At 45.1% G+C, this 72,089-nt stretch overlaps 1 protein-coding gene and 1 pseudogene across 1 annotated transcript; one reads left to right on the forward strand and one right to left on the reverse strand.

The window, feature by feature from the left end:
• Positions 1–5,972: 5,972 nt before the first annotated feature.
• Positions 5,973–6,056, forward strand: LOC112587669 (annotated as a pseudogene).
• Positions 6,057–27,702: 21,646 nt separating this feature from the next.
• Positions 27,703–28,201, reverse strand: LOC102406334 (c-Myc-binding protein). Its single transcript, XM_044924029.1, has one exon. It carries the CDS (start codon positions 28,199–28,201, stop codon positions 27,890–27,892), a length of 312 nt encoding a protein of 103 aa, XP_044779964.1. The 3' UTR covers positions 27,703–27,889.
• Between the last annotated feature and the right edge of the window lie 43,888 nt (positions 28,202–72,089).

Genomic DNA, 72,089 nt, shown 5'->3' on the forward strand with positions numbered 1-72,089 from the left:
GGGAAGCTGTTGTGGATTCTAACAACTTGTATTATGTTGTTGCAATGGTTAGAGCAGAGAAAAACTTGGAGGAGATTGCAATGTAAGTTCAGATTTCCACCTATGTGAAAAGTCAGATTGCCTGGTTTCATTATGTAAATAAGCAAAATGATACGTTATTTCCAGTATTCTATGAGTCAGATTTAACTATATTTTTTATTCTATTATGTACCCCAGGGATGCCAAGTCTACTCAACAGACTTTTAGGGAATGGGAGTCCTGGGAGCATGAAGACCCCAAACCAGTTCCCTTGTCATCTCCGTGAATGTTGTCTACTGAGTCACTGTCCCTGCCTCCCTCATGCCTTCCTCACAGCCCATCCAACTCCTGCCTCTTCTTGAAGACCAATTTTGATCCAGCTTTTCCATAAAATCTTCTCAACCTTTTCACTGACTAATTGCATATGTGTTCAGTCATGTCTGACTCTTTGCGATCCCATGAAATTCTCCAGGCACGAATACTAGAGTGTGTAGACGTTTCCTCCTCAAGGGGATCTTCCCGACCCAGGGATCAAACCTGCAGTCTCCTGCTTTGCAGGCAGATTCTGTACCATCTGAGCCACCAGGGACACCCTAAAGCACAGGGTATTATTTCACCTCGCTGGCCACTTAGAGTAAGGTGCGGCCACGTAACTCACTTTGGTTGATGAGATGTGAGTGGACTAGACACGTAGCATTTCTGGGTGGAAGCAGTAAGAGACTTCTCCCTCGAGCATTACCAGCAGCAACTGGAGAGGGCAGCGCTCTTAGCCTAGGCCAATGAGTGACTGTTGCAAGTGGTGCCCCCTGCTGGCCTTTATACTTGGAATCTGAGCTAGAAATGAACTTTTGTTTAAGCCCCCTAGGGCTTCCCTTGTGTCTCAGCTCATAAAGATCTGCCTGCAATGCAGGAGACCTGGGTTCGATCCCTGGGTTGGGAAGATCCCCTGAAGAAGGGAGAGGCTACCCACTTTAGTATTCTGGCCTGGAGAATTCAGTCCATGGGGTCACAAAGAGTCGGACATTTTCACTTTCACACTTTAAGCCCCTAAGGTTGTTGGGTCTTTTGCATCTGCAGCATAACGTAGAGCCTACCCTGACTGATCCAGGTTACTTCCCATCCCTCACTGTGCAGGAACTAAAATTTCTATACTTTGAAATTGAATGCTGAGAGGGCCAAAGGACGAACTTACTTCTGCTGTAGATTGATTTCTTCTTGTTAGGCATTCAGATTTTCTTTGGAGGTTCTGGAATTACTGATGGATAATAAGCTTGAATGTCATGGAATGATAGGATTCTGTGTAAACCTTCCTTTCTTCTAAATGAAGGCCCTGGAGGAATCATTGTTCCAAGAGACTCCCTCTAATATGGCTAATAATTAATGTCAGGGATCTTAGTTAAAGGAAAGACTGGTGCGAGGAAAGTTTGTGAGATCACTGCACTATAAATTTCCCCAAAGCTTATCATCAGCGTAGATCACAGGGGAAAGATCCACAAATATTTGTATAGGTGGTTAGAAAACACAGACTGGTCTAATGAGCTGTGATGTTTCTCTGGACTTGGACACATTTTTGGCTCCGGTTGTCATGGCGCCCCTCCAGGACCTAACTCTCAGTTGATCAGCTTTCCCTGGATACCAGATGCTTCAGCTCCGGTCCAGGCCTCCGGGGAACAGACCCTGGTGCTTCCTGTGGAGTCACAGCTGCCCTTTCATTCGGAGAGATTAGGACTTGCTGGTGAATTTGGTAGCTGAATTGCTTAATTTCCTTTTTGGAAAGGCTGGGTAAATCTCTTCTTTGGGTTAAGTTATAGCTCCCCTGAGTCTCAATTAATGCCCTTGGCTTTCTGACATGTTTTGTGGTTGAGTTCTGTCCTAGGAGCTACTGGGTTAGTACCCAGGCTGTTATATCCATCACTGCTATAAAAATGCTGCCGTCTATGAAGGTGTCACAGGAACACGTTGCTATGGTGAGTGTTCCACATGCTGGGAAACTCTACTCTGTCGTCACTTCTGACAGTGTGATCCCCTCCAAGGGATGTGCTCATTCCCACTGTTAAAGCCATGGTTGAGATCTCAGTCTCATCAAGCCCGGACAATCATTCAAGCTCCTTGGCCAGTCGTCTTGCCGCCACTGGGTTCTTTCCTCTTTCTTCTCTGGAAGCTCACACAGACTGTGCCAGACAGAGCTCCTTTTAAGGATACCTACCTTTAGAAGGGGGGACGTCCAAAATCTAAGGGCCGAAAACCGGCTATGTCTCAGGATTAACTGGAACACAGAGACTTAGAAGCCACCAAGAATCTCTCTTGCTCCTTTCTGCTCATCATGCATCATTCTTCTCTGCTCATCGAGCCAGGGTACCAGCATCCACATTGTAGGAACTGTGGCCACCCAGCACCAAGAGTCTACATCTAAGAGCTGTTATGCCAGGAGAAGGGTGGGTCATAGAAAACATTACTGCCCATGGAAATCCTGTGGATGGAAATGCATGGTAGGAAAAGCTTCCCAGTGGAAGGGGGCTGCTTGTTTGACAAACAACAGGTGCCTTTAACCTGAAGGAAGGATCTTCCTTCAGCACCTCCCACACCTGCTGCACCTGAGTCACCAGCCCTCATGCCTATCTGCATCTCTGAGTTTTACGGATATTGTTGGTTCACCATCTTGAAATACCCCTGCTCTATGGGAAGCTGTCTTCCTTTTTGCCTACAAAACTCACTTTCTCTGCACAGATATTTTCAATGAATCCTACTGTACCCAGACACCCTTTTCGCTCTTGCTTGCTGTGGGGTTGGTTGGGCAGATTAATAAGTGGATCAAATCTAAGTGTCCACTGTGCCCTCACATTTGCTGGTGATCTCTGTGCCAAGGAATGGAAGCCCCAGGAGGACCCAAGGGGGTTCAGGTGCCTAAAATCTCTACTCTGCAGAGTTGATTTTGGTTTAAAAACTACCCCCTTTGTGTTCTAACAAACAGAACTGGACCAAACTTATCCATAACCACTCACACGAAGTCCATGTGGCCCAGCAGACTTTACCAGCATGGTGGGAGCAGAGACTGAAGGGGTGGGGCTGCCTCTCAGCAACACACACGACTCAAAAGGCAAAGAATTCTCTGGTGCTAACCAGCCTCTGTGGCTCCACCATCGACCCTGGCCCGGCAAGCATCTTGTTGGTGCTTTTCTACTGCTCTTCCCTCTTGCCATCTTCACTCATCCCTTCCCCTTCTCGGAAGCAAAACTGATTGGTTGTCCCTTTTCAGGCCATCTTGCTGCTCTCCAGGTGAAACTGAAGCTGAGGACAGAAGCTGTATCCAGGTTACTTGGGGAAGTGGTGGCTGGCTGCCCAGTGCCCAGCTTCTGGGAGCTGCTTTCTGCTCAGGTGCTAATTCCTGGTCCAATAGGCTGTGACCAGGAAGCAGAGCTGATCTTTTGTATAAAACCAGAGCATGGAGGACTTCCCTGGTGGTGGTCCAGTGGTTAAGAATCCACCTGGCACTGCAGGGGACACGGGTTCGATCCCTAGTCTGGGGCTATTCCACATGCCACGGGGCAATGAAGCCCTAATGCCAAAACTATTGAGCCTGCGTACTGCAACTACTTAGCTCACACAGCTAGAGCCAGTGCTCTGCAACAAGAGAAGCCACCACAATGAGAACCCCGTGCACCGCAAAGAGGAGTAGCCCCCACTGGCTGCAGCCAGAGAAAGCCCGTGTGCAGCAACAAAGACCAAATGCAGCAAAAAGAAAGAAAGAAAGAAAGCAAAAAAACCCACAGAGCACGGGGCACTGCTGCTTATTCAGGGCAGGGCAGGTGGGGACCATGCTTCCAGAACAGAGCTGCTTCTGGAGACGGGGGTGGACTCCTCCCGCGGTGGGCAGGCGACTCAGGGCAGAGGATGGATGAAGGAAGCAGCATGTGGACAGGGATGAGTATTTAATTTTTGTTTTCTTTACTTGCAGACAACCTTGAGGGATGTTCCCCAGTGAGATACAGGGTCTTCACAACACAGCAGAGCTAAGTATCAATTTTTGGAGAGGGACTATGGTGACTCTCCCAGGGGAGGAGTCCCAGGCTGAGCCAGATGGGCCAGGGAGAGGGTGGGCCAGGGTAGGAGGCTAAGAGAGCTGACCCACGGACCCAGTGCACAGGTGGATTGGAGGAGCTGCGGAACCGGGTGGATAGAAGAGCTTCAGGTGCAAGCCCAGGAGGATATGGAAAGAAAAAAAGGGGGTTAGAACTGAGGAGACAGACAGCGCTGATGAATGCCAGCAGCTTGGCTCAGGGAGGCTGGGTAAGGTGACAAGCATGGCAGCGGAAGAAAGGGCCCAGGCGACTCTGTCTACAGAGGCAAGTGGAATGACGGTCAAGGCCAAGGTTCTCCCGGAAGGTCAAAGGGTGGGAACCAGGCTGGAGCCCAGCCAGGAAAAGACCCTCCTCCTGTCCTCAAAAGACCTTGAAGACCGAGAGAAAATGCAGGACTGGAGGGGAGAGGAGGGAGAGAACTAGGGACCCAGGACCCAAGATGAGCGCTCCCTAGGTGTCTGCTCAGAAAGCAGCATGGAGGTGGGGCAGGGATTGCAAGGGGCTTGTTTTGCTCTCAGCACAGTGCCTGGCACGTGGTAGGTGCTCAGCGCACCTCTGCTGATCCTTGCGTGAGTGTGTTTCACGCGATCGGTGCTGTTGTCGATGGCGTCTGGGGTAAACTCTAATAATACTCTTCTTTTCAGGAAAAGTTCTGAGCACATTAGCAAGTTTCAAGCCCAGAAATCTTGATGCATCGAAACCCGGCTAACTTTCCTTTAAGCCAATTTTTGCCATACTTGTTTGGGTAGAGTGGCCCCCAACTTAACTCCCGTGACACCTATTAACCCTGGAAGGAGCCCAGCTTCCTTGGAGGCACCAAGGAACCCGGGAAGGAGCTGGCATCTGAACCAGGATCTGAGCTGTGGACTCCAGCAGTGTTCACGGCGCAGCCCTTCCCTGGAGATCTCACAGCCCTTTCTCTTTGGAGGCTTATCACACGGGCCCCCTGAAGCCGAAGAACATTTTCTGTCAATTTTAAATGTGATTTCTTTCTTCCTTCTTTCTTACACCCTCTTTCTCCTCCCTCCCTTTCCCTTTTTGTTTCCTTAAAAAGGGGGATTTGTGTTTCTTTTCCCAGTAATGTGGAGACCATGAGAGAAACATCGTTCCTCCTGACCTTCTGACCCTGGGTGTACCTTCATTCATTCATTCAGTACTGAGAGTACCATTGACCAAGATCGGGAAACAGTGCTCTCAAATCTTAGATGAGTAACTTCAACCTAGCAATAATTGAGTAATAATAATAAAAGAACAGTGAGACAATCTAATTACACTCCAAAATAGAAAGTCTACACCGGTGACTTTTAAATACTTGATTGTTTAACATCACTAGGGAAATTTAAAAAAAAATACATATTCCTGAGTTTCCATGCCTGAATCAGAACCTCTGATGTTTAAGTTTTAAAATTCTTAAAAGTTTCCCAGGAAATACAGAGCTTGTCTGGCCTGGGACTGTGAATTAGTGTTTGCAAAATACTGTAGATGACAGGCAAACTCTTTGATGTCAAGGATGGAGCAACATCTGGCTGGCTGGGTTATCACACTGGTCCCATTTGCTAATGAGGAAGGTGTCAGAGAGGAACCCGGCCCTGGGGACCAGACAGCCATCTACAGCACAGACACCTGTTCACGTGCCCTGCAAGTCTATACCCACGTGCTGCGTTTCTGCTCTAAATGCCTCGAAAGGGTGCAGGTGACCTGTTACACTTCTGGCTGGTGCCAGGGTCTCCATGATGCTTCAGTCTCCAGACTTGCCTGTTAAAGTTCCATCTGTTTACTGTTTTACCCACATTCACTGTGTGGGACAATGATATTGAAGACTTTCCTCAAAGCCGTGACAGATGATTGAAAATTATTTGAAAAATAACTCGATCAATACTTACCTGGCAGGGGAGATACAATGATCACGAAGGTGGTTTTCCCAGGGTGAGGCTTTAAACTTAAAAGCTTCTGCACAACAAAGGAAACTATAAGCAAGGTGAAAAGACAGCCTTCAGAATGGAAGAAAATAATAGCAAATGAAGCAACTGACAAACAACTAATTTCAAAAATATACAAGCAACTCCTACAGCTCAATTCCAGAAAAATAAATGACCCAATCAAAAAAATGGGCCAAAGAACTAAATAGACATTTCTCCAAAGAAGACATACAGATGGCTAACAAACACATGAAAAGATGCTCAACATCACTCATTATCAGAGAAATGCAAATCAAAACCACTATGAGGTACCATTTCACACCAGTCAGAATGGCTGCAATCCAAAAGTCTCCAAGCAATAAATGCTGGAGAGGGTGTGGAGAAAAGGGAACCCTCTTAGACTGTTGGTGGGAATGCAAACTAGTACAGCCACTATGGAGAACAGTGTGGAGATTCCTTAAAAAACTGGAAATAGAACTGCCATATGACCCAGCAATCCCACTGCTGGGCATACACACTGAAGAAACCAGAATCGAAAGAGACACATGTACCCCAATGTTCATCGCAGCACTGTTTATAATATAATAGCCAGGACATGGAAGCAACCTAGCTGTCCATCAGCAGATGAATGGATAAGAAAGCTATGGTACATATACACAATGGAGTATTACTCAGCCATTAAAAAGAATACATTTGAATCAGTTCTAATGAGGTGGGTGAAACTGGAGCCTATTATACAGAGTGAAGTAAGCCAGAAAGAAAAACACCAATACAGTATACTAATGCATATATATGGAATTTAGAAAGATGGTAACAATAACCCTGTATTCGAGACAACAAAAGAGACACTGATGTACAGAACAGTCTTTTGGACTCTGTGGGAGAGGGACAGGGTGGGATCATTTGGGAGAATGGCATTGAAACATGTATAATATCATATATGGAACGAGTCGCCAGTCCAGGTTCGATGCACGATACTGGATGCTTGAGGCTGGTGCACTGGGATGACTCAGAGGGATGGTACGGGGAGGGAGGAGGGAGGAGGGTTCTGGATGGGGAACACGTGTATACCTGTGGTGAAGTCATGCTGATATATGGCAAAACCAATACAATATTGTAAAGTTAAAAAATAAAATAAATTAAAAAAAGAAAAATAACTCGATCATAATAACAATAGTCCTACTGAGAACCTTATGTTCCCTGAGTGTGCTTTCTACCCCCAGAGTGCTTTCAAAGCTTCTGTGTTTGCTTTGGGGCCAGCTTTTATCATGAGAGCATCTTCATAACTGACACTTCATCTGAGGCCCCATTTGCTTCTTTACACATTGAGTCACACGTAGAGATCCTCCGGGCTTCCGTGACAGCTCAGCTGGTAAAGAATCCACCTGCAATGCGGGAGACCCCAGTTTAATTCCTGGGTCGGAAAGATCCCCTGCAGAAGAGATAGGCTAACCACTCCAGTATTCTTGGGCTTCCCTGGTGGCTCAGACAGTAAAGAATCTGCCTGCAATGTGGGAGACCTGGGTTTGATCCCTGGCTTGGGAAGATCCCCTGGAGGAGGTCATGGCAACCACTCCAGTATTCTTGCCTGGAGAATCCCCATGGACAGAGGAGCCTGGCAGGCTACAGTCCATGGGGTCACAAAGAGCTGGGCATGACCGAGAGACTAAGCACAGCACACAGAGATCCTCCAGCCGGAGCAGCTGGCTCCAAATGACTCCTTTAGGGTGACTACACAAAGAATGTCCACATCAGCTATTTTAATAATATCGCAGCCTGCAGTTGAACAGTTCAGTTGGACTCCTGAGATATTCCTTCTCAAATCATGTAGTACTCATTTTGGAAACTGTATCTCCCCCCACCCCCTGCCCCACACCACCTTTTAGTCTATATTTATTGCTTTAGTTCAGTCCTGGATTCTCGTCCCAAGCTGCGGGTAAGGAGAGCTATGGATAAATTCATCCTTTACTTTAGAGTGACAGAACTAGAAATATCTGGTTTCTCTCTGTTTGGAAAAATTGAGTAGTCATGGAAAACGCTTATGACAGAGTTTACACAAGTGAGCCCTGAAAGGGATTCCTCCTGCCCTTCGTTTTTCCTTTTCTTTACTGCCTACCTTCCCTTCCTCCTTCCTTCCTTCCGTCCACATTTACTAAATATCCATACCATCAGGCAACGTCCTAGATTCTGAGTCAGACTCAAAGGTAAAAACAAAAGATAGTCCCTAACGTTATCTGAAGATGCCATGGCAGACCTTGGGGAATGCCTTCCCGGTTCACAATTCCTTTTTCTGCAGACTTCTTTTTTCAGGGCACAGACCTAGAAAGACGCGGGACTCCCAGGTCAGAGAGGCAGGACTTTACTCCCCTCAGCAGCAGATGAACAGACTTATTTTTGCACTAGTCCTGAGCCCCAGTTCTCACAGGGCAACGAGAAGGGGAGCCAGGTGACATCCCTGCCCATAGTTACTTGAATTACCAGAGAGGATTTCTGAGTTTAGAGAATTCCAGTCTTTTATGAAGGGGAACGTGCCAGCCATTTTCTTCAAGAGGTCTCATTTCTGTGTTTTGAGGCTGCTTGAGACACGGAGGGTCTCTGAGTCCAGAGAAAGAGGAAGAGGCAGACAGAGGGTGAGCTGGCTGGACGGCATCACTGACTCCATGGACATGAGTCTGAGCAAGCTCCGGGAGCTGGTGATGGACAGGGAGGCCTGGCGTGATGCAGTCCATGGGGTCGCAGAGTCGGACACGACTGTGCGAGTGAACTGAACTGAGACTCATCTGGAGTGTAGCGGGTGAGGACCCAGATCCTGTCCCTGCTTTGCTGGTTGTCCTTGCCTGCTCTGTCTTCTCCTTCTGACCCTCCATCTAGCGCCATAGTCTGCTCAAACCAGGATTGCAAACCTCAGCCCTGACTAAGTCCTGGGCACCAGTTTTAGGTCCATTTATCAAGAGCGGGGGTTGGCACACTGTCGCCCGACAGCCAAGTCTAGCTTGCAGTCTGTTTTTATGCATCTCTGGAGCGAGGAAGGAATTTAAATTTTTAAAAGGTTGTAAAAAAGAGAGTGAGAAGAAAACAAGGGGGATTATCAGATATGGACATCCCACAAAGCCTTAAATATTTCCACGACCGAGCAACTGAACTGGTAACTGATTTACTATCTTGACCTTTAAAGGAAATGTTTGCCAGTTCCGAGTCTAGATGTTTGATCATGGGACAGGGGAAAGGCGACCTATAGAAGAACAGCAGCTGCACCATCCCCAGGACGGATGGGATGCTGGAGGCCTGGGATGGTGCTGCCTTCCTGTTCTCAGAGGTGTCCTGCTCCCCTCCCTGGTAGAAAGCAGACTGCGTGACCCTCCCACCTTCTGCCTGTCTTAAAAGATTCGGATTTCTCAGCTCGTAAAATTATACCCTCTCTCTGTACATGTGTTAATCCCTCAGTCATGTCTGACTCTTTGCAACCACATGGACTGTAGCCTGCCAGGCTCCTCTGTCCATAGAATTCTGCCGGCAAGAATACTTGAATGGATTGCTAGTCCCTTCTCCATGGAATCTTCCAGACTCAGGGATCAAACTCAGGTCTCCTGCATTGTAGGCAGATTCTTTACTGTTTGAGCTATCAGGGAAGCCCTTTCTGTACACACACACACACACACACACAAACACACACACACTGTGTGTATACAATACACACACACACACACACACACACACACTGTTGTGAATTAAATCAGAAAAGTGAAGAAGAGGATGGAAATCATTATTCCAGTTGTGATACGTGGTTTAAACTAGAGAGGAGCTGTGACTCATCTTCGTCCCTCGGTCAAGCGCAGCTACAGCATCAATTAGGATTTAGATGATGTTCTCAGACCCAGGGAATGAATTGCTGAGTGCCAGGAAAATAATACTACAGTGTCTGTGCATGCACGGAGCTAGCTGGACAGCTTCTCAAATGGATTTCCTTTGTGTGATCAACCATCTGAGCTCTGTAGAAATTCTCTCTTCTCAAAGCCATCTTGGAATCCCTGAGCGCTCAGATTCCAGCAGTATCTAATTTTTTTTTTAACCTCTCCATTGACATAAAGACCTAAGATGTTTATTCATAATATCTATACACTGAAATTCGCTTTCAAAAATATGGAAGAACGTGTTTGAGAATATTGATGCTCACCTTATAATGACAGTGGGACACGTTCCTCCTCTGGACGCCTTCTGGGGTTCACCTGAGCCTCTAACCTTGGCCTCGGAGTGTGGCAGGTGGAGTGATGTACATAGACCACAGGAGACAAAGTTAGATTTTAACTAAATCAAGAGTGTGATTGAGGGACTTTCCTGGCAGTCCAGTGTTTAAGACTTTGCCTTCCAGTGTGGGGGATGAGGGTTTGATTCCTCGCCATCGAGCTAAGATCCCACATGCCTCGCAGCCAAAAAACCAAAACATAAAATAGAAGCAATATTGTAAGAAATTCAGTAAAGACTTTTAAAATGGCCCACATTAAAAATGAAGTTTTTTTTGTTTTTTTTTAAAGAGCAATATTAAAAGAAGTGGACATTTGAATGATGGTAGTTTGCCATCTTGAAGCAAAATCATAGTTTTAAATCAGAATGGTCTATCAACTTAGAAACAGATGTGAATGACATGTGACATGTGAATGACAAGGACTGGGGTTATACTGAATATTTTTCTCATATTTTTCTAAGTCTCACTGGGTGACTCTGGAGTACAGAACACCTGGTCTGTTCCAAGGGCTATGTATGAATGAACTTGTTTAATTCCCACACCCAATGAAGCAGATGTTGCTGTGATCCTCATTCAACAGGAGAAGATGCCAAGGCACAGAGAGCAAATGGCATAGCTCTCATCAAAGCCTGATGCTTAATTTCCAGAGCCCGTAGCCTTTCTTGACTGACATCTCAGGTGCTCAGCATGCGTGCGTGCTCAGTCGTTCAGTCCCGTCCAACTCTTTGAGACCCCATGGGTTCCTCTGTCCGTGGGATTCTCCAGGCAAGAATACTGGAGTGGGTTCCCACTTCTTCCAGGGAATCTTCCTGACCCAGGAAGATCCTGACCCAGAGGACTTCCTGACCCAAGTCCTCTGCATTTTCAGGCAGATTATTTATCACTGAGCTACCTGGGGAGCCCTAGGCTCTCAGAACTTCTACTTATGTTCTGGAAGAGTGATGCCCATCAATGGTCATAAATTAGAGTCACCTGGGAAATTTAAGAAAATTCGTGTGGCCTGGATCTCACTCAGACTTTCCTAGTGGGGTTGCTGCTACATTCGGGGGCACCTCCTAACATGTAATGTGGATGGAGAATCACTCCTCCAAGGGACTGTCTTAGCAAGGTTTAAGTATGTGCAATTGATACTTGGGATTTCATCTCATTGGCCAGGGTGCTGGTAGTGGTGGTGGTTTAGTCGCTAAGTTCAGTTCAGTTCAATCTCAGTCGCGTCCAGCTCTTTGCGACCCCATGGACCGCAGCACGCCAGGCTTCCCTGTCCATCACCAACTCCCAGAGCTTGCTCAAACTCATGTTCATCGTGTCAGTGATGCCATCCAACCAGCTCATCTTCTGTCATCCCCCGCTCCCCCCGCCTTCAGTCTTTCCCAGCATCAGGCTCTTTTCCAATGAGTCAGTTCTTTGCATCAGGTGGCCAAAGTATTGAAGTTTCAGCTTCAGCATAAGTCGCTAAGTAGGTCTTGGCAGTTTTTAAAAGCTCTCACATTATTCTCTTGCGTACATATGGTTGAATGCTAGGAACTCACTGTTCTTTGTAGGGCACCATTAAATAGAAATGGTTCATTTCATATCCCATTTAAAATCCTTAAAGACCATTTAATTCTGCAGCTCTTAATATAAAGGAGTTTTCATGGTTCACACCAATGTTTAAATCTGATTCAAACTAGTGTCCCTTTAAATATATATTTATATGTCTTTATTACTATTATTTTTTAATTTTTTGACCAGGCCACATGGCACGTGGGTTCTTAATTCCCTGACCAGGGATCGAAACTGCACCCCTTGCAGTGGAAGTGCAGAGTTAACAATTGGACCACTAGGGAAGTCCCTAAAAATCTTTTTTAAAAGCAAATGTTTTACTTTACCAATTTTATATGTAATACTCACTCATAGAAGTTAATTTAAAGAACCAATACAATGGCCTAGATGTTCAATAAAGGAGAAATAAAAGAAAAAAATTTGCAATAAACTAGTACAGCTGGGTGTTCTTTGGAAGGAATGGTGCTAAAGCTGAAACTCCAGTACTTTGGCCACTTCACGCGAAGAGCTGTCTCATTGGAAAAGACTCTGATCCTGGGAGGGATTGGGGGCAGGAGGAGAAGGGGACAACAGAGGATGAGATGGCTGGATGGCATCACTGACTCGATGGACGTGAGTCTGAGTGAACTCCGGGAGATGATGATGGACAGGGACGCCTGGTGTGCTGCAATTCATGGGGTCGCAAAGAGTCGGACACGACTGAGCCACTGAACTGAACTGAACTGAGTACAGCTTTTATTTTCAATATGTAAGTGTGTAAGCACCACCATACAAAGGGGTGTATTAAGGCTGTCACCCACACTGTCTTGCATGTGGTCACTGGGAACACACACTGCCACGGGAGTATCAGGACAACTGTCATGCTACAAGCTGTGTTGCTGTGGGTGCTGTGATTTTTTGAAATGTTGAACTCGGTAAAATTTCAAAGACACATCGTACAATTTTCTCTTTGACTTACACGCTGATTGCATTTTTGGAAAAGTCAGTGTCTACTAAGATTGTACAAAAGTACTTTCTAGTTAGATGTAAAAGTGGAGTTGGGTTCCAAGCTCGGAAAGCTATAAACAAGTTTCTCACCTACATGACTGTCTGGTGGGACATGGAACAGTTGCGCAGGAACACAGTTGTCTTCTGTGTTCCTGGCCTCCACCCGCTCAATATAGGAACACCCAATCTTCACAATTCTCAAAAAAGAATTGGGCTTCCCTAGTGGCTCAGACGGTAAAGAACCTGCCTGCAGTGCAGGAGACCTGGGTTCAATTCCTGTGTCAGGAAGATCCCTTGGAGAAGGAAACGATAACCCACTCCAGTACTCTTGCCTGGAGAATCCCATGGGCAGAGAACCTAGCGGGCGACACTATCACACATTTCCAAGATGATCCCTAGGGGGCAGTAGCCCTCCACCAGTTAGATTTGATGACTTAAAAATGATTTTTCTCCAGGGTACATTTACAGGGGTAAGAGTGTTATTGGCAAGCAAGTGGCTATCATCCTATATGTGCGAGAAGGAAGTGGGCTAGGTTGCGGCCAAGCTAAGGGAAGCCAGCCTTTGTCTGGACTCATGCGAGGTTGTCCCCACACAGGGGCACAGAAGGAGGAGATTTGAGAGGTTGCTCTGCCATTTTGGCAGTCTTTGATGTTGGTGACTCAGTTATAAGGACACAAGCTGATATTTGACCTGAGTCTGCTAGAATCCAATAACTTAAAAGTGGATCTGCCAGAAAATACACAAAATGAATTTTTGGACGCTCCGCTGGAAACTGTGATCCGCGAAGGTAAGCGAGCTCCGTTTTCCAATCTCTCCGTCAAGACTGACTTCCCTGGAGCCTGTGCGCACCGGGACACTCTGAGACTTTCACACCGAGCCAAACCTTCCCACTACTTTTCATCCTCTTGCTAAATGAGAAAATCGCTGCTGCTGGGGATTAAATGCTTCCCCACTACTAGGAAATTGTGACGGTGACTTGAGTTCGTGAATCATGCAGGGTTGCCTTGGGGACTCACAAAGACTTGGAGATGCACACCAAAGACAGACACCAAAAAACACGTTGGTGGTGGGGAGAGAAGTACCCTGTTTCCCCCATTTTGAGCAGTCTCTGTTTTAAAGCTGTAAATAATGTCTCCATCCCTTTCCAAATCATTTCCTTCCAGGCAACCTTCATATGATAACACACACGTGCACATTGTATTTTCCATTGGTGCCATTTGCAGCTGGGGACAGCTGATTCTCTTTTTTCTTTTTTGGCTGTGAATGGTCGTCACTGCTGTGCAGGCTTTTCTCTAGTTCTGGCGTGCGGGCTTCTCACTGCGGTGGCCTCTGTTGTCACGGAGCATGGGCTGTAAGGTGTCCAGGCTTCAGTAGCTGTGGCAGGTGGGCCCAGCGTTGCGGGTCCCAGGCTCTAGAGCACAGTCTCAAAAGTTATGGTGCCCAGGCTTAGCTGCTCTGAGGTATGTGGGATCTTCCCAGATCAGGGATGGAATCCATGTCTCCTGCTTTTGCAGGCAGATGCCTTACCACTGAGCCACCAGAAAGCCTGGGAGAGTTGATTCTAACCCACGTTGCTCTCACACATTCCTGTGAGAGTTTGGTGGCATGGCCCCCTTTCTGGGAAAGAGGTCACAGTTCGTTTCTTGCTGGTTCTTTAGGTGAAGCTCCTGGGAGAGCCAAGCTTGCTCCTCTGGACTCAGAAGTTTTCGTGCAGACCTTAGGCTGCCTCATGTGACTCCAAAGGAAGGATTCTTAGGAAGTCCTGAGCTGGCTGACGGCAGTATTTTAGACTGCTGTTGACTGATGATTTAGAGCCAGAATCAGAGAAGGTACATTATGATGATGTCTACCATGTCAGAGCTACCAATATTTAAAAATCTCTCATGAATATGGTGGTGGTGGTTGTTTAGTCCCTAAGTCATGTCTGACTTTTTGTGACCTCATGGACTGTAGCCCGCCAGGCTCCTCTGTCCACGGGATTCTCCAGGCAAGAACACTGGAGTGGGTTGCCATTTCCTTCTCCAGGGGACCTTCCCAACCCAGGAGTCGAACCCAGGTTTCCTGCACTCGGGCAAGTCTCCTGCATTGCAGGCGGGTTCTTTACCAACTGAGCCAACAGGGAAACCTGATGTAGATGTTGGGTTGACCAAAAAGTTCCTTTGGGTTTTCCCGTGGCCAGCTTGGAAGAACCCGAACGAACTTTTTGGCCAATCCGATATATCCTGTTACCACACATTTTGCATTCCACACTGTGAAGTTAAGTTTGATTGTCACCCATTTAGGTTTTAACATGTTCTCCTGTGTCAAAAATCAATGGTTCTCAGTAATCTGGGGAGAAACATTTTTTTGAGAATGCTATGAGAGCTCACCAATAAGAAAGCACCTCTTCGTATATCCACAAAATTTGCAAACAATTTTAAGGGCTTTTCAGACCACAGAATCCCACACAAGGATCTCCTGGGGGTCCATGGACCTTGTATTTGAAATTCCAGAACACATATTGTTGAGAGAGCTTTTATTTTGGGGGGATTCTTAATTTTGATAGCAATTGCCAGGTTTTTATTTGATTTTAAGCTAACATATATGACAAATTGCTTGTTGGAAGAGAGGAGAGATCATGGAAAAAAATAAATCTGCTCCAAAATTATGTATAATCTGTGTTTGTTCTCTGGAAACCCTTGGTGAGGAAAGAGGGAAATAGTAGAGAGAGGTGTTTATGACACTGGGCATTTGTAATGAGTTGTGGTTTGAACATCCCCAGAGCAGCTCACTCAGTCTCATTGCCTGGAATGATTTCTTCCAGTGTCTGGCCACTTGGAAAAGAGAGGCAGGATGGGACTTGGATTTGAACTACTAAACGAGGTGGGTTGGGGACTTGGCTTCCAGTGGCTCCCTTGTTATTAGATGGTTGCTCTTGGGAGGGTAGGAAAGGAGAATGTATGTAATTGACTCACAGCTCAAAGAGACATTTCCCTTAGGTTGGAGGTTCTTCTGAAGCTTACTCCCTGGAAGGATGGTGCTTGGTCATCATTTATGCCCTTCGTCCAATTGCTTTAACTGGATCTGGAGTGGGTATCGGCCTCACGGAAGGAGAGTGTTGTTTGGGCTGAGCTGGAGGACTTCAAGGCCAGTTCTGAAAGTCTGGGCATTTCGGGAAAGAAAACCTGCAAGTGATCTTGGCTAAGGTCACTTCATTGCTCAGGCTGTCGGTTTTCTCAATGTAAAAATAACTGAAGCAAGACTTAATCATCTCCATGGTTTACCCATTTGGTGATTTCATTCGATTCAACAAATATTTATGGAGAGCTATTTGCCAGGAATGTTCTAGGCACTTGGAAGGATCAGCAAACAAAACAAACAGAATTCACTGTCCCCCTGGAGGGCATGGGGTGTGGGCTTGGGAGGGGGGATTGGCATTGGCATTGTTCTTAGGTGGTGGTTGAGTTGCAGAGATGGGCCAAAGCTTTCCAGGCAGACAGAAGAGCCAGGCTAAGGCCATGAGGTTGGCATGACTGGGTGGAGAGGTGACGGGCAGTGTGCCCAGGGCTGTGGAAGTAGGTGGGGAGGGGGAGCAGGGTCAGGGACAAAACAGCAGGTGGGCGGAGCTCCATGCATGCCCATGGAACTTGGGCAGGGTCTTGAGCCCCATCCATGAAGGACCCCCTGAGTATTGAATAGCCTGCAAAACATGCAGGGTAGAGGGTGCCCTGAAGAGCCCCACATCAATTCATCTATAAGGGAAAGATGAAAGTCACCTTTCTCTAGGTCACAATTGCTTTTAGTTCAGAATGATTGCAATGAGTCTGATGCCCACTAGTAAAACTTCTGAGGCCCCAGAACTTTACTCTCCTTCCATGAAATCCCCTACAAGGGGCTCCTGGGTGTCTCACATGTGCTTCAGATAACCACGTCAGTCCTCCTCACTCACCATGGCATGCTATTGCTTTGCTGTTCCCAAGTTCATCAGTGTCGCCAAGAGCTTGGCATCGAGCACGGGGCGTTCTGGACTCGTTGCTCAGGGATCTTGGCCCAGGTCAGCTGTCTGTCCTGACAGCTGAGGACCCTGTCCTGAAGCTCTGACCCTCTTCCAGACCCTCTGCTGGGACCCTCCGGACAGAAGTCCCCTGAGTAGAGAGTACAGAGCGTGATCACTGAAGTCAGAAAAACAAACAAACCTCCACATTGGATCAGTTTCACTATTTGAACTTTACAAGGAATTGGCTGTATAACTTGGGCTACTTACCCAAACCTTCTCCATGTGTAAAATGGGACTCATAATAGCATCTTGTCCTCATGGCACTTTTGTAAGGAGTGACTGACACAGTACATACAAAGCCCTTATCACAGTCTGGCACACAATATATGCTCAATAAACTTATTTCTTAAATCTTACGAATTCTCTGGAACAGTACTGATTTAAAATATTTTCACATGGTAACTTCAGAAACGGGTGTTAAGTATAAGCTCTTGCAATGTTTCCATGAAAAAAGTTGGTGATGTGCATGAAGAGACTCAACTTAATTTTATCCTATTATGCAGTAATTTTGTTTATTGGCCATGTGGTGGAAATTTTCAGAAGTGTGAACAAAGATAAAAGAATGTTTATCAAAGTCTAATTATGGCATATACAAAGATAGAATAGTATGCAGCCATTAAAAATAAAGTTTACAGAGAATCTTCAATGACATGAGAAAATCCTTGTGACATAGATTTAAATGGAAAGGTCAAGAATTACAATTATATATTTAGTGTACTACCTAACTTGATAAATTTATCTTCTGTTATAGATAAAAACTGAATCAGAATATGGATTAAAATGTTAATAGTAGTTCTTTCTGGGTGGTGGGATTACAGATGTTTTTAGTTGTTTCTTTGACTTTTCTGTAGTTTCTAAAATAAACATGGGTTACTTTTTTAAGCAGGAAAAAAAAAGCAATGCGTTTTTAAATCGTGTGGTAAGTGCATGCATACTTATCAGGCCATGTGTTTGGAATTTTATTTGGAAAGTATGGTTACAGTAAATATAGGTCAACTACTTTCCAAGATTTCTTAATTGGAAACTAAAAAAAAAAAACTTGAAAATAAATTATTTCCTGGACTAGTCTGGATGAGAAGAGAAAATAAAATTTTAAAGGAGATGGAATAATGCCTTCAGCATCCCCATGTACAAATAACTCTCCCCTTTTGGCCTTTGGGACAGTGTTGGGCTGGGGTTTCTTCTGTTTCTTTTTGAGAAACAGATCTGAGGGCCAGAAGTCCATCTGGGCCAAGGGACAGACTTAGCCTGAGAGAAAAATAGCTGTCCTCGACTTTGTCACTGTATGTCAGTGTGACAACAGGAAAGGCGAAAGGGAATGACTCTTACCGGGGAGTGGGAGCCCTTGGTGTGCGTGACTAAAACAGGCAACTGTATTTCCAATAGCGTCCTTTATTTTTAGAGGCTCTCTAAGAGAAGAGCTTGTAATATATAAAAGTGGAATCATGAAATGGTGTGGTACAGGGCTTCTCAAACCTTAACGGATGTAGGAGTAACCTGGGGCCTTGATTACTAGGCAGATTTTCCTTCAGAGGGGGTGAGCGAGGCCCCAGATCCTGCATTCTGTCCAACTCCCAGGTGATGTGAGTACTGCTGGCCGAGGACCACACCTTGTCCTGTGTGAACATACGCATATGTGTGTGTACTCAGTCGTTTAGTTGTGTGACTCTTTGCAATCCTTTGAACCTTGACTGGCCAGGCTCCTCTGTCCATGGGGTTCTCCAGGCAAGAATCCTGGAGTGGGTTGCCATTTCTTCCTCTGGGGGATCTTCCTGGCCCAAGGATGGAACCCACGTCTCCTGCATTTACAGATGGAGTCTTTGCCACTGAGCCACCAGGGAAGCCCCACACAAAGGTGTAGGATACCCCAAAGGCGTTGTATTTTGACAAGAAAGAGAGGAGGCAGGAACTGAGATGATGTCTTATCACTTCATGAAGATCTTCCCAGAGGACTATGGACCACGGTGCTAGATCAGTAGCTCTGAGCTTCCCTCTACCTCAGAATCAACCAGTGGATTTTTAGAAAACAGAGTGAGATGCCTGCGTTCCCCCTTGCAGAGATTTTTATTTAGTTGGTTCTCGGCGTTCCTTTTCAGTAGCTTTCCAGGTGGTTTTGATGAACAGTGAGGGTTAAGATCAAAATCACCTGGAGAGCTACTAAGAAAGGATCACCCAGGACCAGCTTCCCTGGCTGCTCCCTGACCTGCACTGGCTGGCCAGCTCGAGTCAGGGGTGTTTCTGTTTTTCCTGGCAGGGCCTGGGGCCCCTCCTATGTGCTCATGGGACACCCTTGCTTGAGGCATTTCCTCAGTCTTCTGCATCTTGACTGCAGAAGAATCTTCAGGGTAAGACAGAGGGTCCTGACTCAGCTCTCCCACCCCACTGATAAGTCCATGTTACCTGTACTCACCTCCTGATAGGCTCGGTAGACCCAAGGAGCAGCCATTTAGAAAGCGTTCATACATGAATTTGGAATCTGGCTTTTTTGTGACACCCAGTCAACACTCAGGAAGCTAGGGAAAGATTTGGATGACGTTTCTGGCTCTGGATCTTGCCAGAAACTCCCAAAGATTCCAAAATTAAATTAATTTTCTTTTAGAGATGGAAGTTGATAAATGCTGAAAATTCAGCTCCCTTCCCTCTTTATTAGTAAAATGAAAATATCCGGAAGAGAATAATTTAAGATGCACACAAGAAAGTGGTTTAGATTCCAAAAGAATGCCTGCTCTGAGGCCCAGTGAAATAGCTTTAAAAAAAATGAATAATACCCCCGCCTCACTGTATCTCACTGTGCGCAATGTTCACTGAACCCATGGCAGGCAAGGCGCAAGCTGGAAGAGAGTGCGAGGAGCCGTAGGAACTGCAGACGCGTTTATTCTCTCCTGGCTGGCACAGCAGCCGCAGCAGGAGACATAACAATATAACCCAGCAGCACAGTCGCAAGGGCTTTTCCAGGTGGAGCTTGTGTCTGATTCAGTTCAGTTCAGTTCAGTCACTCAGTCATGTCCGACTCTTTGCGACCCCATGGTCTGCAGCACGCCAGGCCTCCCTGTCCATCACCAGCTCCCAAAGCTTGCTCAAACTCATGTTCATCCAGTCAGTGGTGCCATCCAACCATCTACCCTTTGTCATCCCCTTCTCCTCCTGCCTTCAATCTTTCCAGCATCAGGGCTTTTTCAAATGAGTCAGTTCTTCGCATCAGGTGGCCACAGTATTGGAGCTTATGCTTCACCATCAGTCCTTCCAATGAATATTCAGGACTGATTTCCTTGAGGATGGGCTGGTTTGGTCTGATTTGCTGTCCAAGGGATTCTCAAGAGTCTCCTCCAACACCACAGTGCAAAAGCATCAATTCTTTGGCACTCAGCTTTCTTTATAGCCCAAATCTCACAGCCATACATGACTACTGGAAAAACCATAGCTTTGACTAGATGGACTTTTGTTGGTAAAGTAATGTCTCTACTTTTCAGTATTCTGTCTAGGTTTGTCATAGCTTTTCTTCCAAGGAGTAAGCATCTTTTCATTTCATGGCTGCAGTCACCATTTGCAGTGATTTCAGAGCCCAAGAAAATGAAGTCTGTCACTGTTTCCATTGTTTCCCCATCTATTTCCATTGTTTCCCCATCTATTTGACATGATCTTAGGTTTTTGAATGTTGAGTTTTAAGCCAGCTTTTTCACTCTCCTCTTTCACTTTCATCAAGAGGTTGTTTAATTCCTCTTCTCTTTCTGCCTTAAGGGTGGTGTCATCTGCATTTCTGAGGTTATTGATATTTTTCCCGGCAATCTTGATTCCAGCTTGTGCTTCATCCAGCCCGGCATTTCATATGATGGACTCTGCATATGACAATATATTGCCTTGATGTATTCCTTTCCCAGTTTGGAACAAGTCCATTGTTCCATGTCCAGTTCTAATTGTTGCTTCTTGACGTGCATACAGGTTTTTCAGGAGGCAGGTAAGGTGGTCTGGTATTCGCATCTCTTGAAGAATTTTCCACAGTTTGTTGTGATCCACACAGTCAAAGGCTTTAGCATAGTCCATGAATCAGAAGTACATGTTTTTCTGGAATTCTCTTGCTTTTTCAATGATCCAGTGGATGTTGGCGATTTGATCTCTGGTTCCTCTGGCTTTTCTAAGCCCAGCTTGAACATCTGGAACTTCCGATTCATGTATTGTTGAAGCCTCACTTGGAGAGTTTTGAGCATTACTTTTCTAGCCTGTGAGACGAGTGCAATTGTGCAGTAGTTTGAACATTTTTGGCATCACCTTTCTTTGGGATTGGAATGAAAACTGATCTTTTCCAGTTCTGTAGCCACTGCTGAGTTTTCCACATTTGCTGGCATATTGAGTGCAGCACTTTCACAGCATCATCTTTTAGGATTTAAAATAGCTCAGCTGGAATTCCATCACCTCTGCTAGCTTTGTTCATAGTGATGTTTCCTAAGGCCCACTTGACTTTGGACTCCAGGATGTCTGGCTCTAGGTCAGTGATCATACCTTCATGATTATCTGGGTCGTGAAGATTTTTTTTGTATAGTTCTGTGTATTCTTGCCACCTCTTCTTAATATCTTCTGCTTCTGTTAGGTCAATACCATATCTGTGCTTTATTGTGCCCATCTTTGCATGAAATGTTCCCTTGGTAGCTCTAATTTTCTTGAAGAGATCTCTAGTTTTTCCCATTCTATTGTTTTCCTCTATTGTTTTACCTTGATCACTGAGGAAGGCTTTCTTATCACTCCTTGCTATTCTTTGGAACTCTCCATTCAGTTGGATTTCTCTTTCCTTTTCTCCTTTGTCTTTCACTTCTCTTCTTTTCTCAGCCATTTGTAAGGCCTCCTCAGACAACCATTTTGCCTTTTTGCGTTTCTTTTTCACGGGGATGATTTTGGTCACCACCTCTTTACAAACCTTCATCCAGAGTTCTTCAGGCACTCTATCAGATCTAATCCCTTGAATCTATTTGTCACCTCCACTGTATAATCATAAGGGATTTGATTTCGGTCATACCTGAATGTCTAGTGGTTTTCCCTACTTTCTTCAATTTAAGTCTGAATTTGGCAATAAGGAGTTCATGATCTGAGCCACAGTCAGCTCCTGGTCTTGTTTTTGCTGACTGTATAGAGCTTCTGCACCTTTGGCTACAAAGAATATAATCAATCTGATTTTGGTGTTGACCATCTGGTGATGTCCATGTGTAGAGTCATCTCTTGTGCTGCTAAAAGAGGGTGTCTGCTATGACCAGTTCATTCTCTTGGCAAAACTCTGTTAGCCTTTGCCCTGCTTCATTCTGTACTCCAAGGCCAAATTTGCCTGTTATTCCAGTTATTTCTTGACTTCCTACTTTTGTATTCCAGTTCCCTATGATGAAAAGGATTATTTTTGGGGGTATTAGTTCTAGAAGGTCTTGCAATTCTTCATGGAACCATTCAACCTCAGCTTCTTCAGCATTACTGGTTGGGGCATAGACTTGGATTACTGTGATATTGAATGGTTTGCCTTGGAAATGAATGGAGATCATTCTGTCATTTTTGAGATTGCACCCAAGTACTGCATTTTGGATTCTTTTGTTGACTATGAGGGCTACTCCATTTCTTCTAAGGGATTCTTGTCCACAATAGTGGATATAATGGTCATCTGAATTAAAGTCACCCATTCTGGTCCATTTTAGTTTGCTGATTCCTAAAATGTCGGTGTTCACTCTTGCTATCTCCTGTCTGATCACTTCCCTGGTGGTTCAGCTGGTAAAGAATCCACCGCAATGCACGAGACCTGGGTTTGATTCCTGGGTTGGGAAGATCCCCTGGAGAAGGGAACGGCTACCCACTCCAGTATTCCAGCCTAGAGAATTCCATGGACAGTGTGGTCCGTGGGGTGGCAAAGAGTCAGCCACGACTGAACTACTTTCACTCACTGACTCACACAATTTACCTTGATTCATGGACCTAACATTCCAGGTTCCTATGCAATATTATTCTTTACAGAATTAGACTTTACTTCCATCACCAGTCACATCCACAACTGGGCGTTGTTTTTGCTTTGGCTCAGCCTCTTCATTCTTTCTGGAGCTGTTTCTCCAATGTTCTCCAGTAGCATATTGGGCACCTACTGACCTGGGAAGTTCGTCTTTCAGTGTTGTATCTTCTTCCCTTTTCATATTTTTCATGTGCTTCTCAGGGCAAAATACTGAAGGGTTTACCATTGTCCTCTCCAGTGGACCACATTTTGTCAGAATTCTCCACCATGACCAGTCTGTCTTGGGTGGCCCTGCACAGCATGGCTCATAGTTTCATTGAGTTAGACAAGGCTGTGATCCGTGTGATCAGTTTGGTTAGTTTTCTGTGATTGTGGTTTTCATTCTGTCTGCCCTCTGATGGAGAAGGATAAGAGGCTTGTGGAAGCTTCCTGATGAGAGGGACTGGCTCTGGGGGACAAAAGTAGCCCATGGCCAAGCGAATGCTTTGTGACGTGCGTGCACAGTGCTGTACGTGATCTCAGCTGTTACATGTTCAGTATTTACAAAACATGGAGTGAAAGCAAGAGGTCATGGGGATAACAGAGCCTGACGCCACCATCTTGGCTAATTTGCTCTTTTGCTACAACCCAAAACTGAGAACTAACTTTGGTGACAGATGGTCGGAAAGGAGAAATATTCAGTTTTCTCATTTACAAAAGAAAAGTCGTGTAAAAATGAGAATTGTAAAGCTGTCAGAGGTGTTTATCTTTGGGTTAAGGCCAAATCAGAGTAAGATTGCTTGAAGTGAGTTCTTATTTATTTGTTTCTCTAGCTTCTTATCTATTTATATTGTGGTGAAAGCATATCAAGTTAAATTTATGACCTTAGACTTTGGTTGTGTACAGTTCAGAAATATGCATTCACATTATTGCAAAATAGATTTCTGGAACTTTCTCCTCTTGCAAAACTGAAACTCCAGAGCCATTGAACATGAGTTCCCTCTCCTCCAGCTCCTGGCAATCACCATTCTACTTTTTATTTCTGTGATTTTGACTCATTTGCATACTTCATATCAGTGGAATCAGGCTTTTGGTGATTGGCTTACCTCAACTGAGTTTACTTTTTAATGAACACTTTCAGAAATAGTCTCCAGATGAGCAGGAATTAGCTAACAAATAACTGAAAAACTCCCAGGATGTTGTCTTGAGCTGCAGGCTGGCTGTGTAGAAGGAAAGAGCGTGATTGACACAAGGTGAGCCTGGTCGGTGGGCCTGGCATGGGGCAGGTGCTGCCATGAGTGGACCAGGCACGCGGTGTCATGAGTCACAGGGACAGGTAGGTGTTGGTAAAGGAAGATTCTGGGTTGGAATGCAGTAAAATGCTTCTTTTAAAGGCAAATAAACGAAAAGAAAGCAGGTCCTGGGATTATTTTAATAAGCACACCAAATGGGTCCTAACACAGAGTGATTCTGGTTCATTTGACACCTCAGCCACTTGAAGGTCACTTCAAAGCTCTCCAGAAGGGCACAGCCTTTCTGCAGTGAAATGTTTTCACTGTGACTTGTAAAGTCACAACAGAACTTGGTATAAAACCTCAAAACTAGTTATGTAGTTGGAAAGAGTGGTATGATTTTCCCTTTTTGCTTTGACCACAAAGGTGCCATTTTTAAGCTTCCCAAAGAGAGCTCTGTGGAGGTGGAGCCTGACTGTTGTGTGGCCAGCTAACGGCCGCGGGACAGCAATGCTGGTGGGCATGGGCTTAGCATTAGAGCCACCCTGCTATTTTAGGTGGGCTTCCCAGGTGGCGCTAGTGGTAAAGAGCCTGCCTGCCGATGCAGGAGACACAAGAGATGCAGGTTTGATACCTGGGTCAGGAAGATCCCCTGCAGGAGGCCACGGGAACCCACTCCAGTATTCTTGCCTGGAGAATCCCATGGACAGAGGAGCCTGGTGGGCTACAGTCCACAGGGTTGTAAAGAGTCGGACACAACTGAAGCAACTTAACATGCATGCATGCTATTTTAGGTGAGGTTGCAAGTCAACAAATAGCAGATCTTGAAGGACAAATGGCCTCCCTGCTTCTTTGGCAAAGTGCAGAGACTCAGAAGGTGAGTTCCTGGTATGAACACCAGTTAAATATTTCCTGACCAAGCCCAATAACCCTGACTTGACCAGAGCGATGGCTTAGGTGTCAGGAGGGTTAGTCTTTTGGAGGTCAGTGTCTGAAGCCATGAGATTTGGTGGGCAGAGACATTGCAGAAAGAAAGGGAATAGGAAACAGCTTACAGGGTACCAGAAAGCAGAGGTGGGAAGTTAGGAAGGACGATTAGATGTGCATTGTGTGAAAGGAGGGGAGAGAGAGGGGCTATCATTCGGATTATGGTTATTTTCCCAAAGGTCATGAGGGCGCTCACATCGAGTTCAGCTTTGAACACTGGAAAGGGTGACGAACCGTAATATTATAAAGGAAACACTGCATGGTGATGGACAGGGAGGCCTGGCGTGCGGCAATTCATGGGGTTGCAGAGTCCGACACGACCGAGCGACTGAACTGAACTGAACTGAACTGAATTGTATGTCCCTTTGCCCTCTGGCTCTGCCACTGGGATGGAAGGAAGTCAAAGGGGATGGAGAGCTTGAAATTGTTGGATTAGACCCACAACCATAGCAACACAGGACTGGTCTGGGTAGCGATTCCAACATTGTAACTACCAATACAAGAAGGCGTCTCTGAAACAATTGGGGAAATTTAAATATAAAGCGGATACTAACTGGTAATAGGGAAGCCTCGCTGATTTTGTTAGGTGTGACTGTAAAGGCAATCATGGAAAAATTCATGCTATCAGTTAGAGATGTCTTCTGAAATATTGACATGCAAAATGGCATGATACATGAGATATGCTTTCTTTTTTTTTTTTTTTTACTTTTTACATCCATTATATTTAATTTAATCCTTAGAACACCTTGTGAGATAGGCAAGATATGAAATCTACATTTTACAGATAAGGCAGCTGGAACAGCAGGAACTGAACAGATCGGATCCTTTTTTTACTCCACTGAGCATCATGTGTACTGTCTTCATCCAGATCCTTGATAGAAATGTTGAAGAGGACCTGCAGAGGCCAGGCTCACCCTGAGCTCTTACATAGCACTGACTGATACAGCAGTGTAAACATGTCAGTTCCCCCCAAGAGTCTGATTATCCAACTCACAGGTTGCCATTTTTCAAAAGGATGGTACAGGAGACAATCATCTGATTTACATAATTATTAATACCAGTCTCATTAGGGAAAAAGGCAAATAAGGGTTGGCTGCCAGAAAAAATTTCTACTTGCCTGTCCACAAAGGGACTACGACACCAACTGCTTAAAGAAGCCATGTCTCCCTCTCTTCCAAAACCCCCCACGAGGCCATGTTTTATTATTATTTATCGTTCTTAGCACATCCTATCCCACATTGTGATTATATACATGTCTTATAGTTAACTTCAAGTCATTCATCTTTATAATACTCAGCCCACTGCTGTCCCTGTAGGAGGCACTCAAACTGGTAAAAGATAAACCAATTCAAGTAAATGTTCTTCCAGCCATATCTGATTCCCCTACAAAAACAAACCTGTGACTGGAAGAGACAGACCACGGCCACATTCCTGCCACTGTGACTAATTAAGATGCCCTTATAATTGGCTTGGTCACAGCTTCCAGCAGGTGCTGAGGCTTCTGCTGGTTAAAAACCAGCTTTCATTGTATGGTTTTCTCTGTGTGTTTTAACCAAAAAATAAGGACATTTCTGTAACACTGGGGACAAAGTACATGAAATAGGGCTACTTCTTAATAATGCTAATCAATCAATAAGGCAAAGAAGTGAAGAACAACACAAAAACATCTGACTGTAGGTCTTCCAAGAAAGGAAAAAGGACTAACAAACAAGAATATAGTGCTTTACCATTTACAAATCTTTCATATACATTCCATTTGACCCTCACAACAACCCTGTGAGGTAGGCAGCACAGATATTATTTTCATTTGACAGATGAGGAAAGTGAATCTTGGAGCAATTAACTAATGTGCCCAAGGTTCTACAATTGGTAAATAATTGGTAGTCGTATCTGTCTTTGGCCTAAAGATTCAGCACCCCACCTCCCCTCACACTTGCCTACCTACTTCACAGGGATAATGAAGATAAAATGAATTCAAAGCTAGAAAAATACTTTGAGGGGGAAAAAGCACTATATAATTATACCCACAAACTATAATTTTCCACAATATATGGCTCATTCCCCTTGTCATCCAGGCTTGTGCGTGAACCCAGAATTTTATATTGCCTCTGTTCTGTGTTCCGCTAAGCAACTAAGTAAGGCAGGGGAACAGTGTGATCCTCTTTATATAAATTACAGTCAGGGTAACTGCTATTACAGGAAATTGAAAAACAACACAGAAAGGCCAATGTGCAACTGGGACCCAGGGAAGCACAGTAAAGCAAGGCAACAGTATCAGATAGGGCATGATTGCATAGAAGGAAAGGTGGTGTCAGAGTTCATACTGGCAGACACACAGTTATCTAAGGCAAAGTGGTGGCAAAGAGTCATTCGTTCCACCTAATATAAACAAGAGCAGAAGATTCATGAGACCCCCATGAAACAGCATCGTGTATCACACAGATCTCTCCAGCTGCCTACAGAGAATATAAAACCACAGTGTCATCTTCATTTTAAAGAATGACTGTACCTGTACTCATAATCCTGAGCTAAACCAAGGAATAGCTCTGTGCTAAACTTCCTTGGCTAAAATACAACCAGTACCATCATTCCTGGTCAGACTGATAGAATGTCTTTTAAGGTAATGAATTCGATGGCTGTGTTTATATATTTTTTTTTTCTTTCCAGGATTCACTTTTGATTCTCCTGCTTTTTTAAGACCCAAAGAAAGTTATACTGAGTTTTTATTGGTGATTCTAAGTATATGTGTTTATAACAGTTAACGTGTGATAGGTGAATTTAACATATTTAAAAGAGTGCTATAGCATCTGTTCAGAAAAGATTATATACTGTACAAACTATTCGAGTCATACAAAACCATTTTTTTCAGTGTCTTTTCAACTGAGAAGAATCCTATTCAGCACGTTTCTCCTCCTGAGGTGGTTCATACTGAGCAAGCTTTGTTTTCAGTTTTTTATTTTCTTCTACAATAGCTTCATATTTCTCTTTCATTTCTGCCAATTCTAGGCGAAGCAGCTCTATTTCTGGATTTTCTGGCGTGGCAGCTCCTAAGTGATGCTTTAAAAAATCCAAAGCACTATTAGGTTTCTCTGGTTCTTCATATAAGGCTACCAATACCTTGGTCAGCGTGTCCAGCACCCCCGACTTCTCCAAGTACCTCCAGAACTGCTCGTGCTTCAAGTCGGTGGCTTTGTAATGGGCCATAATCTGCTTTATTTTTTTTTCACTTGAGATGTTATTATTTTGGTTATTATTACTCTACCAATTTTTTAAAAAACTGGAGTACAATTGCTTTTCAATATTGTATTAGTTTCTGCTGTACAATGAAGTGATTTAGCTATAAGTATACATATATCCCCTTCCTCAGGAGCCTTACTCCACCCCTGGAGGTCATGGCCGAGCCCCGGGCTGGACTCCCTGTGTTATACGGCAGTTTCCCACTAGCTCTCTATTTCACATATGGTAGTGTATATATGTTCAGAGAAGGCAATGGCAACCCACTCCAATACTCTTGCCTGGAAAATCCCATGGACAGAGGAGCCTGGTAGGCTGCAGTCCATGGGGTCGCTAAGAGTCTGACATGACTGAGTGACTTCACTTTCACTTTTCACTTTCCTGCATTGGAGAAGGAAATGGCAACCCACTCCAGTGTTCTTGCCTGGAGAATCCCAGGGACGGGGGAGCCAGGTGGGCTGCCATCTATGGGGTCACACAGAGTCGGACACGACTGAAGCAGCTTAGCAGCAGCAGCAGCAGTGTGCATATGTTAATGCTGCTTTTTCAATTCGTCCCACCCTTTCCTCCCCCTCACTGCGTCCACAGTGCATTTTCTACGTCTGCATCTTGAGATATATTTTAAAATAGTTCAGAAAAAAAAGTGTATATATGTGTGTGTGTGAGAGAGAGAGAGATAGAGAGCGAGAGAGGTGGAAAAAGCAAACAAAGATCAGTAAAATATTGGGATTGTTAAATATTATTAAAATTGAACAGTGGGCAAAGGAGGACTCATCCTCTAGTTTTCTCTCTTGTTTATGTTTGAGATTTTCCGTAATAAGAATGTCTCCTTCCCTGCCTTGAAAATGTCGGTATTGATTTAATTACACAAAAGCATCAGCACATTAACTCCAGGACCCTCTAGACCGCACATCACACTTGGGAACTTGGAGCCACACATTCCGTTGGCCTGACTCAATGGAATGCACAGCACACTGTAAATAGATCTGGGTTTATGGCTCTGAGAGATGCTTGCATGGATACAAGTCTGTACAGTCAGCCTGGAAGGTAGAGGCCTCTTCTCTCTGCTGGAGATGTGTTTATTCTTTTGCAATTAACATTCTTTCAAAGATCAATGTGTGATACAATTTGCCCAGGGGTCTATATTTTACAGGCAGTGTAGACATTCACTTTTGGTAGCCCAGGATGCCTGTCTACATTGGGTCAATCAAGTGAAATTTGTAGACTGACTCAGCATCAGCAAATAAAGGAGATGGGCAGGTGGCTCAGGGGCCTGGGCAAGACTTCCTCGGAAGTGAATAGCTCTTCTTGTTCCCAAAGGCCCCCAGCAGGAGGAGGTCTTCTGGTGGGTGCAACCTAGCCATTTTCACCTTTTTGCTCATCTCCAGTCAGTTCAGTTCAGTTCAGTTGCTCAGTTGTGTCTGACTCTTTGAGACCCCATGGACTGCAGCATGCCAGGCCTCCTTGTGCATCACCAACTCCCGGAGCCTACTCAAACTCAAATCCATCGCGTTGGTGATGCCATCCAACCATCACATCTCCAGTAGTCATCCATTTTTCCAGTAGTCATGCACAGTTGTGAGAGTTGGACCAGGAAGAAGTTGAACCAAGGAGAAGAGTTGGACCATAAGCATCAATTCTTTGATCCTTTCAAACTGTGGTGTTGGATAAGAGTCTTGAGTGCCCTTTGGAGAGCAAGGAGATCAAATCAGTCAATCCTAAAGGAAATCAACTCTAAATATTCATTGGAACAACTGATGGTGAAGCTGAAGATCCAATCCTTTGGCCATCTGTTGGGAAGAGCCGACTCGTTGGAAAAGACCCTGATGCTGTTGCAGAGAAGAAGCCAATTCTGACTCCATGTTGGAACTGTTTCTTTGATTTGCTTTTAGTTGCTTTATAATCATGCAGAACGGTCTACCTCAGAGCATCCTGCCCCTCTGCCTGACTGTGAAACTACAGTGCCTTTGTTCAGAAGCTTGTCCGCCTGTGGATGGCAGGAAGAAATGAACACATCCTCTGCCTGAGGTTTGCCATTCTAAGAGATGTTTGCAAGGTTAATGGCCCTTTTACCTTGCTTCCTCACCTTCCTCCATCTCTGAGCTATAAAACAACCTGGCATCCACCCCGATAAGACAGTTATTTTAAGGCACCAGCCTGCCATCTTCTCTGTCAGCTGAGTCCCTGATTAAAGTCTCTTCCTTGCCTCAACCCTCTTCTCTCGGATTCATTGGCCTGTTGTATGGTAAGCAGATGAGCCTGGACTCAGTAACAATGCTGGGAAAGACTGAGGGCAGGAGGAAAAGGGGCGGCAGAGGATGAGATGGTTGGATGGCATCACTGACTCCATGGACATGAGTGTGAGCAAGCTCTGGGAGGCGGTGAACGACAGGGAGGCCTGGTATACTGCAGTCACAAAGCGTCGGACACAGCTTAGAGACTGAACAACCAGCTCATTTCCACCTCTTTCTGAGCCAGGTGAAAAATCAACCTGGTTCCTTTCTGACCCTTAGGATGTACTGCTGAAGGCCGCTCAACGTTTTCCATCTGTCCTTTTTCTTTCCCTGCTTTGGAAACTGTGGTCCCTTTTGCTCCCTTTAGAGTTTTATCTGAATTGCTGGCATTTCTCTGGTTGCAGGGCCTAGCCCAGCTGGGCCCAGCAGACACTTACATCCTGGCATCTAGTAATTTATTTTTATGAGTAACCTAGCCAGGAATACTTGAAAAACATGAAAATTTCCAATATACAGTACTAATATTGAAACCTGCTCTAAAGCTTCAGTTCATATTTTGCCTTTATTTGCAGGCTAAGGAGCCTTCACTGGATAAATCATAGACTTCTAATTAGTAGGAACCTTAGGGAATGTTTATTCCAGTGCCGCTGTGAGTGCCCCAATCTATCCATGCATCAGATAGATCAAGCAATTAACTCGTGACCAGTTTCATGATTGCAGCCAACTTTTTGCAACCCTGTGGACTGTTGCCTACTAGGCTCCTCTGTCCATGGGATTCTCCAGGAAAGAATAATAGAGTAGGTTGCTGTTCCCTTCTCAGGAGATTTTCCCGACTCAGGGATTGAACCCAGTTCTCCTGCATTGCAGGCAGATTCTTTACCATCTGAGCCACCGGGGATGCCCCTAGGGGTGAAAATGTGATGTTTATATAAAGTCACGTCTAGTGGGCACAAATGAATTCTAACTTACAATAGGCGGATGGTGTAGAAATTAAGCTGCCTGAATTTAGCATAGGTTGCAGGATACAGAGAAAGGCTCAGTTTTTGTCCACTATTTTTGTATTCTAATGTCTCTTCACAATCAATCACTGTATGCACAGAATCATTCAGTTTTTTCTTATAATATTTATTTCATTATTTCACCATATAGACAATAGCTTTCAAAGTTCTACTGTTTGCATATAAAGAAAGGAATGGCTCTGTCACTTCTGGTTGAACAAATTAGGAACTTTTACAAAATTCTTGGCAGTAGAAATACAATATGCTTAAAAGCTGGTGGAGACAAGTTTTAAAGTTTACGTGTTATAAACATTATTAAACCATTTATCTGAAAGTTAATCCAGTAAAATAAACCACATTTTTCTTAAGCATATCTTTGAATACTAAAAGGCCAAAATAGTACTCAAGAACTAAGTATTAAATTATCTTTATTTTTGCTATTTGTTAAGAAACCATTCAGCTGTTTTGGACCAGATATTTGTCTGAAAACATAAGTCACAACTGGCTATTTAAAGCTTTTCTTCATACTTATTTTTATATTATTTTTTCTTCATGTTTTCTGGCCTTGACTTTATTTCTCTTGTACTTTTTGTTGGGCTTCCCAGGTGGTACTAGTGGTAAAGAACCTGCCTGCCAATGCAGGAGACTTAAGAGAAGCTGGTTTGATCCCTGGGTCAGGAAGATCCCCTGGAGGAAGGAACAACAACCCACTCCAGTATTCTTGCCTGGAAAATCCCAGGGACAGAAGAGCCTGGAGGGCTACAGTCCACGGGCTCGCAAAGAGTTGGACAAGTTGACAAAGCATGTATGTACTCTTTGTCAACAGGTTTGTGCAACTAAATCAGACGTCAGCTAAGGATTTTCCCTGAAGATTTATACATGAACGAAGAAACAAATTTTCTAATTGAATTGGAATTGTCTATAGATTAATAAATTGGTATATGCATGTATCTGTCTGAGTGTAAGTTTAACCTCGGAGTTAAGTTTAAAGAAGGTGAAATTCGCCAGTCAGAATGGCTGCGATCCAAAAGTCTACAAGCAATAAATGCTGGAGAGGGTGTGGAGAAAAGGGAACCCTCTTACACTGTTAGTGGGAATGCAAACTAGTACAGCCACTATGGAGAACAGTGTGGAGATTCCTTAAAAAAACTGAAAATAGAACTGCCTTATGACCCAGCAATCCCACTGCTGGACATACACACTGAGGAAACCAGAATTGAAAGAGACACGTGTACCCCAATGTTCATCGCAGCACTGTTTATAATAGCCAGGACATGGACGCAACCTAGATGTCCATCAGCAGATGAATGGATAAGAAAGTAGTGGTACATATACACAATGAAGTATTACTCAGCCATTAAAAAGAATACAGTTGAATCAGTTCTAATGAGGTGGATGAAACTGGAGCCTATTATACAGAGTGAAGTAAGCCAGAAAGAAAAACACCAATACAGTATGCTGCTGCTGCTGCTGCTAAGTCGCTTCAGTTGTGTCCAACTCTGTGCGACCCCATAGAGGGCAGCCCACCAGGCTCCCCCGTCCCTGGGATTCTCCAGGCAAGAACACTGGAGTGGGTTGCCATTTCCTTCTCCAGTGTATGAAAGTGAAAAGTGAAAGTGAAGCCGCTCAGTCATGTCCGACCCTCAGCGACCCCATGGACTGCAGCCTTCCAAGCTCTTCTGTCCATGGGATTTGCCAGGCAAGAGTACTGAAGTGGGGTGCCATTGCCTTCTCTGCCAATACAGTATACTAACACATATATATGGAATTTAGAAAGATGGTAACAATAACCCTGTATATGAGACAGCAAAAGAGACGCTGATGTATAGAACAGTCTTTTGGACTCTGTGGGAGAGGGAGAGGGTGGGATGATTTGGGAGAATGGCATTGAAACATGTATAATATCATATATGAAATGAGTCGCCAGTCCAGGTTCGATGCACGATACTGGATGCTTGGGGCTGGTGCACTGGGACGACCCAGAAGGATGGTATGGGGAGGGAGGAGGGAGGAGGGTTCATGATGGGGAACACATGTATACCTGTGGCAGATTCATGTTGATATATGGCAAAACCAATACAATATTATAAAAAATTAAATTAAATTAAAAAAAAATAAAGAAGGTGAAATTTATCCCTAACATTGCCCTTCTTATCCCCAGATGATGGTGAAGGTTAAAAGGCATCAGATAAATCCCCACCTATGTGTTGACTAACCAACAACATCGCCCTCAATAAGGGAACACTTTCGTCAGTTCAGGGGCACAGTCTGTAGGACAGTGGGTCCTAGTCACTTTCCATCATATCCTTCCAATCACATTCCCTTGGTGGTAACTCTCTCCCTTGCCTGTACAGGTTTCTAACCGCTGATTGTAGAGTGCTGTGTATAACTGCATGCTGCTGCTGCTGCTGCTAAGTCACTTCAGTCGGGTCCGACTCTGTGCGACCCCATAGACGGCAGCCCACCAGGCTCCCCCGTCCCTGGGATTCTCCAGGCAAGAACATTGGAGTGGGCTGCCATTTCCTTCTCCAATGCAGGAAAGCGAAAAGTGAAAGTGAAGTTCCTCAGTCGTGTCCGACTCTTAGCAACCCCATGGACTGCAGCCCACCAGGCCCTCCGTCCATGGGATTTTCCAGGCAAGAGTACTGGAGTGAGGGTGCCACTGCCTTCTTCGTATAACTGCATACAACAATGTAACTGCAATGATCACGATGACTATTCCATCAAGATTTCGAGTGCTCTGTGCTGGTGACAAGAAGATAGATAAGACAGAATGACTGTTCTCCAGAAGCTTCAGTCAACTGGAGAGGATGAACAGATTAAAGTAGTGTGCTAAGTGAACTAACTAAGGATACACTTTTCCTCTCCTTCACCATGAATGTGAGAGTTGGGATTTCTATATTCAAAGACAAGGTACCAAAGACTATGGTTGGTGTTAGCATCTCAGGGGAGATACGACCTAAGCTAGGGAGGCACTGCCAATACCATCACAGTGAACACAGGCAAAAATGTTTAAAATGAGGCAGAGCATAAGACCGCAAGGCAAGACGGCCACTGCCATCCTGAAGGGAAAGAAATTTGGGGTCGGATTCCTTTGAGAGTGAGACTTTTCAGGGTTGCAGTCCCAGAAGACTCCTCCTCCCATCAGGAAGGCGGGGAGTGGGCTGAGGTGTTTTTTTTTTTTATATTTATTGATTTATTTGGCTGTGCCAGGTCTTAGTTGCAGCAGGCGGGATCTTCGATCTTTGTTTCAGCATGTGGGATCTTTCGTTGTGGCATGCAGATCCACAGTTGCTGCTTGCAGGATCTAGTTCCTTGACCAGGGATCGAACCCTATATTGTGAGCACGGAGTCTTAGCCACTAAACCACTAGGAAGTCCCTGGGCTGAGTGTTTAAGTGTGAATTTCATTTCAAGAGCCAAGAAAGAGAAATTGTACCTTTTATAGGTGAGATTGGCTGTAAGGAACAAATTTGCAAGGATAGGATAAGGACAAACAGGTTGATCAGAAAGGTCAGGAATTTTAAATACCCGGAATATCTGGCTTGGGTGTTTGGCTTTTATTCCATCGAGGAAAGACAGGAGTGGGAGACACTGGATGTGGGATCCCAGTTACAGAGCTCTGTGGCCAAGTGGTAATGACACACACACCAGAGACTGAACTGTGACAGAAGGCATGAAACGGAAGGGATAGATAGATGGGAGATATTTTGAAAAAATAATGAAAAGAGTTGGTTGTCCAACTAGATATGGAGGTTCAGGGAAGTTAGGAGGTAAAGAAGAGTCTAAGATTTGTCCCTGGGGAATCATTAAGAGGCATTGTGCCTCCGACAGAAACCAGTGACATTGCAGACCGTGGGCAGGGAGCTGGATTCTGTGATGAGATAATGATGAACTTAGTTTCAGTGTTAATTTTAAAGCAATGTGAGGTCATCCAATGAGCTATGTGACCAGAGAGCCATTAGAGATGCAAGAATGGAAACCGGGACAGAGGGCTAGGCTTGATATTAAGATCCTTGTGGGAGAAGAATGTGCTGTCTAGAGCCAACTCACTATGCATTCATCTACCCATGCATGTATGTACATGTGTTCGGTTCAGTTCAATCATTCAGTCGTGTCCGACTCTTTGTGACCCCATGGACTGCAGCTCTCCAGGCTTCCCTGTCCATCACCAACTCCCGGAGCTTGTTCAAACTCATGTCCATCACATTGGTGATGCCATCCAACCATCTCATCTTCTGTTGTCCCCTTCTCCTCCTGCCTTCAATCTTTCCAAGCAATTCATTAACTTATTCATTGGCTCTCCATTCACACATTAATGTATTTGCTTTTCATTTATCCATCCATTAATTCCTCATATCATTATTAGAATCCTTGCTGGGTGCCAGGTATCATGATGCTTTTGAGAAAAGGGTCAAGAAGCACTCTTGCCGCCAGGATGCTCACTGCTGAAAGTCCCAGTCTCTGCTGGTCAGCACTGTGACTTTCCCCCACTTCTCCCCTAACTGCTGCCTCAGTTTCTTTTTCTGTACAAAGCAGTTGCCAGTGTGAGATCTAGAGTGAAAAGATTTCAGATTTGCTGAAGTAACAACGCGTGGATGGGAACGTGGGGTTATATTTTCTAAACATTCTAGGACATGTGTTGCTTTTAAATTTAAAACAGATAGAAAGGACATTTGCCAGGACAGAAAAAGCGAGTTTTCCAGACAGTGATCATATTTGAGTTGGGCTTCCAAGTAAGTGGAGCCCAAAGGCATTACCTTCCTGGAAGTTATATGCTGAAGACACACTGTCTTCGGGGCTGAACCCCAGGAAGCCTCAGCTCACACAGACGCAAGGCTGCTTTTCCGAGGGCTTCGGGGGTCTGGGGCTTGGGAGTTGAGTCCCACGGGGTTTGTCTGGGAAAGACTCTCTGGGTTCAGACTCCTATCTTGGTCTCTGTGTTCGTTTTCGCACATGGATCTTCTCTTTGTGCATCTGGTCAATAGTTTATTCCCAAGAACGTGAAGTCATTGTTGGCCGGAGAACTTGAGCCCTTGGAATTTAACTCCTGCGTGAGTGTCTGGTTGTCTGGATTCCTTGCGTCCTCGGCACCCCTGGGGCTCGCTCCAAGCAAGCAGGTGTCGGAGACGGAGCGGTGGGTAGCCTGGGGGGCTGGGGAGGAGACACGAGAAAGGATGCCTCCAGGCTTTTCTGCGCTGGTGTCATGACTCACAAATGTGATCTTCATCTGTTTCATGTGCTGCCAGGGGCGCCTGCAGTGCTGTCTTTCCTGCCTCTTTCCAGCTCCAATTCTCCCCGCTCCCTATGACCAGTCAGGCTCTGCTCCGCTGGGAAGGGTCTGCATGCTGGCTTTCCACTGAGCGGTCAGAACAACCTCTCCAAGAGCTTTGGGAAGACCCTCGGCCCTCTGTGGCACTGCCAGGGCAGAGCTCTCAGACTCCAGGGGACACAGATTCCCCTGTGTCCTAGGTGGGTTTTGCCCCTTGGAGTGCAAATGCTCTGTATGTGGGGTGGTTAGCGCCCACTGCTGTCCTGGGATCAAGAGGTGGTCCTGATGGGTTAGCGCCTGCTGCTGTCCTGGGATCAAGAGGTGGTCCTGATGGGTTCGGAAGGCAATGGCACCCCACTCCAGTACTCTTGCCTGGAAAATCCCATGGATGTAGGAGCCTGGTAGGCTGCAGTCCATGGGGTTGCTAAGAGTCGGACCTGACTGAGCGACTTCCCTTTCACTTTTCGCTTTCATGCACTGGAGAAGGAAATGGCAACCCACTCCAGTGTTCTTGCCTGGAGAATCCCAGGGACGGGGGAGCCTGGTGGGCTGCCCTCTATGGGGTTGCGCAGAGTTGGACACGACTGAAGCGACTTAGCAGCAGCAGCTGATGGGTTCAAGGAGGGTCCCTCCACGGTGAAGGGCTGCTGCGAGATTCACTCTTTAAATATAACCTTCACTTCTGTGTGTGCAGGAGGTGGTGGAGGAGGGCCTCTCAACTCATTAGAAGTGACTTGGAGGCTGGGGCTGGGGCTTTCACCTCCTTTACACCAACCCCTTACACACACAGCACCCAGCACACAAGGCACGTGCGGCTGTCTGCTGCTGGTTGAGGCTCAGCGGTCTGTGGTTCCTCTGTGAAAGCTGGGATGAGAGACGAACCTTAGGATGTGCTCTGGCTGTCTAGTGCTAACACACACCCCAGGGCCTGGGTTTATAAAAACAGAAGCTTATTATTATGCATGTGGATGCTACAGGACAGAAATTTAAATACGGCACACAAAGCTGGCTTATCTCTGCCCCGTGGTGTCTGAGGTCTCACCTGGGGAGACCAGAATATCTGAGAGGGTCTTGAACAGTGGAACTGGTTCTTCCTTCACATGTCTGGTGCCGGGGCTGAGATGACACGAAAGCCGGCCTGGTGGGCTCTCTACCGGAACACCTACACGCGTGGCCTCTTCACGTGGCTGGAGCTTCCTCCCAACCTGTGGCCCTGGGGTCATCAGGTTTCTGACCTGGAGGGTCAGAGCCCCAAGAGCGAGTGTTTTGGTAAACAAGTCATTTTCTGCCTGCCTTATGGGACTCAGAGAGTCATTTCCACCCCCTTTTATAGGTCAGAGCAGTCATAGACGCCTCCAGAATCCAGGGGAGAGAGGCCTGGCCTTCGGGGGACAGTGTCAAAGCACTTGAGGTCTCGCCGTAAGGCTGCCACAGGCCCCAGCTGTATGAAGCATCTCCCTCAGCATCAGAAACAGGGAGGTGATGGGTGGGAAGATGAGAAAGTCCTTTGGCCACAGAAAGCAGTGATAATTTTAAAAAGTTTTTAGCTCTGAGGGCCCCAACCCCGAGCCTGAGAGCTCCCTGGTCCAATTCCTCTTTGTTGGGAGTGCCAACAAGGGTCCCTGGGGTGTCACCAGAAGTGCCACCCGGGGGCCTGCTTTGGGTCTGGGCACAGGGTCTCACATCGGCTTCTGAGTATAAGGCTCATACCTCCACTCACATCCACCTAAGAATTGTGAAGAATTTTCCACTCGAAACTTCCCACAAGCAGCTCTTTCTGGTCCCCCAAGATCAATATTTCATAGAGCTTTTCTCTGATTTAGGGCTTCCCAGGCGTCACTAGTGGTAAAGAACTGGCCTGCCAATGCAGAAGACATAAGAGACACAGGTTCGATGCCTGGGTCAGGAAGATTCCCTGGAGTAGGAAATGACAACCCACTCCAGTATTCTTGCTTGGAGAATCCCATGGACAGAGGAGCCTGGTGGGCTACTATCCATGGGGTCACCAAGAGTCAGACACGACTGAAGGGACTTAGCATGCAAGCATGCACTCTCTTTGATTTGGGAGCATGACCCTCGCAGGGGCTCTCCCAGGGCAGCAAGGACTCATTGCGTGGCCAGAGTCATCAGGGCTTAGCTAGGATGCCCCACCCTCGTCCCAAAGCTTGACGTTGGCGGGAGAAGGGCACTCATGGGAGACGTGTCCTCAGATCCCGTGTCTGGCCTGGAGGAAGTTGGCCTTTGTTTGATCTTTTATCTAAAGCTCTGTGGGAAGTTTCAGTTTCCAGCTGGGGATGGTGATGACTGTCTGTGAAATGCATCATCAATGAACTTCACCCCATGAACATGACTGTAAATGCCTTAGAGATAAGCATTATCTGAGCATCATCATGACCCCCAAGGAGCTAGCGAAAATAATGTTGATGCTATTCTGGGTAGCTTTGAAAAATCCAAATCATCGTTGCTGCTGTCCAGTCGTGTCTGACTCTGTGCGACCCCATAGACGGCAGCCCACCAGGCTCCCCCATCCCTGGGATTCTCCAGGCAAGAACACTGGAGTGGGTTGCCATTTCCTTCTCCAATGCATGAAAGTGAAAAGTGAAAGTGAAGTCGCTCAGTCAGGTCCGACCCTCAGTGACCCCATGGACTGCAGCCTACCAGGCTCCTCCATCCATGGGATTTTCCAGGCAAGAGTACTGGAGTGGGGTGCCATTGCCTTCTCTGCCAAATCATCGTTAGTTCCCTCCGATTCACCAGCTCCACGTGGCCGTGGGGTCAGGTTTGGTTGCCACCAGAAAACCATTTTTACCTTTAGACCATTCGGTCCAGGGGTGTTCTCAATGGGAGCAGCATGACTTAGGAAGGAATCTTCACTTATGACTCATGCCTGCAACTTGACCCTCCCAGGGGAGGCAGCCGATTCTGGCACTGGAAAATAGCCAATGAGGACAATTCTCAGTTCTAAGTTCTGCTTCAAGCTGCTTTCAGAGTGGAGGAGCCCTTGTCAGCCTCTGGAACCTTAAGGAAGAGGCCTGCTGGGCACAAGGCTTGAGGCTTCATGAAGAAACGCCTTTCTGTGTCATCTTTAAAAGACTTCATTTGCATCTAGGGGTGATTTGAGATTAAAAAGGGGGACATGAAATCTAGAGGGTAAGTGAAGCAAAGAGTAGAAGGAAAGAGGATCAGGGAGAAGACACGCCAGGAAATATGAATGGCACGTGCTCAAAATAGCATCTCAGCTCAGTCAGACCCAAGACAATGTTGACTTATAATTTATTCCATCATGAATACAATACTCAGTTCTGATCCACTCAGGTGAAAGAAATAATTGTGAAGGTATCTCCATAGACGGAAGCCCTTAAAGAAATCCTGTGTGGAAATCTAAAATAATCACCCTCTGCCTTGTCTCGTTCCTAGACAGCCCCACCCCATAGCATGTCCAGTATTGGATAATTAGATCTGCGAGGCTTTGGCAAAGTCAGCTTTCTAATGTAAAGCATCCCGGTTGCAAAGGAGAACGCCCTTTGGTAAAAGCATGAGATAGGATCGTTGCCTGGCGGCTGTGAGTTCTCATCCTGGTTCCTCCCAGCCTGGTTTCCACACATCTGGGGCTGTGAATTGTTTATTTATTGTGTTTTTGTCTGCAGCACAGAGGTCAGGCACCTTTGCAAATTGCAGGCAGCAATGACTAAACCTCAACATTTCTACCACCTCAAAAACCCTGGAGAAGAGAGTGTGTCACATGTACACCCGGAAAAACAAGTTACCAAGTTTAAAAGAAATCAGAAACTAGTGATTGAGAAACACTGAACGTCTAGATGTTCTTCGGTTTTCACCTAGAAATGTACATTTTGGTCCTCTGTGCTAGGCTTGGAGCCTCCAGAGCTCAACTGTGTCTCTCTGGGTTTCTGGGAGAGCTCTCATGTTCCACACTTGGGTGGCCCACGGAGGACCTCAGTAATGGATGGGGCATCGGTAGCAACCTTGTGGGTGGGTCTCATGGTTCAGCCTGGCCAAGTAGCAGGTAAACTGAGGAAAGCAACTGTGTTTTCATGGACAAACAGGCTTACGCTCACAAGAGAAAAAGGTTTCTGTGCTGGGAGCCCGGTGGTCAGTTCTGGAGGCTGAGGGCTGCAGGGAGGACCAGCTTCTCTGACTTTCTTAGACCAAGGATGGAGGATGGAGTGAGAGCCCTGGCCCACGGGGATGCACCCACGTGAACATCCCAGCGCTGTCAGCAGTGGCTGGGTTTAGCTTCAGCAGAGTGGGTGCCCTGGGGAACCTTGTCATCCCTAGATTGGCTCCTACCACCCGACACGCTCCATGCTCGCTCCTTGGAAGAAAAGCTATGATGAACCTAGACAGCATATTAAAAAGCAGAGACATCACTTTACAGACAAAGGTCCATCTAGTCAAAGCTATGGTTTTTCCAGTGGTCATGTATGGATGTGAGAGTTGCACTATAAAAAAGGCTGAGCACTGAAGAGTTGATGCTTTTGAACTGTGGTGTTGGAGAAGACTCTTGAGAGTTCCTTAGACTGCAAGGAGATCCAATCAGTCTATCCTAATGGAAATCAGTCCTGAATATTCATTGGAAGGACTGATGCTGAAGCTGAAACTCTAATACTTTGGTCACCTGATGAGAAGAACCGACTCACTGGAAAAGGCCCTGATGCCGGGAAAGATTGAAGGCAGGAGAAGGGGATGACAGAGGATGAGATGGTTGGATGGTATCACTGACTCAATGGCCATGAGTTTGAGCAACTCTGGGAGTTGGTGATGGACAGGGAGCCTGGCATGCTGCAGTCCATGGGGTCACAGAGTTGAACACGACTGAGCAACTGGACAACAACCTGATACTCTCAAGATAGGCAGGATTCCTCCGAGTTTCTCTGAGTTTGGGTTTTGGCATCTACCCTTGATAAACAGAACACACCCTGCCGCCTCCTCTCTCTGGATGGTTATGGCTCATGTTCCAACTTTCAAGATTGAGAGGACTTTTTTTAAAAAATCACTTTACATTAAAAAAAATTGTAGATTTAATAACGTCTCAGCTTAAATTTTTATTTTCTAAAGCCTCTTAATAGCTCAATGTGACAGAAGGCCTAGAAAAACGAGGTACTTAATAAACCCAGGTGATCTGGCAGCCCAGTGCTCCCTACTTTCAAAATTCCTCATTGTTCCATGAGGGAACATGACTCAGTCCCTCTGAACACAGGCCTCTCCTCTCAGGGGACCATGTTCTCTGGGCAGCAGGGCCCACATCTGACTCATGGGCGCCTGCTCCTTTCTGCTTTTGGGCCGGCCCTCAGAGGACACGGAGCCTGTAAACTAATTGAAGGGTCACCTTCAGCCCTGTGCCCTTGGCTTGGATGCAAGCTGTCTTTGAAGCGGTCCTGATGACATGAGAAGGTCACTGGTGGCCCTCAAGACCGGGGTGCTTGGCATTGTACAGAGTTTGGGGTTCTGTGGATGTTTGTTTCCAAAGATGGCTACCAAAATTCTGCACACATTTTTGTTAAGTCACTTCAGTAGTGTCCGACTCTTTGCCACCCTAAGGACTGTAGCCCTCCAGGCTCCTTGGTCCATGGGATTCTCCAGACAAGAATACTGCAGTGGGTTGCCATGCCCTCCTCCAGTGGGTCTGTCCGACCCAGGGATCGAACCCATGTCTCTGATGTCTCCTGCGTGGGCAGTTGGGTTCTTTACCACTAGCTCCACCTGGGAAATCCTCCCAAATCCTGGCCAGTCCCTATTCTCTCTTTTTAAAACATATTTATTTACTTATTTGGCTGTGCCAGGTCTTAGTTGCAGCCTGTGGGGTCTTCGATCTTTGTTGCAGCATGAGGGATCTAGTTCCCTGTCCAGGGATTGATCCCAGGCCCCCTGCATTGTGAGCACAGAGTCTTAGCCACTGGACGACCAGAGAGGTCCCCCTATTCTCTTCTGAAATGTGGCTTAATCTCTCCTCTCATCTGAAGGTGGAGTCCTTTGCCTCTCTCCTTGAGACTCAGATGGCCTTTTGACCTGCTTTGCCAGCAGAAGTGATGCTGTTTCATCTTCAAACCTGTGCATGATGGTTTTTCCCCCCCTTGAGGATGCAGATCCGGTGAGCAGGAGTGAGCTGAAGCAACTGGTCTCGTGTGAGCAGCTCTGGTTCCTGCCTGCTTCCTGTGAATGGATCACCCAGCACAGGAGTTTTCCAGATCTGCAGGCTTGCATTGGACACTTTACAGGCTGGCTTCAGAGCAAGCATTCTCAATCTCTGGAAAAGGAGGACTCGTAATCCTTTGATAATATTTTCCTAAGAGCAGTAAATCGTGTGTCCTCCTTTGTACGAAACCTTCCTCTCACAGTCTGGAGCCGTAGCTCAGCTTTTCACTAACTAGCAATGTGGCCTCAGCCTTCCTACCTGTAAAGGCAAGATGGCACAATCTATGTTTGGTGGAGATGCTGGAAAATTGAGGTCCCTCCTCCCCCCACCAACCAGCAGGGCTGGGCAAGGGCTTGTGATGGCTGTGTCCGTTTTTCTGGGACCACTCGAGTTGGTCGGCCTCCTCTCCTGGCTTGCTCCATTTTCTGGACCCAACCCCCATATATGTCTTGGACTGAGACTGACTTTTCCCTGTCAACATTCAAGTCTGCTCTCACGTTCCTCCTTGGCTCCTGGGTTCCATGACTTGCCTTCCAGGAAGGGTCCCTGCTGCCCCCTCCTGCCTGCCTGGAGGTTCTTGGGGAAGCTCTGCCCACTCGGTTCATCTTGGCTTTGAAGTTGAGACCCAGACAACCCTCAGCAGGCACCATCCTTTGACTTCTTTCTAGAGAGGGGGTTGGCTATGTAGAGTCATTCATTTCTTGCCAAAATCATCTTCTTGTGTGTTTCTGGCCAAGGTTAAGGAAAAGAAAGAACAGCAAATGTCCTGGAAAAGAGCCCTTCTCTATGTTCTGAATGATCCTGAGCTTATTAGGTCTGTCCTTAAGTGAGACTCAATAAGAAAGCTCTCATATAAAACGTTCAGTTTGGAGAATCCTACCTCCCAGCCTCTCCTCCTCCCCAGGTCCATCTCTGCTGCATATCTGTCTGTTGGCTCCACACCAGGCTCCTGGCCTGCTTATGCTCTTTGCATCTTCCCCTCTATCAAAACATGTTCTCAGGAAGAGCTCTTAGGAATCTACATCTACTTCGCTGTAAACTACCATGACCAATGTTACTGTGAGCTGCTGTGTGCTAAGTCGCTTCAGTTGTGTCCGACTCTTTGCAACCCCATGGACTATAGCCCACCAGGCTCCTCTGTCCATGGGATTCTCCAGGCAAGAACACTGGGGTGGGTTGTTATGCCCTCCTCTAAAGTTACTGTAATGAGTATTAAATTACTCATTTATACAGTAAAGTTACTATAATGAGCTGGGACCTCAATTTTCCAGCATCTCCACCAAACAATAGGGGATAAAGGTTGAAGTCAAAGGAACGACTCTCTAAATGTGGAATATTGACCTTGTCTGGCAAGCTGATACTGAATTGAAGGGTTGTGTGGTCAGAGTGAAAGAGTCTCACTATTAGAGAAACTAGGAGAGCCTCTAACCACATGTGTTGATCACTAACTACCTTTTGGAAGCCTACTCCAGAACTGAGCAGCAAATGCTGAGAACCTGCCCTGTGCTCAATCAGGTCACACACAGTAGGCAGTGCTGGTAGTGACCTTGACCTTGTCATGTTCCGTTGACTGTGCTCCTGCCTGGACTTCTGGGAGCCCCTGTTTCTGTCACGTGGCACTTCCCATTGTCCATACATTACCAGTTCACGCTTCTTTTCCTCTCCTCCATGTGACTCTTGACTCTAAGTCCGGGTAACCTTGTGGTGGTTTATGAATTGAGACTGCATCTGGGGGGTCACCTGTCCCCGCCAGGCTCCCTCTTCCACTCTGAGCAGTGGATACCCCCTCCCTTAAACCCCAGCAGCTGGGACAAGATTTGCAAAGTAAGAATGACTGGCACCGGAAAATTTGGGAGACCTCCTACAAATCAGCCATCAAGGTAACTGAGATATAAGTATCTTGTTCAGATTGAGTGTAAAGAAATTAGTTTTCTTTATCTTCACCTCTTGTTTTCACATGTCAGTCAGTCATACATTTTTGTGTGTGTGTTGATTTTAGAGCTTGGTTCTATGTAGGGAGGATTCAATGAATGTTCCTGAGTCATTCACACTTTAATATGAAAAAAGGAGGTGGAAGAGCACTTAATATCTGGAGAGTGTCCTGGTGGTTCCAGACATCGTCAGAGCCGCTCTGCTCATTGGTTGGGAGCAGAGTACGTGGATGTCCAGGGATTCACTTCACATTACTCAGCTTCTACTTGTATAGAGAATTGGGGTTATGTGGCAGTAATGTGGCCAAAACACACCCTGCCACTCTCACTCCCATGTTTAAACCATGACTTGTCAATGGTGCAGGGACTAAGACACAATTTTGAATGGATCCTGGGTCTAATATTATGGTTATGGACCAACTTCCCTGGTGGCTCAGATAGTAAAGAATCCACCTGCAATGCAGGAGACCTGGGTTCAATCCCTGGGTCAGGAAGATCCCCTGGAGAAGGAAATGGCTACCCACTCCAGTATTCTTGCCTGGAGGATCCCTGGCAAGAATGGACAGAGGAGCCTGGTGGGCTACAGTCCATGGGGTGGCAAAGAGTCAGACACAACTTAGTAACTAACACATTATGGTTATGTATCAGGGAATAAACTCTGATAATATTTAATTGGAAATGTTTTCTGTCTTTGGCTAAACTTAGTAAACGCGGTAAATGATGCAAACTCTGCTAAGAGAAAGTGATTTTTTACAAAAAGAAGAGTCATCTTAAAAAGTTACAAACATAATTTAGTTCATGATGTGAAATTTCCTGATCAAAACAAATCTGTACTGTAGATTTGAAAAATCATATGCATTTTCATCTGTAACTGGTGCGCCAGTCGCTTTCTTTCTCTTTTTAAAATTAAAGAATAGTTGATTTACAGTGTTGTGCCATTGGCTTTCTTAATGCAAGATTCAGGACATCTGCAAGGTCCCCCAAAATGAGTCCTGGGGTGGGGGTGGGTCTCCAGGGAGCTCTTGCCCCTGGTCCACCCGGGACTACTTGGCTCCACCATTTCTTCTTCTCTTTTCATCCACCAATTCATCAGCCCATCTTATTGTTTTTAGGCATTTCTAAGACAGCTGCACTTGTTTTAGGCATTCTGCATTCTGCACTTTTAGGCATTTCCAAGAGAGCTGGATGAAGCACAAGCTGGAATCAAGATTGCCGGGAGAAATATCAATAACCTCAGATGCGCAGATGACACTACCCTTATGGCAGAAAGTGAAGAAGAACTAAAGAGCCTCTTGATGAAAGTGAAAGAGGAGAGTGAGAAAGTTGGCTTAAAACTCAAAATTCAGAAAACTAAGATCATGGCATCTGGTCCCATCACTTCTTGCAAATAGATGGGGAAACAATGGAAACAGAGAGAGACTTTATTTTGGGAGGCTCCAAAATCACTGCAGATGGTGACTGCAGCCATGAAATTAAAAGACTCTTGGTCCTTGGAAAAAAAGCTATGACAAACCTAGACAGTGTGTTAAAAAACAGAGACGTCACTTTGCCAACTTTGTAGACCAAAACCTAGACAGTATATTAAAAAGCAGAGACATCACTTTGTCATAGCTTTGTCTAGTCAAAGCTATGGTTTTTCCAGTAGTCATGTATGGATGTGAGAATTAGACTATAAAGAAAGCTGAATGCCAAAGAATTGATACTTTTGAACTGGGGTGTTGGAGAAGACTCTTGAGAGTCCCTGGGACTGCAAGGAGATCCAACCAGTCCATCCTAAAGGAAATCAGTCCTGAGAATTCACTGGAAGGACTGATGCTGAAGCTAAAACTCCAATACTTTGGCCACCTGATGTGAAGAACTGGCTCATTGGAAAAGACCCCAATGCTGAGAAAGATTGAAGGCGGGAGGAGAAGGGGACAACAGAGGATGAAATGGTTGGATGGCATCACCGACTCAATAGACATGAGTTTGAGTAGGCTCCGGGAGTTGGTGATGGACAAGGAAGCCTGGCATGCTGCACTCCATAGGGTCACAAAGAGTCGGACAGAACTGAGCGACTGAATTGAACTGAAGAGAGCTGCAGACATCCATGCCCTGCATCCCTATCACGCCATCAGCAGTTCAATATTTGTCATGGTCTTTTGTATAGTGTCAGTCGTACTACCTTGAATGTTGATATTGTCTGGAGTCCGAGGAGGAGGCAGCTCATTTTATTTTTACCTTCAGCCCCCTCTCTCCACAGGAATCAGATATAAGTCCATGGGGCACTGGACCAGAGACAAAGGAATCACAAGTTCAGACTAAGTGTATCCAGCAAGAAACTAAAATTGGAGAGTAGGTTTTTGCAATCCTCCCAACATCCTGCATAATGTGAAAATAATAGGTCAATTAGTCAATATGGTTTTTTTTTTTTTTAAAGGCATCAGGCCAGCCTGCTGTTGGAATTCATACAGACCTGACAATGAACCATTGTCTGAACACTGAGCTTCTTAGCTGGTTCCTTTATTGAGGGGTTGGTGTAATAGGCATCTGAAGAAACTGCTCAGAAATCTCACGAGCCACTGACAAACCGTAGAGCTGTGGAACCGATCCTTCAGCTGCTTGAGCGTCGTTCTGTTGGGAGTGGGCTGTGGAGTCAGGGAGCAGAGGCAGTGAGGCCTGCACTGAGCATCTTCCCACGCACTCATCAACCCCCTTGCCAGTCCTGGCAGGCCACGGATTTACAAGGGAAAACCCCCTTTGACAATCTGTAGCCATCAACGGGTGATTAACTGAAGCTGGCCACCCGACCCAGGGAGTGGGTGGAGGGCTTTCATTTTAATAAGCTTGCCAATGCATTTATTTAGAAAGACAAAAAAGGTTCAGAGCGGGAATGCTCCAATTAATCTATCAGCCAACCTGGAGGAAGGAAGGGAAATCTTTTAAAACTATTTTATGGGGTATAGTTGCTTTCCAGGGCTTTCCAGGTGGCGCTAGTGGTAAAGAACCCACCTGCCAATGCAGGAGACTTAAAAGACACGGGTTCATTTCCTAGGTGGGGAGGATCCCCTGGAGGCGGGTATGGCAACCCACTCCAGTATTCTTGCCTGGAGAATCCCATGGGCAGAGGAGCCTGGCGGGCTTCAGTCCACAGGGTCGTAAAGAGTCGGACATGACTGAAGCGACTTAGCACACGCGCTTAGCTGCTTTACAGTGTCGTGTTAGTTTCTGCTGTACAGCAAAGTAGATCAGCTGTGTGTTTACATATATTTCCTCTTTTTTGGAGGAAAGGAAATCTTTGAAACAACAGTTGTGCATCCACAAAAGGCAGTTTTTTTACCTTTCGAGTATGAATTTATAATAATAAAGTCCATCGTTCTTTTGGCAGTTATTTCCTGCAATTATAAAACAATATAAAGCCTGACTATAAATAGGATAGGGTCAATGTTACTTCAGCAAAACGCTGAAGTACTGAGCTGTGGATGGCTGGGGAAAAAATAAGGCTTTATTTTCCACGCATTTTGCTGTGTTTGCTAAACTCATCCTAGAATTAATAATTTTATAGCCAGGATGAGGATAGGAGAGATGTTTCATAATCTCAAAAGTGCTGAATGAGCAGGTTCTCAGAAACATTTGTAATTAGCCCTTGTTCTTCCACAATGTTAAAACTGTTTGCCTCTAGAAATAGTTCATTGGCTTTTGCCTTTGTTAATGCCATTAGTCTGTTTATGTGCTATGCTGCGCTACCAACACAAAAAAACCCTCCGCCTAACGTGTCAGACTGCTTTTCAAGTGGACCTAAGTTAATGAGGTGTAATGTAATAAAATCTTCTTTTAAAATTAAACTTTTGTGTTTCATTTTGCTGAAAAATAAGTTTTCTGCAAAATTTAAGTCACATGATAGAGTAATTATAGAATATATATTAAAACATCAAATTGGGGAGAAACAGTGGCCTTCCCATGTCACTGGCCATGTCTCTCTTCTCCATCAACAGCACCCAGGCTTTTTAGGGGGGACTGTCACTACACGGTTCGCAGCTCAGGACTGGGTTTGGGTTGATTAAGCCCATTGGTATACACGGCGATTATATTTTCTAAAGATGGCCGTTCTTCTAGATGTTCTTCTAGTACCTTGTTGCTCTTCCATTAAGAGGCAGAGTCTGTGTACCTGCCTCTTGAACCTGGGTGCGTTTTTGTGACTGTTTCACTCGGTAGCATAGGGTGAAGTCAAGCTGCGTGGTTTCCGAGGCTGGGTCACAAAAATGCCACTCATTCACTCTTTGTTCTCCTGGGACCCTGCCACATGGGCACTCTGACAGTTCTGAGACCTCCACGCTATGAAAAAGTGAAAGTGAAGCCGCTCAGTCGTGTCCAACTCTTTGCGACCCCATGGACTGTAGCCTACCAGGCTCCTCCAGCCAAGGAATTTTCCAGGCAAGAGTACTGGAGTGGGTTGCCATTTCCTTCTCCAGGAGATCTTCCCAACCCAGGGAACAATCCCAAGTCTCCCGCATTGCAGGCAGACGCTTTACCTTCTGAGCCACCAGGGAAGCCCAAACTGGCCCAGCTGGAGAGATCACACAGAGAAGCTCCAAGACTCTAGGAGGAGGGCCAGCTCCCAGTACTGACCACCCCTCCCCCACCTTTCCATCTCCCAGACCCGTCTGACTGCAGATGTATGAGGGACTCCAAGCCAGAGCTTACCCAGGTGAGCTTACTCAAATTCCTAACCCACAGAAACCAGGAGCCATAATGAAGTGATTGTTGTTCGAGCCCCTAAGTTGTGGAGTGACTTGCTATCCAGGGACCGATAGCCACGGAAGTGGGTCTCATCTCTTAGGCCACAGTGATTGTTGTAGGATGGACATGTGACCCAGTCCAGCCTGATCAGTGTAAGCCTGAAGCAGTTTGCTGGGAATGCTGGAATCCTTCGGGCTTGGTAGGTTGAGTACACAGGCTTGGGAAGATACTGTAGCTGTCTGACTGTAGCCAAGTGAGATAGCAGCAGGTGAAACCAACACGCACAGCAAGCCGAGCAGACAGAGGGATCATGATGACATCACCGTGCTCTGGATCAAGCTGCACCTGAAGCCACCACTTGATTTATTCATTACCTGCTGAAGTCATCTATGGTCAAAAAATTCTGGAATTGTGAGTCACCATATAGATTGCAGAATTCAATACTTCTTATGATACCTGAACCTTTTCTATTTTTTTTTCTGATCCGTGACCAGCTAGACATTCGACAATCTTCAATGACAGGACACTCACAGCCATCTGGAGCATCAATTCTGTTTCCAAGGAGCTTTAATCGTTGAGCCAAAATCTGTCTCTCGACCACAGTCTTCATGAGGCAAATTGTGAATGTGTGTGCGTGGGCTCAGTTGCTCAGTTGTATCTGACTCTGTGTGACCCCATGGACTGTACCCCACCAGGCTCCTTTGTCCATGGAATTTTCTAGGCAAGAATATTGGAGTAGGTTGCCATTTCCTACTCCAGGAGATCTTCCCGATTGCATCTCCTGTGTGGACCAGTGCATTCTTTACCGCTGTACCACCTGAGAAGGGTAAGTTTCAGCGCGTTGCTTAAGAAAGAATTTCATGAAATTCAAGTCACCATGATGGAGTGATGTGGGCTGGATGCTGTAATACTAAGCTTGATTGACAACTGTTTGATCACTTTCTGCTTAAAGAGCATTGATTCATTGATCAACCTAAATCAGCATCTGATAACAATGACTGAATCCAATAAGATAAAATTCGAAAAAGATAAACATAATTTTTTCCCTTTATTCCTCTCAAAATCAACCGTATAAGTAGAAGAGAAATGAAAACTGATCGAGTTCAGAGGTAACAGATACAGAAAGACTTAGAAATTTCACTTGTCAAAAAGGCTTGATGTAAGGCAAGAGGGTTATGTACTTATTTCAAAAAGTTCTTGTGATCTTAGATCATTTCAGCAGAAGCACAGTGTCCAAAAAACGGCTGGTGACTGTCTTTTCTCTGTGCTGGTTGGACTTACTCTGGAGTACAATGCTGGCTTTGTGGATGCCACATGCTAAGAAAGAAACTGACCAGTGTATGTTTAGAAGCAACTGGGGAATAGTGAGAAAAGCTGAAATCTTATCGTAAGAGACATGGTTGAAGGATATGGACATGTGCCTGGAAACGACTCTATGTAACATCTGGGCTTCTGGAAAGTCTGATCAAGTCACTATTTTATCCTTTCAGGGGAAGCCCCCTGGGGGAAGATTCACAATAGCCTGCCAAGTGAGAACTTTAAAAAGCTACATCTTCTAATATATCTCTGCCTTCATCTGCAGGACTGGAAAATCCTTGAGGTGCTGATGGGAGCTCCAGAACCATTTCCTCACAGAAATCACTGAAACTAAGTAGCTTGAAAAACTTTTGAGTTTACAGATTCCTCTGAGGTATACACATCCCATGTAGAGAAGCCCTGTCCATTCATTTCCTTCTGCCTGTTTCCTCTTCTCCAGAGAAGCAAATATTACAAAGTCATTGCTTGAAATTGCTAAGCATGAAGGGTTATTTTTGTAGGGATTTTCTTTCTCTTTCTCACTTTTAGAGCAGTGCAAAGATCATTAAAACCTTCTCTTTTGCTGGCAGTTTTTTTTTTCCCATCTTTTCCTTATACATTTTTTGTTTCCTTCCCTCTTTCTGGTCTCTTCTTGCCTGCCTCTCCTTCCTCAATAAGGAAAGAAGGCAGGGATGCGGTGGCAGGGGTGTCAAGGCTGGGGAGCATGGCTGGAGGGAGGCTTGAACTGGCCAGGGGCTCTTTCTGTTTCTTCCTTGACCTCTGACCTTCCCTTCCTGCCCATGCTCCCTCTGCCGGGTCCCATCTTTTTTGTTGTTGTTGTTGTTTATTTTTAATTGGAGAGTAATTGCTTTACAATATTGTGTGAGTCTCTGCCATACATCAACATGAATCAGCCATAGGTATACACACGTTCCTTCCTTCTTGAACCTCCCTCCTACCTCCCACCCCATCCCACCCCATCCCACCCCACTGGTTGTCACAGAGCACCAGGCTGAGCTCTCTGCATCATACAGCAAATTCTCACTGGCTGTCTGTTTTACATATGGTGATGTATATGTTTCAACACTTCTCTCTAAATTTATCCTGCCCTCTCCTTCCCACACTGTGTGCACAGGTCTGTTCTCTATGTCTGCATCTCCATTGCTGCCCTACAGATAGGTTCATCGGGGTCCCAACTTCACTCCAGAATTCTGAAGATTGTATGACACTCAGATAGGAGTCTCTATGTGATAGCCATGCTGACTTCACAGGAGAGATCTGGGCATTGGGAGTTGGTGGTTACTTGTGTAGGTCCTGAGCTTTGATAAAATACGATTTCAATGAACATTTGATGTCAGCTTGAATTGTAACTGAAATTATTTTTAGTCTTATCTCTACAAATGGATTATACATGTCTCGTGGGTTGAGGTTTCATGCTATATTACCTTCGTGCCTTTCACAGGAAATGGTAACACAGCTAATATTACTGCCTCTGCCTTGTGTAAACTATTGGCATCTCTATGTGTGCTGTGTGCTCAGTTGCTCAGTGGTATCCCATGGACTATAGTTCTCCAGGCTCCTCTGTCCGTGGAATTCTCCAGGCAAGAATACTGGAGTGGGTTGAAGATGAGGCCAGATATATATCCACCAAAGGAAAGGAAATCAGTCTTAGAGAGGTATCTGCACCCTCATGTTCATTGTAGGGTTATTCACTGTAATGGAGACTTAAGAAACAAGGTAAGTGTCCATCAACAGATGAATGGATAAAGAAGATGTATATTACATATATAATATATATGAAGCAAAGTACAAGTGTTAGTCATTCAGTCGTGTCTGACTCTTTGCAACCCCGAGGACTGTAGCCCACCAGGCTCCTCTGTCCATAGGATTCTCCAGGCAAGAATACTGGAGTGGTTTTTCCATTTCCTACTCCAGGGGATCTTCCCCATGCAGGGATCAAACCCACGTCTCCTGCATTGTGGGCAGATTCTTTACCATCTGAGCCACCAGGGAAGCATATATAATGAACTATTATTTAACCATAAGAAAGCAGAAAATTTTGACATTTGTGACAACTTGGACTGACCTTGAGGGTGTTAAGTAAAATAAGTTAGAGAAGACATACTGTATGACCTCACTTCCATGTGGAATCTGAAAAAACTGAAGTCATACAATCAGAGTGGAGTGGTGGTCACCAGGAGAGAGGGGTGGGGGAAAGCGTTCGCATTTCTAGTTAGAAGACGAATGAGTTCTGGGGATCTAATGTGCAGCATGGTAACTGACGTTGATACCATGTACGATACATTTAACAAGTGTTAAGAGAGTAGATCTTCCATGTTCTCTCCACAGGAAAGAAATCGTAACTATACGTGGGGGAGGTATCAGCTAACCCTAAGGTGGTGATCATTTTACAGCATACAAGTACATCATGTCAGCACATTGTACAGCTTAACCTTATGCTGTGATGTGTCAATTACATTTCAGTAAAGCTAGAACAACAACGAAAAAGATAACTCCACGTGATCAGCTGCTCGATGACTGCGAGTCGGTTAATAATCGTAGGAAGTGAGAGCCCAGGTTTTGGAGTCAACGGCCAGACTGGCGCTGAGCTCATGCCACAGCTACCAGGTGTGTCGCCGTGGCTGAGTCCCTGGGCTGAGTCCCAGTCTTCCCACACAGAAAGTGGAATCATACTGTATCGCGAGGCTTTGCTGTTTAGTTACTAAGCCGTGTCCGTCTCTTTGGGAACTATAGCCCGCCAGGCTCCTCTGTCCATGGGATTTCCCAGGCAAAAATACTGGAGTGGGCTGCCATTTCCCTTCTCCAGGGGATCTTCCTGATTCAGGGATCGAAACTATGTCTCCTTCATTGCAGGCAGATTCTTTACCACCAAACCACTTGGGAAACCCATCGTGAGGTTTATGAGGGTTAAATGAAATAATTTATGCAAAGCAGTTAACCAAGTACCTGAGGCCCATACTCAAAAATGTTAGTTATTGGGACTTTCCTGGTGCTCCAGTGGTTGGGACTTCACCTTCCATTGCAGGGCGTACGGGTTTGATCCCTGGTCGGGAAGCTAGGATCCCCCATGACTCATGGCCAAAAGACCAAAACAGAAACCAAGCAATATTGTAACAAATTCAATAGAGACTTTAAAAATGGTCCACATAAAAAAAGATTCTTAAAAAAACTGTTAGTTATTGCTATTTTCCTGAATATGGTCTTTACCTATATTTTGGGGAGCCTCCAAAATTCCCAGCGGGAAGCACACTTTGCATCAGACCCAGCTGTGTCTGAGACACCAGCCCCTTCTTTCCCATTGACGCTGCAGTGCAGCTTGTTGTCACAACACAAGGGGATTAGGCGTTCCACGAAGTAAAAACTCGTGGAGACCCTCCAAACATCCGATTCCCATGAATGTCTTACCAAAAGGGAATTGAAATGACCAACTGAATTTATTCAGTGTATTTATTGCCAACTTGTGGATTTTCTTCATGTTCTATTCCATGTTCCAGTGTGTCCGGTTGTCTTAAATACTGTTTGGCCTGATTTCATTTATGAAAATCAGGTGCAACCGAGCTGCCTTAAGCAAATAAAGTACTCATTCCTTCCAGCCTCCAACCTTAAGCCTAATGTTATATGTTCCATACTCCAGCTTCACTTCCTTGCTGACACGCGTCCTCCCAGTTCTGCCGGCCCAGAGCCTAAGTGATGGACATCTGTCAGTGGACCGGGGCTGGCGGGTGGTGACCAGAGGTCCAGGGCTTTATTTGACAACAGCATGGTGTGTTCAAAGGATTCCAGATCTGCAGCAGGGGAGCCAACGCAGTTCTCATGAAGGTGGCTCTGCTCCCTGGCCACCTTCACGTTCTCATGTTTCCATGATGGTGGCTGGGCTTCCTAGGGTCTAGGGCTTTACTTGACAACATGGTGTGTTCAAAGGATTCCAGATATGCAGCAGGGGAGCCAATGCAGTTCTCATGAAGGGGAGCCTGTTCAAGGGGCTCAAGAAGGGGAGCTCATCATTTGTCTAAAAAAGGAGCATGCTCTCCAGCAAGGGTCCGGGTGGGAACCCTGCTTTTTCTCTGTGTCAACAACCTGCCGAACCACCCCCTGGCCTCCAGGAGGGGAGCACAAAGGGCCTTGTCTGGTGGTAGCCACCCTGGCTCCATTTGGCATAAAACCCACAAGGAGAAATGTACAGAGAAAACTATTCAGGAGCGGGAATGGGTGTGTTTCAGACGTGAAGTCTGCAGAGAAAAATCTGTAGACTTTTTTTTTTTTTTTTTTTTTTTAAGAAAACAAGCCCCTGAAAATGAACTTTTGGAGAGAGATCGTTTATGCAGGAAATCTTCCCAGAAGGAGAAAAAAGAAACCAAGCTAAGAAGCAATCCAAATGAGAACATCCCCTCCCTGCTTCACAAGGAACAAAAGTGGGAGATGGAAGTTGAGATGTGAAAAGCTCACTGAAGCTCAGCTGGGGCCCTGGGTGGGCTGAGCAGAAATCCAGTGAGAATTGTCCTCAGTGCAGGTTCTCTGTCTGTGTAGCCACTGCTCTGGGCCCTCACCTCTCCTTGTAGCTGAGGAAATCCTACAGTGAGTGACCACATGCCCCTGGGGTGTTTGTGCTTCCATTCATTGTCTCTTCTTTTCCCCTTCCTTTTTCTCCACTGTCTGGACACTCACCCTTTCCTTGCTGCTCCCCTCGCCCCCATTTTGGTGTGTATGTGTGTGTGTGTTTTAATTGAAGTAGAGTTGATTTACGATGTTGTGTTAGTTTCAGGTGTACAGCAATTTTTTTTTAAACCTTGTAAGTAAAGCGAGAAGAGAATACAGAGCATAGAATAGAAGAGAAGAGCTGCTGCTGCTGCTAAGTCGCTTCAGTTGTGTCCGACTCTGTGCGACCCCATAGATGGCAGCCCACCAGGCTCCCCCGTCCCTGGGCTTCTTCAGGCAAGAACACTGGAGTAGCTTGCCATTTCCTTCTCCAATGAATGAAAGTGAAAATTGAAAGTGAAGTCGCTCAGTCGTGCCTGACTCTTAGCGACCCCATGGACTGCAGCCTTCCAGGCTCCTCCGTCCATGGGATTTTCCAAGCAAGAGTAGTGGCCTGGGGTGCCATTGCCTTCTCTGAGAAGAGAAGAGAGAATAGAATTTAAGAGGCAGGACAGGAGAGTGAGCTCAGGGAACATTCCAGGCCCCCGGATTCCAGAGTCATGTGCAGTGTTTCCACCATCTCTGCTGCCCGCACCCCGAGGGGCAGCAAGGCTGAGGGCCTGGACCCAATGGGCTCTGATCTGGGTGTTTTGCTCACAAGATGCAGGAATTAGGGAACTGCAGAAATCTGATGTGCAATGAGCAGCCAGAAGGAATCCTTCTGCAAACTGAAGTGTGGAACTCCCGGCTCTGAGATGCCCAGGCAATTTGGTCAATTGGGCATCAGTGCCAAGTCAAATGGTTTGCTACCTCTCACAGAGAAAATGATCTGTTTGTTCATTGATTTAGTAAGGGCTGCAGCACCTACCTGTGCCCTTGTGTGCCCCCTGCAAACTACAAAGCATTGTGCACCCTTAACGTTCTGAAAGTTTCAGAAACGAGATAAGATTGTCAAGCAAGTAGCAGCCTTTTTCACCTCCAGGGAAGGTGTCCCCTCCACCAGGAGCAGATGCGAACCATCTGAGTGGTCCTGGGGGGCCAAGAAAGACCCAACCCACACAGGTGCTGGAGGGGGCCAAGCTCTCCCGCATAGAGAAGACAGAACCCCAGTCTCAGGAGTAGGCCCCAGGCCCCATGATCAGCAGCCAAGGAGGCCCTGTGAGATTTCCAGAATCCTTCCTGAATTAGCCTGGGGGAAGGTGAATCCAAGCAGGGTCTGGAGGCTGGTGGGTAGAACCTGGGGTGGGGGGAGGCTTGCAGGAAGGGCCCAAGACCACTGGGCCCACAAGCTGAGCCCAGGGCATGTGGAGGGAACTGGGGAAGCTGCTGGAGGGGGCGAGGGAACCAAACAGGGCAGGCCTGGGCTCCCACTCAGAGCTGTAGGCGAGGTGTAGGGAAGAAGAGGGAAGTCTGGACATTGTTCTGAGTGGACATTGTTCTGAGTGGACACTGCTCTGAGCAGAATTGTGTCCCCCAGCCCCCAAAGATGCACTGAAATCCTAGCCCTTGCACTTGTGAAGGGACCTGATTTGGAAATAGAATCTTGGCAGTGAAATGGAGTTAAGATGAGGTCATTAAGTCCATGTGACTGGGGTCCTTGTAAGAAAAGGAGAAGGAACACAGAGACAGATGGACCCAGAGGGAGAAGAATCCTGTGAAGACAAGGGGGAGAATGGCGTGACAATGCAGGTCAGGGCCTCGTGTCTACCAGCGGGGACCCCGAGACTGCTGGGGACACAGACGCCAGGAGGCGAGCAGGGCACAGACCCTCCAGAAGAGCTTCGAGAGACGGTGGCCCTGCCGACCCCTCGATTTGGGGCTTCCAGAACTGAGAGAGATTAAGTGCCTGGTGCTTTGCACAGGCAGCCTCGGAGACAAACACAGGGAGGGTGGTTGGGTGCCTCCCTTTGAAATGGGACCACTTTGGTGCCATGCACGGGCCCAGTGACCCGGGGTACCATGTCTTGTGGCTGCAGGAGCTGATGTGCCACACCCCCCGGGACCTTTCGTGGCACCACCAAACTTGCTTTTGAGACATTTCCGGTCATGACATGGATGGCTGTCTTCCCTGACTGAGGGCTCCCTCCACGTCTCCATACACAGTGAAACCGGTTGATCACACTTCCTCCAAAATAGCACCAGATGTTTCAGGTGCCCCAGCCCATTCCCAGTATATGCTGTTTCCCATTGACAAGGTTTTCCTGTCTACATGCTCCTTCTCAATCTCTATGAAGATATCATTAAAAAGTCATTGAGCACATCTTCAGGGAAACACATTTACCAAAGACCTACGTTCAACTGAAAACATTAAGACTTACAGTAATGGGTCAAACATAGCCTAAAAGTCCTTTGTAATTCATTGCAAATGGTCCCTGTGTTTGCAAGGGGCTTGGTGAGGGGGGGCAGGTGGTTCCTGCAAAATCAGATACTCAACTGAGTGACTCAGCCACTGGAAGTCAGATGCAGGAGCAGAAACCACAGGGATGGAAACTCAAGTGAGAAAGGGGACTTTGTTATAAACACAGGAGCACTGCTGGACTTGCCCAAAGGGCTCTCAGAGTACAGCAGAGCACGAACAGAATTGAAAAAGAACCTGTTGTTTGATTTAAAAAAACTGGAGTGGTTAGCAGGTGCAAATCATAACTTTTCAGGACTTCTTTATGCTTAGTTCATAATCGAGCTCTATTTTTATTATCAGTGACTTGTGCAGGGGTGGGCAGGGGGCTCAGTCTTTTCTGGTTTGGGGTCTCTCAAGGTGGCCCAAATTCTGAAACGTCCCATGGAATTGAGGCTGCCCTGCCCTGGGCCTGGGGCAGGCCTCTGGAGGAGGGGGTCTTCCCCCCCACGCCCCCGACACCCGGCTCAGCATGTCTGCAGGCCTGTCCTGGTGGGCAGGCTTCCTCAGCTTCCCGGGGTGGGAGGGGAGGAAGGTGCTTATCCCATTTATACAGCGTGGTTCTACCTTAATTGTTCACCTCTCCCTCTCAGACACACAGTTCAGACAAACAACTCTTTTCCTGGTGCATCAGGCCCACCACTGGTTTCATAAGCCTCAGCCAGAGAGAATTCAAGATGTTCAGAGAGGAGGAAAGACAGCGTGGCAGATAATGCTATATTTAAAATGGATCACCAATAAGGCCCTACTGTGTAGCACATGGAACTCTGCTCAATGTTATGTGCCAGCCTGGATGGGAGGCGGGTTTGGGGGAGAACAGATACATGTATATGTATGGCTGAGTTCCTTCGCCTTTCACCTGAAACCATCACAACATGTCAATTGTCTATACCCCAATATAAGACAAAAAGTTTAAAAAGAAAAGAGTGAGGATTCCAGAGCTGGACTTCATGGCTTCCCATCCTGACTCCACTGCATACTGATTAAACACTGCTGCTGCTACTGCTAAGTCACTTCAGTCATGTCCGACTCTGTGCGACCCCGTAGATGGCAGCCCACCAGGCTCCCCCATCCCTGGGATTCACCAGACAAGAACACTGGAGTGGGTTGCCATTTCCTTCTCCAATGCATGAAAGTGGAAAGTGAAAGTGAAGTCGCTCAGTCGTGTCTGACCCTCAGCGACCCCATGGACTGCAGCCTTCCAGGCTCCTCCATCCATGGGATTTTCCAGGCAAGAGTACTGGAGTGGGGATTAAACACTAACCACGTTATTAATCCCCCTGATTCAATGGACATGAACTTGGGTGAACTCCGGGAGATGGTGAGAGACAGGGAGGCCTGGCGTGCTGCTGTCCCTGGGCTCGCAAAGAGTTGGAAACGACTCAGCAACTAAACAACAACAGCAACAACCTGCATCCATCCCCTCAGCTGTCAGATAGGCAGAGACTAGCCCTACCTCGTAGGGCTTCTGTGAGATTAAATGAGCCACTGAATACCATGCCTGCATAGATACCAGCTAAAATTACGAGAAACCCTTCAGGGAGCCTGTCACCTTCTGGATCAGAGAAGGTGGAGAGTCCCTATAGAAGTGTGTTAACAGCACAAGAGCTGGGAAGCTGACCAGGAGCATCTCCTACTGGGGGCCAGGCACTGGGTCACGGTCAGCAAAGGGAATGGAGGGCAGGATGGTACCGTTAAAGACTCGATGGTCAATATAGATGGAGGGGTTGCCTCAGCTCCTGGGACAGCTGCTTGGTCCTCAGACGACGGACTCCGTGTGGAGGTTATGAGAAGGTCACCATAGAAAGTGCTTTATGAGAGTCGCCTGAGTCATTCCCAGATAAGACTGTGAAGCGGGGTCGGTCCTATGGGAACTGGGTTAGGCCATTGACATCAAAACGGACTCGATTCTAGAGAATTGAAGGAATCCTTCTCTCCCATGTTGGCATCTCCAGCCTGTCTTGTTTGAGAAAGTGAGTCATGGGAGGCAAAGTCTGATGACCTTGACCCCTTGACGCAGACCTCCTTGCTTTGCCGGAAGTTTCTGGAGCTTGTAGACATGTAAGGAGAGCAGAGCCTCCCTGCTTTGGAAACAGTGAATCCAGACTGCTCAACTTGGCCCAGGGCGGGGGAGAGGAGAAAGGTCGACTGAAAGTTCAGCCTCATTCTCAACATGTTCTCCTTAATTTTCAAGCCCGCCCATCCACAGATAAGGAATTAGAGGCTCAGAGGGGTTAGTTTGCCAAAGTCACACAGTGAAAGGCTGAGTTGGGCGAGGCTGGCAGATGAGGCTAAGGCCTGCTCCCTGATTTTGAGTCACGTTTTTTTTTGGGGGGGGGTGTGGAATGCTGGAAGCTTCCTCCAGCCCCACCAGGAACTTTCTGAGCCCACACGCAGGGCAGTTCAGCCAGACTGGGACAGCTGAGGGGTCACCGTCTGGGGATGTGTCCAGGTAGGAACACAGGGGTTAATCACTCCTGCTTGTGAAGTTCAGGGTCAGGGTCTGTAATGGGCCACCAGGCAGCCCTGTTGCCGGGGCTCAGGCTTAGGATGAGGCCACTGGGCTTTGCTGCACAGGCACTGTCTCCATTGGTTGTAATTCAAAGCCCGCAAGGCTACAGAGGGTCCCTGGCGGGAATGAGTCTCAGTTGCCCATAGCAACAACTAGCCCAAGGGCACCCTCTTCATCAGCTTTTCTCCACTCCCTGGATGGCCTTTCCCCTCCCTTACTCTGGATGCTCCCTGCAGTCCCCTCTCTGATAAACCAGCACGTCCCTGGAGACAGCTTCCCTGATGGCAACAGCTCACTGCACCTGTCCGCCCACAGGGCCGCGAGGCCCAGACGTGGCTCAAACACCAGCCCAGGTGCGGCTGGGAAGGCGTTTCTTAGATATGATTCATAACTACAACCAGCAGACTTTGAGTAAAGAAAACCATCCTCCAGAGTATGGGTGAGCCTCATCCGATGAGTGGAAGGCCTTAAGAGCAAAGACGGGGTTCCTGAAAGAAGGGGCCTTTCTGCCTCAAGACTGAAACACAGATGCCCCCAGCTTCCAGCTAGCTGCCTGCAGAACTCGAACTCAAGACCAGGACAGCAGCACCAGCATTCACCTGGGCTACCTGCCTGCCAGCCTGCCCTGTGTGCGGATCTCAACGCTGTCAACCCAGCACACACGCAAGCCAGTCCCTAAAAATGAGCCTCCTGTCTACACACTCACATACATACTCACTCACACACATACTCACACACATACTCACTCACACATATACACACTCAAACATACTTACACACACTCACACACTTACACACACATGCACATGTGCACACACACTCACACACATACTCATTTATACATATACATACACTCAAACATACACACACTCACACGCACACACACACATGTGCATGCACACTCACATATACACATTCACACACGCTGACACACTCACTCTCTCACACAATCTCACACTCACACTCAAACATACACACACATGCACATGCACACTCACACGCACACACACACATTCACACACATGCTCACACACTCACTCTCTCACACACACTCACACACACACAGACTCGTCCCATGAGCTGTCACCTTCTCTGTGCTATGGCAACACTCAAAACCTCTGTTTCCTTTCTGATGAACTCCATGTGTTACTTCATTACAATATTTAGTTTCCATTTTCCTCTCTCCTGTTGTGTGTTTGCCGCACCAAGCTGAGCCCCTCTCTGACCCTCACACAGACCCTTAGCTGTAGAATGGAGAAAGGGGAGGCTAGAGTCCGGATCTCAAAGTGTCTGCTGCCTCCTGCCTGATTCCACATCCCTGCTGACAGTCTGAAAGGCTTCAGGCAGCTTCTCCATGGCCAACACTCCCACTTTTATCCATTTACTCTTTCATATGTACGCATCCCAGCTTTACGATGTCGTCCCTGGTTAGCAATGCACATATTCATTGGTTTATTTAGCACTGATCTATGTATCTGGCTAGGCCAGCTCTTAGTTCCCTCCCAAGGGATCTTCAGTCTTTGCTGGGGCACATGGATCTTTAGTTGTGGCATGTGGGTCTAGTTCTCTGACCAGAGATCAAACCTGGGCCCCCTGCATTGGGAATGAGGAGCCTTAGCCTCTGGACCAGCGCTGGCACACATTGCTGATGAAACTCCAAGTTGAATAATTAGATTGTTGCATTATCCACCAGCCCAGCTGGGAGCTGCTGGTAGGATAGCTGTCTGATCCACAGGTGGGCACAAAGGCTACTGAACACAACTGGGATTTTGTATAGTGTTGGCTTAAACTGTGAAAGGCTAGAGACAGGCATGGTCCCCTGCTCTCTTCATCTGACACATTTTTTTTTTTTTTTGATGTGCTGCTGCTGCTAAGTCAGTTCAGTCATGTCCGACTCTGTGCGACCCAGAGACGGCAGCCCACCAGGTTCCTCCATCCATGGGATTTGCCAAGCAAGAGTACTGGAATGGGGTGCCATTTTTGATGTGGACCCCTTTTAAAAGTCTTTTTTGAATTTGTTACAACATTGCTTCTGTTTTATGTTTTCAGTTGTCAGCCATGAAGCACGGTGGTCTCAGTTCCCCAACCAGGGACTGAACCAGTTCCCCCTGCATTGGAAGGCAAAGTCTTAACCACTGGACTGCCAGGGAAGATCCCCCAGACAGATCTTGTTGTCTTGTTCACATTGCTCAGTCATGTCCGACTCTTTGCAACCTCATGGACTGCAGAACACTAGGCTTCCCTGTCCTTCACTATCTCCTGGAGTTTGCTCAAATTCATGTCCATTGAATCGGTGATGCCATCTAACAATCTTATCCTCTGCTGCCCCCTTCTCCTCCCACCTTCAATCTTTCCCAGCATTGGTCTTTTCCAATGAGTCAGCTCTTTGCATTAGGTGGCCAAAGTATTAGAGCCCCAGCTTCAGCATCAGTCCTTCCAATGAATATTCAGGACTGATTTCCTTTAGGATTGACTGGTTTGATCTCCTTGCTGTCTACAGGGACTCTCAGGAGTCTTATCCTGTACCACAATTTGAGAGCATCAGTTCTTTGGTGCTCAGCCTTCTTTATGGTCCAACTCTCACATTCATACACAGCTATTGAAAAAACCATAGGTTTGACTCTATGGATCTTTGTTGGCAAAGTGATGTTTCTGCTTTTTAATACACTGTCTAGATTTGTCATAGCTTTCCTCCTAAGGAGCAAGTGTCTTTAATTTCATGGCTGCAGTCACCATCTGCAGTGACTTTGGAGCCCCCCAAAATAAAATCTGTCACTGTTTCCACTTTTCCCCCTTCTATTTGCCATGAAATGATGGGACTGGATGCCATGATCTTAGTTTTTTCAATGCTGAGTTTTAAGCCAGCTTTTTCACTCTCCTTTCACCCTCATCAAATGGCTCTTTAGTTCCTCTTTGCTTTCTGCCATTAGAGTGGTGTCATCTGCATACTTCAGGTTGTTGATATTTTTTCCAGCAATCTTGATTCCTGCTTGTGATTCATCCAGCCTGGCATTTTTCAAGACGTACTCTGTGTAGAAGTTAAATAAGTAGGGTGATAATATACAGCTTTAATGTACTCCTTTCCCAATTTGCACCAGTCTGTTGTTCCAAGTCCAGTTCTAACTGTTGCTTCTTGACCTGTGTACAGATTTCTCAGGAGGCAGGTAAAGTGGTCTGGTACTCTCATCTCTTTAAGAATTTTCCACACTTTGTCATGATGCACACAGTCAAAGACTTTAGCACTGTCAATGAAGCAGAAATAGATGTTCTTCTGGAATTCCCTTGCTTTCTCTATGATCCAATGAATGTTGGCAATTTGATCTCTGGTGCCTCTGCCTTTTCTAAATCCAGTGTGGACATCTGGAAGTTCTGGGTTCATATACTGCTGAAGCCTACCTTGAGGGATTTTGAGCATTACCTCACCAGCATGTGAAATGAGTGCACTTGTGTGGCAGTTTGAACATTCTCAAGCATTGCCCTTCTTTGGGATTGGACACATCTTAATGAGGAGCAAAACGAGGCAAACAGGCTCCATTCGCTGCTTGATGTGTGAGAGGAGACTTTCTAGTCCCAACTTGACTGTGTCAAGATTTTTTACCTCAGGATCCAGATGGCACTATTTTGAAAGCCTCTAGGGATGTTAATATCTCCACCTGCTCCTCAACCGCTACTCCTTGAGGAATAAAACAATGGACTTTTCATTCCAGGAGAGAAAGTTTGTGAGATTTTTTTTTTCCTACTGAATTTGTCTTGGATCCTGAAACCAAAGCTATCGCATACTTTACTTATATAGTCCTTTCATAAACACTTCTGAGGTTTTGGACGCAGTAGATTTCTCTTGACAGATGGAAAACTGTGTTGCCGAAGGGAAAACCAAAGTACAAAATGAATTTGACTGAAAACTGACTTACGTCCAATTCCTGGGCTGCCCTAACATTGGAAACTCTCCTTTCTTCTCCAAAGATATTAATTAATCATGGTCATTCTTTAATATTTACTCTAGGCCAGGTCCTGTTCTAGGTAGCTTACAAGATTGCTGATTTACATGGACAACTAAAACTTCATGGAAACTTAGAAAAACAAGATGAAAAAATATATATTAGAAAAATATAAACAAAGCAAACAAAAACCGTCGTATCTGCAGTTATATCCAACACAAAAACTTAAAAAAAAAACAATCATTATGATAAAAAGTTCACTACATAAAAAGGTTAAGTTCATTTAAAATATATAACTCTTAATTTCTAATAACATAGCCTCAAAATATGGCTGATTGACCGTACCAATCAATCAAGAAAAATAAACAGATTCATGATCCTGGTGTGAGAATTTAACATATTTCTCTCAATTACTGGTATGTCAAGCAGACCAAAATAAATGTATGGAAAAATTGAAATAAATGATCAACTTGATAGATTTAGTGGACATTTATAGAATCAGAAGGGGGCTTCCCAGATGGTATTGCTGGTAAAGAACCTGCCTGCCAATGCAGGAGACATGGGAGATGCGGGTTTTATCCCTGGGTCTGGAAGATCCCCTGGAGGAGGGCATGGTAACCCACTCCAGTATTCTTGCCTGGAGAATCCCATGGACAGAGGAGCCTGGCAGGCTACGGTCCATAGGGTAGCACAGAGTTGAACACAACTGAAGTGCCTTAGCACGCATGCACGCACAGAACCAGAAATTAGGGGATACACATTCATCGCTACACTCTACACATGGAACATTCACAAAAATTAGAGAGACCTCATGCTAAGCCATAAACCAGTTTCAATAAATTCAAAGAACTGGGATCACATACAACATATTCTTTGGCTACTATGTAATTGTTGTTCAGTGCTAAGTCATGTCCGACTCTTTTGCGACACCATGGACTGTATCCTGCCAGGTTCCTCTGTCCATGAGATTTCCCCAGCAAGAATATTGGAGTGGTTGCCATTTCCATCTCCAAGGGATATTCCCCAGTCAGGGGTTGAGACCCATGTCTCCTGCTTGGCTGGCAGATTCTTTACCTCTGAGTCACCAAGAAAGCCCCAGTTAAGCTGAGATAAATAGCAAAAATTAAATGTGAAAACTTACAATTTTTGTGTTTAACAAGTATGCTTCCGAAAAATGTGTAAAAGAAGAAGCAACATTTAATTTAATGAAAATTTAAAATAAAATTGAATGACAATATATGTATATATATATAATTCATGAGATATTGCCAAAACAATATTTTGAGAGATATATATATATATATACCTTAAAAGTTTGTCTTAGGAAAGAAGAAAAGGCAAAAACTTGAGAAGCTGAGTATCCAATGCAAGAAGTTATCAAAGTAACTCCAGAAATAATTTAAAAAGCAAAAGAAGGAATGAGCAAAAATAAGTGAAGTAGGAAGCAAAGATATAATCAACAATGTCAAAAGGAACTTTTAAAGAGATTAATAAAATAGACAAAGCGTTGCTGAGATGAATCAAGAAAAATATAGAGAAGTCATAAAAAAAATTAGGAGTGAAAGAATGCCATAAATATAGATAGAAGAGAGATATTAACAAAGAATACTATGAAATATATAGTATATATATTATATAGAATATATATTATAACATATATAATATATTTTATATTATATATTACAATATAATATATTTAATATATATAATTTAATTATACAAATATATAACTATTATATTATATATTTATATATTATATAATTATATTTAAATCATATGCATGCGTGTAAGTTAAGTCGCTTCAGTCATGTGTGACCTATGACTCTGTGTGACCCCATGGACTGTAGCCCACCAGGCTCCTCTGTCCATGGGATTCTCCAGGCAAGAATACTAGAATGGATTTCCAAGTCCTCCTACAGGGGATCTTCCTGACCCAGGGATTGAACCCATGTCTTTTATTTCTCCTGCATTGGCAGTCAGGTTCTTTATCACTATTTACCATCTGGGAAGCCCATAAATCATATATTTAACAATAAATATATATACTATATATAACAATATACTATAAACATGAAAATTTAAAAATGAAATGAAAAAATTCGAGGAAAATATCACTTAACAAAACATACTCAAGAAGAAATAGAAAGCTTTGATAATTCCATTATTCTTAAAGAATTTATGGAAAGTTATATAACCTTTCCTCAGAGACTCAGATGGTTTTATAGGTGAGTTTTAAAACAAACTTTTAGATTATTGCATTGGCCAAAAAATTATTTGTATTTTTCCATAAGATGTTATGGAAATATTATTCATTCAATCTCACACAAACCCTTTCAGAGAATACACAAAAGAGGAAGCAATGTAGTATAGCATAAGAGATATGCAGTATAAGAGGTCATTATGACCTTGATGACAAAACCAAACAAAGACTGAATAAAGGGAAGTTGTCAGACAATCTCACTCATGAACATGTATGCAAAAATCCTAAATAAAATATTAGGAAATCAAAGATAAGATTGTAACAAGGCAGAGAATACGCCAAGATAAAGATGAATTTGTCTCAATAATGTAAGAGTTGTTTATAAAAAAATCTATAGATGTAACATATTATCTCCTGCTTTTCAATAGATGAAGCATTTCTAAAAGTAAAAAACAAAAAATATAATAAGTCAAGAATGGAAAGGGACTTCCTTAATGATTAATCAATGGTGTGTACCAAAATAATACCCCTCAATGGTGAAATGCTAGAAGCATTAATTTTAAACTGGATACCATTTAGGAGCAAGATGAAGATACCACAATCACCATCTTTTTGACAGTAGAAATCATAGCTAGCACAGTAAGAGACTAACATTACAAGTCATGAAGGTAAGAAAAGAAGAAGACAAAACTATCATTACTTATTAGGTGATACAGTTCAATCTACATTCAGTTCAGTTCAGTTCAGTCAGTCAGTCGTGTCCGACTCTGCAACCCCATGAATCACAGCATGCAGCAGGCCTCCCTGTCCATCACCAGCTCCCAGAGTTCACTCAGACTCATGTCCATCAAGTCAATGATGCCATCCAGCCATCTCATCCTCTGTCGTCCCCTTCTCCTCCTGCCCCCAATCCCTCCCAGCATCAGATTCTTTTCCAATGAGTAAACTCTTCTCATGAGGTGGCCAAAGTACTGGAGTTTCAGCTTTAGCATCATGCCTTCCAAAGAAATCCCAGGGCTGATCTCCTTCAGAATGGACTGGTTGGATCTCCTTGCAGTCCAAGGGACTCTCTCAAGAGTCTTCTCCAACACCACAGTTCAAAAGCATCAATTCTTCGGTGCTCAGCCTTCTTCTTCCAACTCTCACATCCATACATGACCACAGGAAAAACCATAGCCTTGACTAGACGGACCTTTGTTGGCAAAGTAATGTCTCTGCTTTTGAATATGCTATCTAGGTTGGTCATAACTTTCCTTCCAAGGAGTAAACGTCTTTTAATTTCATGGCTGCAGTCACCATCTGCAGTGATTTGGGAGCCCCGGAAAATAAAGTCTGACACTGTTTCCACTGTTTCCCCATTTATTTCCCATGAAGTGATGGGACCGGATGCCATGATCTTCGTTTTCTGAATGTTGAGCTTTAAGCCAACTTTTTCACTCTCCACTTTCACTTTCATCAAGAGGCTTTTGAGTTCCTCTTCACTTTCTGCCATAAGGGTGGTGTCATCTGCATATCTGAGGTGATTGATATTTCTCCTGGCAATCTTGATTCCAGCTTGTGTTTCTTCCAGCCCAGCGTTTCTCATGATGTACTCTGCATAGAAGTTAAATAAGCAGGGTGACAATATACAGCCTTGGCGTACTCCTTTTCCTATTTGGAACCAGTCTGTTGTTCCATGTCCAGTTCTAACTGTTGCTTCCTGACCTGCATACAGATTTCTCAAGAGGCAGGTCAGGTGGTCTGGTATTCCCATCTCTTTCAGAATTTTCCACAGTTTATTGTGATCCACACAGTCAAAGGCTTTGGCATAATAAAGCAGAAATAGATGTTTTTCTGGAACTGTCTTGCTTTTTCCATGATCCAGCGGATGTTGGCAATTTGATCTCTGGTTCCTCTGCCTTTTCTAAAACCAGCTTGAACATCTGGAAGTTCATGGTTCACATACTGCTGTAGCCTGGCTTGGAGAATTTTGAGCATTACTTTACTAGCATGTGAGATGAGTGCAATTGTGTGGTAGTTTGAGCATTCTTTGGCATTGCCTTTCTTTGGGATTGGAATGAAAACTGACCTTTTCCAGTCCTGTGGCCACTGCTGAGTTTTCCAAATTTGCTGGCATATTGAGTGCAGCACTTTCACAGCTTCATCTTTCAGGATTTGAAATAGCTCAACTGGAATTCCATCACCTCCACTAGCTTTGTTTGTAGTGATGCTTTCTAAGGCCCACTTGACTTCACATTCCAGGATGTCTGGCTCTAGGTCAGTGATCACACCATCGTGATTATCTGTGTCGTGAAGATCTTTTTTGTACTGTTCTTCTGTGTGTTCTTTCCATCTCTTCTTAATATCTTCTGCTTCTATTAGGTCCATACCATTTCTGTCCTTTATCGAGCCCATCTTTGCATGAAATGTTCCCTTGGTATCTTTAATTTTCTTGAAGAGATCTCTAGTTTTTCCCATTCTGTTGTTTTCCTCTATTTCTTTGCATTGATCGCTGAAGAAGGCTTTCTTATCTCTCCTTGCTATTCTTTGGAACTCTGCATTCAGATGCTTATATCTTTCCTTTTCTCCTTTGCTTTTGCTTCTCTTCATTTCACAGCTATTTGTAAGGCCTCTCCAGACAGCCTTTTTGCTTTTTTGCATTTCTTTTCCATGGGAATGGTCTTGATCCCTATCTCCTGTACAATGTCACAAACCTGGTTCCATAGTTCATTAGGCACTCTATCTATCAGATCTAAGCCCTTAAATCTATATTTCACTTCCACTGTATAATCATAAGGGATTTGATTTAGGTCATACCTGAATGGTCTAGTGGTTTTCCTTACTTTCTTCAATTTAAGTCTGAATTTGGTAATAAGGAGTTCATGATCTGAGCCACAGTCAGCTCCCAGTCTTGTTTTTGTTGCCTGTATAGAGCTTCTCCATCTTTGGCTGCAAAGAACATAATCAATCTGATCTCGGTGTTGACCATCTGGTGATGTCCATGTGTAGAGTCTTCTCTTGTGTTGTTGGAAGAGGGTGTTTGCTATGACCAGTGCATTTTCTTGGCAAAACTCTATTAGTCTTTGTCAGTCTTTTAATCTGACAGAATGTGGTCCACTGGAGAAGGGAATGGCAAACCACTTCAGTATTCTTGGCTTGAGAACCCCATGAACAGTATGAAAAGGCAAAATGATAGGGTACTGAAAGAGGAACTCCCCAGGTCAGTAGGTGCCCAATATGGTACTGGAGATCAGTGGAGAAATAACTCCAGAAAGAATGAAGGGATGGAGCCAAAGCAAAAAAAAAAAAAAAAAAAAAAAAATCCAGCTGTGGATGTGACTGGTGATAGAAGCAAGGTCTGATGCTGTAAAGAGTAATATTGCATAGGAACATGGAATGTCAGGTCCATGAATCAAGGCAAATTGGAAGTGGTCAAACAAGAGATGGCAAGAGTGAATGTTGACATTCTAGGAATCAGCGAACTGAAATGGACTGGAATGGGTGAATTTAACTCAGATGACCATTATGTCTACTACTGCGGGCAGGAATCCCTCAGAAGAAATGGAGTAGCCATCATGGTCAATAAGAGTCCGAAATGCAGTACTTGGATGCAATCTCAAAAACGACAGAATGATCTCTGTTCATTTCCAAGGCAAACCATTCAATATCACAGTAATCCAAGTCTATGCCCCAACCAGTAATGCTGAAGAAGCTGAAGTTGAATGGTTCTATGAAGACCTAAAAGACCTTTTAGAACTAACACCCAAAACAGATGTCCTTTTCGTTATAGGGGACTGGAATGCAAAAGTAGGAAGTCAAGAAACACCTGGAGTAACAGGCAAATTTGGCCTTGGAATACAGAATGAAGCAATATACATTAAAAAGCCTCAAAATATCTATAGAAAATTCATTAAGAGTGTTTCTGCAAGAAGACTGGATTTAAGATTGATATAAAAGGTCAACTGCATTTATAAAACACCAGTAACTCAAACTCTTCCAGAAAATTGCAGAGGAAGGTAAACTTCCAAACCCATTCTATGAGGCCACCATCACCCTAATACCAAAACCAAAGATGCCACAAAAAAAGAAAACAATGCCAATATCACTGATGAACATAGATATAAAAATCCTCAACAAAATTCCAGCAAACAGAATCCAACAACATATTTAAAAGATCATACATCATGACCAAGTGGGCTTTATCCCAGGGATGCAAAGATTCTTCAATATTCACAAATCAATTAATGTGATACACCATATTAACAAATTGAAAGATAAAAACCATATGATTATCTCAATAGATGCAGAGAAAGCCTTTGACAAAATTCAGCACTTATTTATGATAAAAACTCTCCAGAAAGCAGGCATAGAAGGAACATACCTCAACACGATAAAAGCCATCTATGTTAAACCCACAGCAAACATTATCCTCGATGATGAAAAATTGAAAGCATTTCCTCTAAAGTCAGGAACAAGACAAGGGTGCTCACTCTCACAACTACTATTCAACATAGTAGTGGTGACTTCAACACTGGAAGTCTTAGACACAGCAATCAGAGAAGAAAAAGAAATAAAAGGAATCCAGATTGGAAAAGAAGAAGTAAAACTCACTGTTTGCAGATGACACGATCCTCTATGTAGAAAACCCTAAAGACACCACTAGAAAATTACTAGAGCTAATCAATGAATATAGTAAAGTTGCAGGATATAAAATTAATACAGAAATCCCTTGCATTCCTATATACTAACAATGAGAAAACAGAGAAATGAAGGAAACAATCCCATTCATCATTGCAATGAAAATAATAAAATACTTAGGAATAAATTTACCTAAAGAAAAAATGACCTATATATAGAAAACTATAAAACACTAATGAAAGAAATCAAAGATGACACAAATAGATGGAGAAATATACCATGTTCATGAATTGGAAGAATCAATATAGTGAAAATGAGTATACTACCCAAAGCAATCTATAGATTCAATGCAATCCCTATCAAGCTACCAATGGTATTTTTCACAGAACTAGAACAAATAACTTCGAAATTTGCATGGAGACACAGAAAATCTCGAATAGCCAAAGCAATCTTAAGAAAGAAGAATGAAACTGGAGGAATCAACCTGCCTGACTTTAGACTATACTACAAAGCTACAGTCATCAAGACAGTACAGTACTGGCACAAAAACAGAAATACAGATAAATGGAGCAAAATAGAAAACCCAGAGATGAATCCATGCACCTATGGACCCCTTATCTTTGACAAAGGAGGGAAAAATATACAATGGAGAAAAGACAATCTCTTTAACAAGTGGTGCTGGAAAAACTGGTCAACCACCTGTAAAAGAATGAAACTAGAACACTTTCTAACACCATACACAAAAATAAACTCAAAATGGATTAAAGATCTAAATGTAAGACCAGAAACTATAAAACTCCTAGAGGAAAACATAGGCAGAACACTCCCTGACATAAATCACAGCAAGATCCTCTATGACCCACCTCCCAGAGTAATGGAAATAAAAGTAAAAATTTAAAAATGGGACATAATTAAACTGAAAAACTTTTGCACAACA

This window comes from Bubalus bubalis, chromosome 10 (genome assembly GCF_019923935.1).
Source record: "Bubalus bubalis isolate 160015118507 breed Murrah chromosome 10, NDDB_SH_1, whole genome shotgun sequence".
NCBI classification, from domain to species: Eukaryota; Metazoa; Chordata; class Mammalia; order Artiodactyla; family Bovidae; genus Bubalus; species Bubalus bubalis.

Bases quoted from the DNA above. Each gene is read 5' to 3' on its own strand.
- LOC102406334 (XM_044924029.1), bottom strand. From the start codon at position 28,201: ATGGCCCATTACAAAGCCACCGACTTGAAGCACGAGCAGTTCTGGAGG.